Raw genomic sequence first — 72089 nt, 5'->3', positions numbered from 1 at the left:
TGTGCACATAAAGAGGTGCAATACGTTGAATCCAGCCACGTTATTGCCGATTTCAGTAGAGACAGATGATGTTGAACAGCATGATTGTTTTCTCAGGACAGAAGAAGAAACGAAAGGGAGAGTAGATCTTAAAGATACTCCTCTTGTAAAGTGTGATGGTACCTTATGGGTGGATGGTTCATGCTTCAAGCTACCGAATGGTGATACGACTGCAGCATATGCTATCACGACTTTGCATACGATTGTTGAAGCTGCGCGTATACCACATAATTCAGCTCAAGCAGCAGAGTTGATTGCACTTACGAGAGCGTGTGTGTTATCGAAAGGAATGAAAGTGACCATATATACCGACAGCCAGTATGCGTTTGGTGTGGCTCATAGTTTTGGACGATTGTGGAAAGAACGTGGGTTCCTGACTTCGCATGGAGCTAAAATTCAGCATGGTCAGTTGGTGAATGAGCTTCTTGAGTCACTGACCTTGCCGTTACAAGTTGCGATTGTGAAATGCAGTGCACACAAGAAGGTTACTGATGATGTTGGTCGTGGCAATGCATTTGCTGACGAAATCGTAAAAAGAAACAGCAAAAGATGTGATGAATCGAATGTATGTTGCAGGCCCTGCAAGATGGGTTGGTGACGTTGGAATGTGTGAAGATACGATAGAGAGTGTGAAGTCTCTTCAAGCTGAAGCTACAGAGAAAGAGTTAAGTGTGTGGAGAGAAAGTGCGGGTAAATTGGATGAAAATGGTTGTTGGGTTGACTTCTCAGAACATCAGCGATGGTTGTTACCCGATGCGTATGTGCTTGCAGTGGTGACAATGGCTCATGGAATGGCCCATATCAGTGTGAAAGGGATTTGTAAGTTGTTGGCTCCAGTATGGCAAAATGCTGGAATTCCTAAATGTGCAGAGAATGTGGACAAGAATTGTATGGTGTGTCTGAAATACAATCCTGGTAGGGGAACCCCAACTCTAGCTGGTCATTTTGCGCCTCCAACGTATCCGTTTGAGGTTTTGCAGCTAGATTTCATCCACATGGAAAGGTGCAACAATTTGAAATACGTACTCGTTGTTGTTTGTGCCTTTTCAAGATGGGTAGAAGCATATCCCTTAAAAGACAACACTGCCTTATCCACAGCCAAAGCCATTGCCAAAGAATTCTTCCCTAGGTTTGGAATGCCGAGAATGGTCTGGAGTGATAATGGGAGTGAATTTGTGGGTCGAGTGATGAAGAAAGTATGTGAGGGGCTAGGTATCCAGCAGAAATTCCACGCTGCAAATCACCCCCAATCAGCTGGACTAGTGGAGTGCTATAATGGCACGTTAAAATTGAAGTTGGCAAAGATACAAGCGAGCTCTGGTCTTAAATGGCCTGACGCTCTGCCCTTAGCACTCCTATCAACAAGAATGACTGTGCATTCGCGAGTGGGACTTAGTCCCTATGAAATTGTGTTCGGCCGCCCGGCCAACATATGGGGAGTGCCAAGGCCGACAAAATTCAGTGAGATCGAATACCCTGTACTGCTTGATTATTTGTATGAATTGACGGCTAAACTGCGTGTTTTACACCAGCAGGTTCACGATACTCTGCCTCAGGTCTCTGAAGCTCCAGGACATCTTATCGATCCTGGATCATGGGTGCTGGTCAAAAACTTCCAGCGGACAAACAATGACCAGCCCCGTTGGACCTGCCCCCATCTCGTCCTTCTCTCAACAAGATCAGCTGTTCGAGTGGAAGGGAAAAAGAACTGGATCCACGGCGTACACTGCAAGAGGGTCCCTTTGCCTCTACCGTATGACCGGTGGGTCCAGGAGGGGATCGCTGACTCTGAGACTGAGACCGTGCCTCGTTTTCTGCCTTTTAGCGATGCACGTGTAAAAGGAACACTTTCTGAACAGGAAAGTGACAACATTTTGCAAGAAGCTGTGCCACTGTCAATTCGATTGAACACTACAGAGCCTGAACTCTTGTTCCAGAACCAGACAGTACCTGGAAAAAGCCGTTATAATTTGAGGCCGAGAACCATGGACAAATAAATAATTCTTTTTCTTTGTTATTTTTTGAAAGTGCAGCTCTCTCATCTGAGAAACTTTCTTATTTTTGTTTTTTCGAACCGCCATCTGGGTTCAGCTGTAGGGTCGTGGTTGCTCAAGTCTTTGGAGTGCAGCTGAAGACGTTAGGTCGACAGTTCTGGTCGGTCTAAGGGAGTTGCCCTGGACTGACAGAAGCATTCCTTAGCATAGAACACCCTACCACCACGAGCAGCGATTAGAGAGGATGGAGTTTTTCGAGAATGAGAGACCTGCCAAACAGATGAACTTTAAAGCCAGAATGTGTATAATGATGACAAAGAAACGATTTTTGATATTATGTATTTTCATGTTGCTTAGTGTAATGACGTTTTTAATAGGATATGTTTTATTCTCTTTTCAAGTGACATTTGCACCCACTACACAGCCTATACCTCCTTCTACTGTTTCCTCGCATTCATTTCACCCCCTGCCTGAACACGAGTCTGCTAGAAGATTAGAATTTGTCAATAATTCATTCATTCAGCTTCTACACCAACACCAATTAGTAGTTAACACAACTAATTGTTGGGTGTGTGGTCTTATGCCTCATACTACTGATAAAGGTATCCCTTATCTGGTCCTGCCTTTCAGCCATAATGGTTCTGTGTGGGCATATAGAACGATATTCATATACGCTCATGAAGCCAACCCCCTACGTTCTGTGAAAGATAATCCTAAGAATAGTGCTCTAGTTAAGGGTATAGTAGATATGATTAGGGAAGATATTTCCTATGAGACTATCCCGAGAGATGAGACACTAGCATATATTGGATGGAACATAACAGGATATGGAGTTACTCTGAGTGAGAACCAGCGAGCAAAAAGATCCTCCCCAATCTGGATTGTACCCCATCAGGGTCACCTATGTCTGCAGGGTAATGGCAAGAATCCCAGAGCTCAGTTAGGGAGAAGTATCTGCACTGAAACATATGTTTTTGTGTCTCAGACTTCCCCTTCGTTCTTAGCAGCTAAGGGTACGTATTTCATCTGCCATAATAGGGCCTATACATGGTTGCCCCCTGACTTCTCAGGCACATGTTTTGTTTCGTTCCTGTTGCCACCCACCTACACGGCCCCGGCAGATTACCATAAGACAAGGATAGTTAGAGGTGTCATCAGTAAAGAAGACACTACAGGACAAGAACTTGGAGATTTCGTAAAAGGTTTTCTGCCGTTTTGGGGGCCTATGGTTAACAGCAGGAACATAAAGCAATTGACAAGGGTGGTTGAATCCACGGTAGATGAAACCGCCGGTGCCCTTAGTAATTTGACTGCTGAGCTCAAGTCGGATCGCCTTATGACTCTTCAGAACAGGGTCGCATTAGACGTCATACTTGCAGACCGAGGTGGGGTATGTAAGGTGATCCAATCAAGTTGCTGTGTTTTCATTCCAGATAACGCTCCGACAGTTTACCAGGCCATTTCCAAACTGCATAGGATCTCCGAATCTATTCACGAGGATAAAGGAGATTGGTCATTGATGGGGTGGTTCTGGGAACTGATATCCGCGTGGGGATGGAAGATTCTGATAGTCATTGGGATGATCTTAGCCATTCTTTTCCTGTTCTGTCTGTGTGTACAGTGTGCTCCTGCAATATGTGGCCTCTGTGCTACATCGTGTGTAAGGAAACCTGTATCAAGAGACAAGCTAAGTAATAGGATGATGCTACAGCAACATCTCAACGACTTTATGAATATAGACCTGAGCTCAGACCTAGACTCAGATTAATGTGGGTATAGGTTATTGCCTATGTAAGGGCAAAAGGAGGGTCTGTGGTACTGAAAATTCTGGACCCGTGTTATAAACATCGTCGCATCATGACGATTTTGGTATCAGCAGACCGAGAATGATTAGAATACTATACACAAGTATTTTCGTCATATTCGGGTGACGAAAACAACCTGAAATCAGAGTTTCCGTCCGGAACCCTCGGTTTCCATTGAACGGCAGCCATTTTGTGATTGCCCTCACATAGGCCAATGACTAAGGCCAAAAACGAGTCTGAAGGACACATGCACCTTTGCTGACTCCTTTGTGACCTGGGCAAGCTGACTCCACTGCCTGAAGCCAAACCTGTTCGGCCAGTTCTTTTCCCAGTGGCCGAATGAGATTGGTATCAAGGCACAACATATCATAAAACTTTTCATCACACACAAACCATGCCTAATCTTACACACACCTGTCCCTGTTTCTTACTTTATGACTTGCTTTACGAGGAGGAGGTGCCCGTTTTTATTGGGGGCCCGTCGATATCTGATGAAAGTACTAAGCCTCGCCGGGTAATTGATTGAGGGCGGGACAAACTGAAATATGGGCTTGTCATCGTGACTCTGCTTTTTCTTTGTAGTGAAAATATGTGAATGGTCAACTGTAAAATAAGGAATGTTTGCCTAAAGCATAATATTTTGTATAAAAGGAGAAGGCTGGCTTTGTAAGGTTGAGCAGTCTCCTGAGAATATACACCGTGTTGTACTTCTAGGATACCTGTTACTGGTTGCAGCCAATAAATACGATCTTTGACTTCACCAAGAAGACTCTGTGTTTCTGTAGTCTGAAACAGGAAGGACTCGAAGTCTTAGGGTGTGTTCCCTGGCACCGCTGGGTTCTGAAAAACCCAGTACTTCAGCGGTGCTCGGCAGCCGTGCTGGGGTTGCGGAGAGGCGTGATCAGCCATGGCATGTTGGGATAGCCAGCGTCCCCTACATGGAAACATCATGGACAAAAGTGGGTCAGGAGAAGCAGTAAGACATGAAGATGACGCTAAATACAGGACTGCCAGAGTATACCCACCAACAATACATGCTCGTTCGTTGCGAAGCTGCAGCATCATTTCAGGCACCCTGCTACGCCTCATGATGTAGGCATCGTGTGCTGATCCTGGAAAACGAGCACATACATCTGATATCACCATGTTGGCAAGACACACCACAAGGGCATTAATGGAGTGGTAATGCTTGCGGTTCCTATACGCTACCTCCTGTGCCTGTGGTGGTACCAAAGCCACATGTGTTCCATCTATGGACCCAATGACATGGGGCATCCTTCCCAGGGCATAGAACTCACGCTTGACACCTGTCAACTGCTCAGGATTTGGGAATTTAATGAACTCATCCAGGTGATCCAACATGGCCTCTAAGAAATCATGCAGAACACGGCTGAACATGGTTTGGGACAAGCCACCAACATGAGCAATGGTATATTGAAAGGTACCCGTGGCAAAGAAATGTAGGGCTGCCATCACCTTCATCTTGGGTTGGAGGTGTGCTTCCAGCCGGGCGGTCAAGTCCTCAATCAACGGTTGGCTGAAGCGGTAGCGGCGTATACAGTCACGTTCCCTCAGGGCAGCCAAGTCTGGCATTGGTCGGGGGAGAGGCGGAGCCCTGCAGTAAATTTGAAGGGACAACGAAGAGTGAGTACAGTACACCACCAATGTCAATGTACTGAGCACATGTTCAACAGGCAATACTCATATGCTACATACAGAGTCAGGTCTGTGCAACATATCCTGGACACGTATGCCAGGCAGGTGACACTCCTACCAGAGCCAGCCACAAATGTGGATTCTCAAGCTCAACATGACATGGCATGAAACTAGCTGTGGGCCAGTGTGAGTGAACAGGCAGACGCATCACAGGAGTGCCAGACATCCGCATATGTGCAGAATAAGTATGTTAATCATACAGACAGGTTGCGGAACACTAGAGGCACAGGTCACATGTCATAGAAAAAGGACAGACCACACACCTTACCATGAAGGAGTACATGTCAAGGCTGATCACACATACATTGAGAGTATGCAGATATGTCCTTGTTTTGAAACTCCGTGTCGATGCATACATACACACCTTACGTCGGATTACACATGTGGGCTGGTGTGCGTAACAGTGTGCCATGCCCATCTACACACAGACACATGTTGGTTGCAGCAACTGCCGATGCATTTGACCAAACACCTACAGCAAACCTATGGGAACACATGACACACACATGACATAGTTACAGCGTGCAACGCGGGCATTCACATCTCAGGTGTAATATTCCATGTACCTGGCATCAGGGGACAGTTGCGGGTGTCGGTGACTGTGCCATGCCAGTGACGCATGGCTCAACAAGTCTGTACTACATGCACACATGTCAAATGAGTGAAGGGGATGTGTGGCACATAGTGCACCATCACACATGACATGGGTACACAGCTCATCATACATTTATTTGCTTCACACCTCAGGAGTAATGTGCCACATCACAGCCTGACACACCTGTGCCCGACACATGTAGTACTGCACAGACAATGCCTTGATGTCCAGCCTTGGCCAAGTATGACAGCTCTATTCCTGTCTGTGCGCCGCCTGTCACCACTGTCAGGTGTGAAACGCACCGTACATACGCTCTGAGGGCGTGTGTAGGGTCCCTATCACAATGGGAGTGCTGGCGTATGCGTACGCCATAGTAATACGGACCGTACAGGCGTGTGTACGGTCCCTATCACTATGGGAGTGCTGGCGTATGCGTACGCCATAGTAATACGGACCGTACACGCGTGTGTACGGTCCCCATCACTATGGGGGTGCTGGCGTATGCGTACGCCATAGTAAGACGGACCGTACACGCGTGTGTACGGTCCATATTACTATGGCGTACGCATACGCCAGCACTCCCATAGTGATAGGGACAGTACACACGCCTGTACGATCCGTTTCACTGCATTTGGGGTGCCCTAGGTCCTGTGTGTAAATATTGAAATAACATAGGGGACACTTGAGGGACAAGTATAAGGGCCTAAATGCATGCTGGTTGTCATGGAGACCGAGTTTAAAGTTTGAATTGAATCAGGTGGCCAGCAGAAGTCGGTTGGAAACACTATACTTTGTTGCAAAGTGGTTGTTGACTTGACATCATGCTCAATTTTTAAACCATGCAAAGCCACTCACTGGGGTAGGTTTAAAGAGATTGGAGGAAACGTAGGATGCTAATGTGACTGACCAATCACTCTGTACTCCTGTAAATGAAACAGCCCAGTAAGGCAGATATAAGGCAGCCAGGTCCCATGAGAGAGCACTTGCCTGCACATCCTTTCATTCCACAACACTGCTGCTGCTCGTGATTCCTCTGGCACCATGTCCAGGTCTGTGGAGAGGGCCCAGCCATTCACCATGGAAGAGAATATGGCGATGGTGGATGTGATCCTCCCACAGTACACCATGCTGTATGGTCGACCAGGGGAGCAGGTGGGTGCTGACTCCACTAGCTTAGACTGTGCCCCTTTTTTGTGACTGTGACTTCTGGCATTGTGTCCATGTGTGACAGACATGCAATGTTGTTTAGAGTGGGTCCCAGGGTAGGGAATGCCTCATGTCTCCCATGCAGAGCAAGCTGTAGTTCCTGTGTGCACTCCTCACTTGCATAGTGCTTACTGTGACAATCAATGCATGGTGCATGCAACATTCAGCCTGGCTACTCCTCCTGGGAATGTTGTTTCTACAGTCCTGATGTGATTCTGTGGTCCCCACAGTGTGACAGGTGACAGTACCCATAGATGTGTGTTTGTTTAGTGTACCTGTGCTGAGAGTGTCCAAATGATGTGTTCGTCCCCTGGACATTGGTGTGTGTGTGTGTGAGTCCCCTGTCATGTGGGTGAGTGCATATGTGGAGTGTTGCACGCCAGCTGCATGAGGGATGGATATACCCTGCCCATCTGATGTGAGCAGGGAGCAGTGCTGTGTGACTGCCGTGCTGAGCCAGCCCCACACCTGTGACACCCCCCAGTCTAGTGGCACATGGGCAGAGTGAGGTTTGTACCCGCAGTTGTCAATGGCAGGTGATTGTCCTGTGCCTGTGTGTGTCTGTGTACTCTGCTGAGGTTGCGTCAGTTGGCTGGGGCATGTGACTGCTTTGAGTTGCTGTACATAATCCTGGTGAAGCTTGTGATGCACAGTGTGATCCAGGATCATTGATTGTGTGGCACCCCTCATGCCACCTGTGTACTTTCAATGCCACTTAGTGCGTTTGGCCTTCCCCAGAGGATAATGTCCCTATGACAAAGGTGCAATGAGTTGCCTGCATACCATGGCCTGTTCAAACAAGAAAAATTATTAATATGTGTGTCTCTGTGTCATTGCGCAGGTGTATTAAAGTATTATCACTTTTGCATCCTCACAGGTAGGCGTCCATGCCAAGGGGGAGATATGGAAGCAAGCCGTCAGTGCCGTGAGGATTACGGAGGGTCGGAAGCGGCGCCTAGCCCAGGTGAGGAAATGCTGGCAGGATATCCAGTGCTGGACGAGGAGGATCGCACGGGTCCTGCTGGGGGACTCACCTGAGAGCCACAAGAACCGTGGGCGCCGGCGTCTGACCCACATCCATAAGCGAGTGCTGGCGGTGGTCTTCCCCGACTTGGATAGGCGCTTACGGGAGAAGCAGCAGCAGGAAGGGGGTAGGTACATGTGTGTTTGTTGTGTGTCACCAGCTTTTGGAAGTGCGCAGTTGCATGGATGCACTGCCAGGGTTTAAATGTGCAGTGCATAACCTGTTCCCCTAAGTAAACCGGTGCTGTTCTCCCTCCCTTCCTCTCCTTGCCATGTGTTCCCTGGTCTGTGTGTAGTCACTCTTGCACAAGGTTATCTAGGCTGGCAGTTAATCCAAGTGCCCAATGCTTGCAGCATCATGTGTGGGGGTGGTGTGTAACAGGTTTTGGGACCTTGCTTGTGCCCTGGCCAGTTCAGTCATTGTGGGGTCCATGTCAGTTGGCACTGATGGTGAGTCCCGACATAGGAGTGTGTCTTAAAAGTGTACTGCCTTACAGCATGCATGTCCAATGTTGTGCCCTCTGACATGATGTGCATGAGTGGGAGTAATGCATAGTGCAGGGACGGTTGCTTCAGTTGCAGTCATATCCATCCAAGACCATGGAGGAGTGTGGCCACTACCGTGCCCTGGGGCACCTTTCCCTAGGTATCATGTGTGTCATCCAACAATGTGGACATTCTCTGTGTCTTCGGCATAGGTTGGGCTCTGTGGCATTGTACCCTGGCCTCATCTGTATTTACATAAACTGTGCTACATGTGTCCACTGTACAGTGTGACCCAATTTTGCTTGTGCATACTCACAGTGGGCAGTGCCTGTGTGTATTGGTACGACAATCTGATGATGGTTAATTTTCAATGATATATGTGGACAGGCGCACCAGGGGTAGTTTGTGTACAATCAGGATTTAGTGCAGGCCATGTGTTTTCATCCCAGAGTAAGAGGTGTAAGTACTTCCTCTGTCTCAATCACATTGTCTCTGGTAGTGGGTGGTTTGTGCGGGCAAGGCCTACATGTCAAAATATGGAGTCTCCTTGCTAGGTCTGGCCTGTGTGTGATGTTTGTCTGCACATACACTCAAGGTGCAGTGACCCAGTCATGTTGGGCATGGTTTAATGTATTAGCTTTGCAGCATGTGCAAAAAGTTAATATACATGGTTCCTGCTCATCCCTTTTTTGGCAACGCTGTGTGGTGCAGATGCTGTGCACGATTGTCCCCAGAGCCTGGCTCCTCTGTCCAATTTAATATCATGTAATTTGCTGTTGTGTCATGCTCTCCATTGTTTCTCAGTGGCATGGTGGGTCAACCAACTGTGTGTTGCAGGGCCTACATATGTACCTTGTATTGTAGATGTTACTCATGTTGCTTTTCAGGCTATGCACTGTGACCTATGTAGATTTGACTCATGTGACATATGTATACAGGTGTCTGATTATTTCCTGTCTCTTCACCTTGCCCACAGCATCGTCGGGGGACTCCGAGGGAGACACGGGCACGGACCGTGAGGAGGGAGCGAGCACCAGTGCCAGCAGTGCTGTCTTGTCTGGTGCATCGAGTGGCACGGAGGCCGAGGGGAGTGAGGCGGAGGACCTGTCCAGTCCCACCACCGACTATGACGCTGACGGGTCCGAGGCTGAGCTCCCAGAGGGGGCGGAGGCAGCTACCACAGCTGAAAGCAGCACTCCATCTCACCCCGCCCCCTCCATTACCATCACCGGCCTCCCACTTGCTCGGGTCCCTTCTCGCCGTGCTAGGTCACCACGTGTCTCCTTCTTGCCAGGCACCGCACCCCCTGCCCCTGTCTCCACTGCTGCCGTGAATGCCGAGTCTGTGGACATCCTGCGCCAGTTGCAGGTTGGTCAGACTGCGATGCTTAATGTCCTCCATGCCCACACCCGAGTGCTCACCCAGATGGAGGCATACATGGAGGGCATCTCAGCTGCGCAGTCTGACCAACGCCAGTTGCTGAGGTCCATAGACTCGACACTGACTGCAGCAGTGGATCTCCTGCAGCGCTGCGTCCCCCCCCTACCCCTGCACCATCCACACTTCCCACTCCCATGCCTGTCCCACGCACACCCAGACGTCCCCATGCACGCACCCCACCAGACACAGGCACCACACCACCAGGGAAGGCCAAGCACACACCTCCTCTCACGCACACACAACGTGAAGTAGGCACACCCACTGGGTCGGGGGGCAAACGGAAGACACGCAGCTACAGTGGGAGTCCATATTCCTCACAACCCACTCCCTCCGAATCCACTCCCCTCAGCTCTCCTGGCCATGATTCCAACAAAGATTCCTTCATGGCCGCTCTGTACCTGAGCCCCAAAGTGACACCACCCCACAAGCGGTCAAAGGAGTCCCCGGTCAGGGTAGTTGAGTCCCCCCCTGTACACACCCCCCCCCCGTAGCGCTGCGACCCCTCCCTCTGACCCCCCCCCTCCTTGGGGCCTGTGGTTCCTTCGGGTGCAGTGGAGACGCTGGGTGACCTTGCAACCGTGTGCAGCGCCATTCTCACCACCACCTTTGGCGCTGGCCCATCCCCTGTGGTGGAGTCCTCCGTCCCTGCACCCACAACACCTGCCCTTGCCCCTCCTGTCCCTGGGGTGCCTGGTCCTTCCCCCCCACATGATGCCCCCCCCCGTGGAAGCAAAGGAGGTATGAACTGTGCAGGCAAGCTAGGGGACACGCGTCCCTATGTGTCCCCCACCAGGAATTGGACTATGGACTGCCCTATGGGCCTTGTACATATTGCACTTTTATTGACAATTTTATTTTTTTCATGCTGAATAAAGCAATGTTTTTTTTCTCCTTTGTACACTACTGCTTTTCTGGTATTGCTGTTGGTGGTGCTGCTCCATGATTTGGGGTGGTGATAATGTGTTAGGTGTCTGGGAAATGTTGTGGTGTGCTGCTCATGGGGTGGATCCTGGTATCTGTGTGCCATCACAAGGGCTCTGCAAATAATCTTTGCTCATGTGTGTTCTTACTGTATGGTGAAATTGTCCCAAGGTGTGTTCCTCCCTCTGTGGACCCTGACATCTTCCCTGCAGGGTGTTTCCATAATGTTGTGCTGAGCTGTGTCTACATTTCCTTGGTGTGTGACGGATCCGTTCAACTTTGGCCATGCATGCTGGGCAATGTCTCCACCTGCATCATTAGTGGCCTCCTTGGTGGTCACTGTACTTGTGTATGGAGTTTATTGACATTACTTCATGTGGATATGTTCCCTTTTACACACTATGCATGTGTGTACTCCCAGACTCGCACACATGTGTTACGTGTTCTGCAGGGTCTTTGGGCACCTGACTGACATTTGTGGCCATTGTATCTGTGGGTACTCCACCCTTTTCTTTCCATGGGCACTGCTGGGAGGACTCTGCACCCACCCCTCCTGTGTCTGGGCACTGCTGGGAGTGATAGGCACCCACCCCTCCTGTGTCTGGGCACTGCTGGGAGGACTCTGCGCCCACCCCTCCTGTGTCTGGGCACTGCTGGGAGGACTCTGCACCCACCCCTCCTATGTCTGGGCACTGCTGGGAGGACTCTGCACCCACCCCTCCTATGTCTGGGCACTGCTGGGAGTGATAGGCACCCACCCCTCCTGTGTCTGGGCACTGCTGGGAGGACTCTGCACCCACCCCTCCTGTGTCTGGGCACTGCTGGGAGGACTCTGCACCCACCCCTCCTATGTCTGGGCACTGCTGGGAGGACTCTGCGCCGACCCCTCCTATGTCTGGGCACTGCTGGGAGGACTCTGCACCCACCCCTTCTATGTCTGGGCACTGCTGGGAGTGATAGGCACCCACCCCTCCTGTGTCTGGGCACTGCTAGGAGGACTCTGCACTCACCCCTCCTGTGTCTGGGCACTGCTGGGAGGACTCTGCTCCCACCCCTCCTATGTCTGGGCACTGCTGGGAGGACTCCGCACCCACCCCTCCTGTGTCTGGGCACTGCTGGGAGGACTCTGCGCCGACCCCTCCTATGTCTGGGCACTGCTGGGAGGACTCTGCACCCACCCCTTCTATGTCTGGGCACTGCTGGGAGTGATAGGCACCCACCCCTCCTGTGTCTGGGCACTGCTGGGAGGACTCTGCACCCACCCCTCCTGTGTCTGGGCACTGCTGGGAGGACTCTGCACCCACCCCTCCTATGTCTGGGCACTGCTGGGAGGACTCTGCGCCCACCCCTCCTATGTCTGGGCACTGCTGGGAGGACTCTGCACCCACCCCTCCTGTGTCTGGGCACTGCTGGGAGGGATAGGCACCCACCCCTCCTATGTCTGGGCACTGCTGGGAGTGATAGGCACCCACCCCTCCTATGTCTGGGCACTGCTGGGAGGACTCTGCACCCACCCCTCCTATGTCTGGGCACTGCTGGGAGTGATAGGCACCCACCCCTCCTGTGTCTGGGCACTGCTGGGAGGACTCTGCACCCACCCCTCCTGTGTCTGGGCACTGCTGGGAGGACTCTGCACCCACCCCTCCTGTGTCTGGGCACTGCTGGGAGTGATAGGCACCCACCCCTCCTATGTCTGGGCACTGCTGGGAGTGATAGGCACCCACCCCTCCTATGCCTGGGCACTGCTGGGAGGACTCTGCACCCACCCCTCCTATGTCTGGGCACTGCTGGGAGTGATAGGCACCCACCCCTCCTGTGTCTGGGCACTGCTGGGAGGACTCTTCACCCACCCCTCCTGTGTCTGGGCACTGCTGGGAGTGATAGGCACCCACCCCTCCTGTGTCTGGGCACTGCTGGGAGGACTCTGCACCCACCCCTCCTATGTCTGGGCACTGCTGGGAGGACTCTGCGCCCACCCCTCTTATGTCTGGGCACTGCTGGGAGGACTCTGCACCCACCCCTCCTGTGTCTGGGCACTGCTGGGAGTGATAGGCACCCACCCCTCCTATGTCTGGGCACTGCTGGGAGGACTCTGCACCCACCCCTCCTTTGTCTGGGCACTGCTGGGAGTGATAGGCACCCACCCCTCCTATGTCTGGGCACTGCTGGGAGGACTCTGCGCCCACCCCTCCTGTGTCTGGGCACTGCTGGGAGTGATAGGCACCCACCCCTCCTATGTCTGGGCACTGCTGGGAGTGATAGGCACCCACCCCTCCTATGTCTGGGCACTGCTGGGAGTGATAGGCACCCACCCCTCCTATGTCTGGGCACTGCTGGGAGGACTCTGCACCCACCCCTCCTGTGTCTGGGCACTGCTGGGAGGACTCTGCACCCACCCCTCCTATGTCTGGGCACTGCTGGGAGGACTCTGCACCCACCCCTCCTGTGTCTCGGCATTGCTGGGAGTGATAGGCACCCACTCCTCCTGTGTTTGGGCACTGCTGGGAGGACTCTGCGCCCACCCCTCCTGTGTCTGGGCACTGCTGGGAGGACTCTGCACCCAACCCTCCTATGTCTGGGCACTGCTGGGAGGACTCTGCGCCCACCCCTCCTGTGTCTGGGCACTGCTGGGAGTGATAGGCACCCACCCCTCCTATGTCTGGGCACTGCTGGGAGTGATAGGCACCCACCCCTCCTATGTCTGGGCACTGCTGGGAGGACTCTGCGCCCACCCCTCCTGTGTCTGGGCTCTGCTGGGAGTGATAGGCACCCACCCCTCCTATGTCTGGGCACTGCTGGGAGTGATAGGCACCCACCCCTCCTATGTCTGGGCACTGCTGGGAGTGATAGGCACCCACCCCTCCTGTGTCTGGGCACTGCTGGGAGGACTCTGCACCCACCCCTCCTGTGTCTGGGCACTGCTGGGAGGACTCTGCACCCACCCCTCCTATGTCTGGCCATGTACGCTCGGGACATACACAGGTGGGGGTATACTCCGTACATGCACGGGTGGGGTGTGGGTACGCTCCATTCATACACGGGTGGGGGTACGCTCCGTAATACACTGGTGGGGTGTGGGTACGCTCCATTCATACACGGGTGGGGGTACGCTCCATACATACACGGGTGGGTCCGTACATTCCCATACCCACGCTCTGCAGGCCTGGATACGGCCCATACCCATGCCTTTGGAACGTGAGTACAGTGCGTACCACCATTGTTGGGGTGCCGTAGGGGTCCGCATCATACCCAGGCCTTAAGAGCATGTGTACGGGTCGTACCACGCATACCCCTACGTCACTCCAACAATGGCGGTACGGCCCGTACCCACGCTCTTCATGCCTGGGTACGGTGCGTACCCCTACGGCACCCCATTGGGGGTCTGCACCGTACCCAGGCCTTAAGAGCGTGGGTACGGGTCGTACCACGCGTACCCCTACGTCACTCCAACAATGGCGGTACGGCCCGTACCCACGCTCTTAAGGCCTGGGTACGGTGCGGACCCCCAATGGGGTGCCATAGGGGTACGCACCGTACCCAGGCCTGAAGAGCGTGGGTACGGGTCGTACCACGCGTACCCCTACATCACCCCAACAATGCTGGTACGGCCCGTACCCAGGCCTTTAGAACGTGGGTACGGGCCGTACTGCCATTGTTGGGGTGACGTAGGGGTGGGCGTGGTACGACCCGTACCCACGCTCTTAAGGCGTGGGTACGGTACGTACCGGAATTGTTGTGTTGCCGTTTCGCGTCAACATCCAATTCCGTTGTGGTGGACGCTTGCGTTGCTGGACACGCCCCCACCCCCTCGAGGTGACTAGGTCCTGCAGTTCAGGTATGTCCAGGGCATGTCTGATTTGGGACTTGGGTGGGGGTTATGTGTCCGGCCCCTGCCCCCCCCTTTGCCCCTGGGTGTTGTTCTGACCTTCTGCGGCATCTGCGTCGGTTCCTGTAGAGCAGGTGGACTGCTATGAGGGCTGGGATGACACGTAGGTTCGGGTCCATGGCTGTCCGTCGCGTACAGGTGCTCCTTGTGCGCGTCGTCCTGATTTCCCGGCAGTTTTTGGCAGCCGGAGAATATAATCCGTGCGGGGTGACGTCGTACTTCCTGGTTCGTGAAACGAAGCTTGAATGCGTCCCGACGTCACGTCGGCGCTTTCCCGGATCACATTTGTATGTATATTTTCGTCGGTCGGTGTTTTGTACGATTCGTACGGAAATAGTGTTTCCATGCGAATCGTACTTGCATTTTTGTAATGTTTTTTGGCCGGGTACGAGTCGGACGGAGAAAATGCTCCGTCCGACGGTTCGTACCCGGTTTCTCCACGATCGGAATCGGCACCTGAGTTGTTGAATGAATTATGCCACCCATCTGTGGCATTATTGGTTTTTGCAACTGCTTCTAAGTAGGTTGAGTAACAGTTCCAGCATTCGATATGAAATCTTGGATTCCTTCTGTGACCTGAATGCTTAGATGGACAATCCATGTATCTTTGAAGTAATTTAGAAGTGGAGCCAATTTTTCCTCATTTTGAGAAAAGATTTCTGATTGTTTAATTGAAGTGTAGAAGGTATCCACACACTCTGGAGGTACAAAATACACAGCTGCTAGTTTTTTATAGTTCATATTGCAGTTTACTATTTGACATCTAATTCTCAGATAAAGATGTTTTTGAATTTTTCTCCAATATACCTGGGAAAAGTGAAAAAAAAAGTCCTTGAATTTGTGTGTTAGGACATATTTTCCTCAATCATTTTTAATTTAAAGTCAATTATTAATTGCTAGGATTTGTATTCACTTATTCATTAAGATTTTACAACAAATAAAAATTCAGTGTAGATTGAGGATTGTTTGGCAGGAAGTAGACTGTAAACTGATGGGATGGTTGTGTTATTAATGTTTTGCATGAGTATCATACATTTAGGTGAATGGATGGGGAGTGGATTTAAAAGTTCCATCCAACATCCAAATTTCACTATTATCCAGGGTTACAGTATTATATACTGTACAAAAGATTAGTGCTCATTTTAAAGTGCTCTTGTTATCGTAGAAATAAGCTTATTAGTAAAAGAAACAGTAAGTTGAGGGGTAATGTTAGTGTTGAAATAGTTTTGAGAAGTTAATCTTTGGGGATTACGCACTGGTTTTTGTTTTTGAACCATTCTTCTTTAAATTTGGGATTGTGGGCATACTACTGGCAATGTGCAAGGGGATGTTCTGGGCTACCTCCCTCAACACCTAGCCACAGAGTTCATTGAACATGGCTGCAAGTTTCTTTCTTTGCTGAATACTTTCCCAAACTTTAATTTCCATTGCTGAGGCACAGTGGTTATGCTCTGTTCTTCTTTCCACTGTATCACCAAGAGTAATCGCTCTGCATTTGCATTGGGATGAAAAATACTCAACACATCTCCAGCGACTCCTGGGTTCAGTTAATATCTCCTTACAATAAATTGAGCCAGCACACTTTAAGATTCTATTACCACTTTTCGATTTGATGTAGCTGGCTTGCCTTGTGTTTTTCATTTTTCAATGATATGTAAATAAAAGCAGAAAATAAATGTATGACTTTAATGTAATAATGTTGAGGTTTATTTTCTTCTTTGAAAATTGCCTTGCTAAGAAAACAAAATTATTAGGTTAATTGATGCAGCCTGTTGAGATTTTTTTTTTTAAATGCCCTATTGAAAGAGAGAAAATGAAATCTGTGTTAGTTTTGTGTTCTGTGAAAAAAAAGTTATTATTAGTATTATTGCAAATGTATATTTAGGGCCCGATTATGATGCGGTTAGGAAATCTTCCCGACCGAATCGGTTTGGAAATGGTTTCCGACCCACTCGGATCGGGAGAGTCCGACCGACCGAGTACAATGCATCAGGATGCGTCCAGATACAATCAATCAATCAATTTCAACTTTATTCAGTTTCAATGATCTAAAACCATAAAAGTTAATATCACAATTGGTTGGACTCCCATTGACTTCAATGGAAGCTTATGTTCCTAACCGCATCGTAATCGGGCCCTCGGTCGGGAAGACACGTTCCTGATACGATTCGGAAGGAGGAAATGCCATTAGGAGGCCTTCCTAACCGCATCATAATCGGGCCCATAATGTTGAAAATATTGCCTGGGGATGTAGTTTTTGTTCCTTTGTCATCAAACATTTGTAGATGGTGTTTTGTGGATTGCAAGAGGTTTTGAGGTCTGCTGTGGTTCTTGTTTCTTTATTGTTGATTTAAAGTTAGAAAGAAAATGTTAGAATATTTTCTGATTTTCATGCCATTCTGAAGTCTCTGTGTTTACTATTGACTTTAGAATTACATACTTTTTTCTTGTTGATTTTCTTTTAGTGTTGTTTGATGATTTTGCAGTTTTTTGTGGGGTCTGTAGTAATTGTTTGCTCTTTAGATGCTTTATAGCTTGTTTTATGTTCTAAGGAAAAAGTTAAATGTTTATTTATTTTTCACTGTTCAGAACCTTCCCTGAGGTAAGGACTTGGTGAAGTTAGAATAGTAATTTTGCACGCCAGCCACTGAACAGTACTCTGTCAGAGGTAAGTACGTGGTGGAGTTAGAATAGTAATTTTGTACACCGGCCACTGTACAGCACCTTCCCTGAGTAGATTTCAGGTTTTTTTTATAAATAAAAATTGTCACTGTTAGTTTTGAGGAAATATTATCATTAATTTGCAAATAAAAAAGGCTTTTTTAGTTATCAGGAAATATTATCATCAAATTGTAAATACAAAAGGCTGTATTTTAACTCACATTAATGTTTAAATTGAAGAGCTCACAAACTCTGTGTGTTTACAAATTTCAATGTCTGAAAAAGTACACATTTCAGTGTTCGGTAGCATCCTAATCAGGCGGTCGGTACTGCTGACTGAAGGTTGGTCATTTCTGTTTCCGAGACGGTACCCAACCAACATCGTAATAGGCCCCATGATGTTTATGGAATGTTTGTACTTGTGCATTGTTTTGTGTTTCGCAGTAATATGAACTTGGACAAATGTGCTTGTTGCTGCGATGTACTGTGTTGATATGCGATGTATTTTGTTGTTTTGTGTTCTTTTGCCCGGAGATGCACATCACATAATTCTTTTTATGAAAATGTTCTAAAAAATATATGATATGCCACATTATAACTATATCATCTATGTTAAAATTATTTTAAATGTTTAAATCCATATTCATTACTTTATTATACATATTTTTAAAGTTGCGTTGTAAACTTTTGCATGGTAAAAGTCTGCCTGGTAACTGTATGCCTGGTAATGATTCATATGATGTATTTATATGTCTGTTTGTTAAAGACGTGCGTGGCAGTGGTATAGGCGTGGTAAAGACAGCATGGTAAGGGCATGCATGGTAAAGGCATACTTTGTAACATCATACAACCGTATTTATCCTCATGTATTTTTATTATGTTAAGTTTTCTTCTAAGCAAACAGCACCTATTTGGAATGCCGGTACTTAGAGCCCAATCCACTAAAACTGAAATTGGAAAAACATTTATTCATGTATTTTCTAGTTCACAAAATGAATTAGCTAAAGCTTTGAGCAAATCAAAGCACTCAACATTCATTTTCTTCTATTTGGACCGTACCCTTGTATATTTCCAAATGCTCTCTGTGGTAGAGAAGAGCAGCCAATGACACCACACAGGAGAAGGTCCCAAAGAGTAGAAATGCAAAGCTAGTAATGCACCTCTGTGGTGGTAGAAGGCAAAAAGAAGTAGGTACAGCAGCCAGGATCTGGAAAGAGAAATTAACCACTTATTAGCAACTCGTGTACCCACTGCAAACTATAACAAACTTTCCGCGTAGAAGAGGAAAGGTAAGAGTCTTCCTTCTTCTTATGCTATACTCAAGCATTTTGTATTAAGCTGTATACATTTGCCATGTTTTATCTATTCCAGAATATGGAAAGATCTATTTTTCACACTACAATATCTATCAACTATGCTCAAGAGTGTTATTGGTGGGTGAAGGTCTCTCTGAATCACAGTTCTGATGGTTATTTTAAAGACCTTAAAAGTAAAATGTCATGTTATTGTCTTCATGCAAGTGATTTTTTTCAGCAATTAAAGCGTCTTTGTAGATTTAAGGTGTAAGGAGTCATTTACTTGGATTATATTCTAGTCTGACCTTAAATTAGCCTCATTGGGCCGTGCCCCATTTTCCATTTAGGTAACCAGGGATATTGCAGGGCCCGTTGGAGGCTGAATTTACATACTGAGAGATCTGTTCTTTAAACTGCTCTGTGCAGGACACACAGGAGACCACACTGTTTCCTGCAGTTGGATAATGTTGTACAAGCTGCTCTACAAGCAGTAATTGAGATACTTTTTACTCTTCTGACACTATTTTGTGATGCATCTTTCTTTCTCCTATACACACTTATTTCTGCTCTAATTATGATATAAATTTTAAAAATCACTCAAAATGCGACCTGCTCCTAAGCTTTAACTCACGTGCGGAAGTCTTTTGTCATGCACGTCACTTGTGGGTGATCTGGGGTAGCCACTGCTACTTTTGACTTGTTCTTTGCATTGTTTTTGCGACCACTAGTTTTAGATGTCATGAAGATAGCGATAGAAACAGAATTTTCTGTCACTGTAGTGACCGGCTTGTCACGTTCTTGTAGTTAGAAGTGATGTGCTTCCACCAGCCATTCCTCGAGGGCTGGCTTCCACATTTACCCCACACCCAACCATAAGAGGTGTCACAGGACATGTGACCCTCCCTAAAGACTAGTGTGTCTTGTGTCATTACTTAGGTGTATGGAGGCCTAGGACCTCGACACTTTACATTGGCGATGAGCAGGTTGGACCCGCGTGTGCAGCAGCCCTAATGTTGGGTAAGGGAGAGAGTGTAGCCCGTGTTGAGGGCACACCCTACCAGCAGCGGTGATGCAGTGTCAGAGCAGGAGGTGTCCGCAGTGACCCGCTAGGCGAGAGATGAACCCGTGGGTCTGAGCAGTGTGAAGTCGCGCCATCTGAAGAGGCCGCGGGGAGAGAGGAGACTGCTCCAGAAGCCCGCAGTGAGGCGGACCACCACCCTACACCTTTGAGGGATGGAAGGTACAGTGAAGCAGGTGAAGGGCCCGCCAGGTGAAGAGTGGAAGCGTATAGAAAGGACGCAAATTGTGAGTCGGTTGCGCAACCCTTGTGTGCCCCCCAAGTACTCTCAATACGGGGTAGCGTGATCGGGTTGGGCAGAGGCCCAGAGTGCTGACCTCAACTTGTGGAGCCTGAAAATAAAGAGACTCTGGGGCAGCTGTGCGCCGTGGACATATCTGTGCCACCATCACCACTCACCTGGGGTGCTGGTGAGAGAAGGGGCGATAAGGCGGGAGCAGTTCTGTAATCTGTGTGGGCTAATGGTTGGTAATGCGGCACTTTGCCAGCAGTGAAACTGGGCCCCCACCGGCAGTAGGCGTCCCGGGGCTGCACTGGCACCAAATGCTCCGAGTAATCTGTATCGATACGTGCATCGACTGGAAGGTTGGGCCGTACTAATGCAGAGAGAGACCCGCACCGGCCCTAGAAAAGGACAAAACAAATTGGTGCCTAGTTTAATGGCCTGCAACACAAGGAAGACTACTGGAGCCTACAGATAATTGGAGAGAATGAGTCGCAGCACCTTGTGCTCAAGGCAATTTGAGCACAGCAGTGTCAAAGAGTGCCACATGAAGTGGACTGCAGCGCAGAAAAGGCTGCTGCAACCCCCCACCCCTCCGCCCCCAGTTAAAGTGAGTAAGACACTAGCAAAAGGGAACATTGAGGAGAAAGGCTGCCTAGGAATGTGAGGTGGTCTACAGTGATGCATACTGGCCATGGGTGGTCACTGCAGCGGTAAAGTAACTCAATGGAAGAGAAAGGCCCGCAGTGGTTGGAGAGCTGCCTGGCACAGAGTTGCGACACGAAGGAGCAGGAAAGGGATGACAAATATTGTGCAACCACTGAAGAGGATCCCAAGTAACTTGGGGCTGCCCTAACCAGGAACAAGAAGCACCCTAGGGGTGCTGGGGGGGACTGTCATGAGCAGAAAAGAGACTGTGCAGTAACCCATGGCACCACAGCAGTGTCCAGCCAAGAGGACTGCCAGGCAGTTTGAAAAAGAAAGGACTGTGAATCTCTGCAAATACAGCCACAGACTGATTGCCCCAGGAGAAGGCTGGAAGAGTGTTGGCCGGAGCAAGGAGGCCCCAGAACAGCATAAGCCTTCAGTAGAAGAAGGTGGGCATTGACCTCCCCCTGCGGTCATATACCATCACCGCGTTAAGGAGGAGAGCGCTGACATGCGTGCCCCTGTGGCGAAAGGACATTATCGCAAGAGGAGGAACCGGGTGAGCAAGGTGCCAGTAAAAGGCGCACCTAAAGTGAAGGACGGTGGGCTCAAGGATAGAAGTGCGCCGAAGATCACAACAGACAGGATGACAGTATGGGCATGAGCCCGGGAGTGAGAGCCCTGCGAGGAAGAGGGCTCATGTTGTTACAGGGTGTGACAGACCCTGCAAACCCTGCCTGAGTGTAGGCAGAAGAGAGTGCCACAACAGCGTAGACTTGAGGCGCAAGGAGTGTGTCCTCAAGTGAAGAGGAGAACGGAGAGAGTTCAAAGAAGATAAGGCCCATGAGAGGCCCAAGAAGAAGACCTGTGCGAGGTCGTGAAAAAAAGGAGGTCAATAAGAGAGGTCTGGTTAGTGGACGAGAAGAAGGCTCAGTCCTAGGGGTAGGACATGGCCAGGGAAATCCATGTGAAGTGCACGTCACATGTAGAAGCCTGGTCAAAAGAAAGAAGAGTAAGACAAGATGGCATCAGACTGCATGGTGAAGAGGATGAAAATGAAAGGGAAGAAGTGTGGCATGAGGCCACAGCACTAGAGTCCAGTGTGTAGTAGACATGTGGCACGCCGCAAAGTACAGAATATGACTGTGAGTGTCATAACAATCAAGTGCATCCCTAACAACATCTCAAGAGCCTAAGACATCTAGAGTGAACTACTGTACTTATGAAACACCCAGAGGTCAGTGAGGCATCTTTGGCAGCATGAGAGGCTAGCCACCCAGAAATCCTTAGCTAGACCAATCAAACCTGAAGCCTGCAGAAGAGAGCAAGCTGAACCATTTGTAACTTCCAACTTTTGGGATTGCACATGAGACTGGGTTGTGGTTCTGTTTAGACATCCTGAGTAACCTCTGTCGTGGGGCCTAAAAGAGGATCAGACCAATCCACAACGGCCCGTGGTAATCCCGGGGCGAGGGCCTCAGGTATTACTGGTGAGAGAGGAAGCCTGACACGAGAGATGTGTCTACAGCAGCTCCTCAGCAGATACCAGGAAGCACGAAGATCTCAGTTGGAGTCTGGTTGCCCCAAAGACTGCCCTGTCAATGCTGGTGCACCAGAGTCAGGATGAAAGGAGTACCCCGACCTGGAAACAACTACTCGTGAGGCGGAGTGAGTGACTTGAAGGTGGGACTCGTAGCGATTCCTCCATTGGCCTATTGTATGGCCTAGAGCGACACTGCGTAGTCCACACACTCCTGTGGAAGCCCGGTGAAGAGGATTTCAGGGGAATCCTGGTGAGAGAAGGATGTCGGAAATTGCTCCACCGTTGGGCAGCTGGAAGCGCTGCAGCATTTGAGGTAGAATCTTCACAGTCACCGGTATGCCATCTGTCTTTGGAAGGTTGCTATCCAAGGAGCAAGAGTGCCTTTAAAAATGTATCAGCAACAGACTTCACTATTGCTTCACATGCGCCCTCACAGCCAACAGAATATATAGACTTCCACACAGTGAGACCAGGTGGACCAGGACCTATAGTGCCGAGGTGAATTGTGACCATTCGAACTGGTGAGTAAGAAATCCAGAGTTCATCTACACTGCCATTCATGCCCAGAGTAGTCTGGTTGTAACGGCGGAGGCGTGCTGTGATGCCTGGTGCAGCTGCACCTGTCCACGTATCCTGTCCTGCCAGCAACTTGAATGGACTCAGTGCATTTGTTGTTTTTGTTATTTTGTTCTCTCCCATAGGTTGCACTTGTTGTTCATTTTTTTATAAAGGTTGGGAGGGATGCAGTGACCAGCTGGTCACGTTCTAGTGGTTAGAAGTGATGTGCTTCCACCAGCCACTTCCTGAGGGCCGGCTTCCACACTCACCCAACAACCATCCATCACAGATGTCACAGGACATGTGACACTGCCAATAAAAGGGGCCGGGTGCACATGCCCAGGGTCAGTTCTAGTAACCATACTAGTGTGTCTTGTGTCATTACTGAGGTGTAATGGGGGCCTCGGGCCCGACACTTTACACTCACATCCCTCCTCTGAGGAAATAGGACGCTGTTGAGAGGCCACTGTTGGAACAAGGGGCCAACGATGTGATGTCATCGACTGTGAAAGGATGCCTGATGTCAGCCAGATAGGTTGATGAATCCAGGAACAGACCTTTTTCATTGTGGTGTCACCGATTACATTTTGGTGAATGGAACACCATGCGTTTTGTGTGGTGTTATAATTGCGATTTCATGCGTTACGTTTTGGTGAACTGAGGGCCATGCCTACTTGTAGAGTGCTGTTTAATTGTGATGTCACATGTAGCATTTTGGTGAATCGAGGACCATTCCAATTGTGTGGTATTTTAATAATTCCTTCGGTCCCAGATACTAAGCTAAAAACACAAACATAAGTAATCATAACAGGAAAAAGCACGAAAGAAGACAGAAAGGGACCGGGGAAATTAAAAATGTTTAACTGTAAACATGACTTTTATTCTGCCCCAGAGATCTGTCTTTTTAATAATGTCCTATTTTGCTTTTTTGAATGTTCTTGGCAAAAAGCACAAATTAACTCCAAATTGGTTCCTGTAGGCTCCATCAGATTGTACACATGAATGTAAAGAAAGCAGGACAGAATAACTTGTCACAATGTGCGCTAAGGAAAGGGCATTGAAATGTAAGAGCTATTAATCATAATAAACTAGGCTAATGGGAGGCGCAGATCTGTGCGTGTGCGGAGTGGGGGCAGTGGAGAGACAGAAGTTATAGGATGGAGTGGACAAAGAGAAACGGGCGGGAGACTACAAAGGGCGCATAAAAGATATTTTAACTTATTTATTTTAATTTAGTTTATTTTAATTTTATTTTATTTAAGCAATTTGTAGAGCGTGCAAATACCCTTGGGTGTCTCGGAGTAAAAATATTTGATAAACAGTTATTGTAAATTTAATCTCTGCTACTCCACTGATTTAGCACACCTCCTTCATCTATGTACATATATTTTATAATGGATTTTGGCATTATGCCAGCATGATTTTTTGAAAATCCAAAGTTCCCCACCCCCATTCCCAATTCAGTGGCGGCTGCCTCGGGATGGGGGTGGTGGGGTTGAACAAATGAATTTAAAAAACTTAACTTCGCTGCCGCATGCCTCTCCACCGTCCTCACTCGGCACTGGCAGCACCGGAAGCACCCAGGCTCCCAGACTCTCCCAGCCAATCACGACGCTGCATTAGCAGTGTCGTGATTGCACTGCCTGGGAGCCTGGGCATGTTCTCCACCCGGCTGTGCAACACAGCCAGGTGGATTACATGCTAAGTGCGCATGACAGTTTGGCCCGGCAAAACCGTCATGCGCACTTAGGGACCGTCATGCGTACTTAGGGAGTGTAAACCACTCCTCACTCTGCTCTGGCGAGCTCAGTCCGCTTCGCCCTAACCTGGCTCTGAGTTCCGGATAGAAAAATAAAATGATAATAAAGTCTTGTTATTATCATTTTATTTTTATTCTTCTGCACTGCTCAAAGAGCCGTGGGGCGATGCTCCTCCGCCTTAGTGGAGGACCCACCACTGCCAATCGTACTGCTCAAGCTGCCCCCGGTACAGGTTTACCTATATATTATGAATTGGAAGTTTGTGCAGTGGTAGGTGTGGTGCTCGGGGCCTGTGTCAGTAAATGTAAGTGCGCGCTTCTCTATATGAGGCGTTCAGCTGGGGGCATTGTAAACCAATCTTGTCTGCTACGTGTGCATGTTGCAGTGTGCGCTGCTGTTCGAATGTTCTGTGTGCATTTGTGTTTCAAGTGGTGTCTATTTTTGTCTATTTGGGTCATAATCTGCATATTTTCTCCACCGTGCAGTGCAGGGATACTTTTAATTTCTTTGGAGGACACCAAAATGTTGTTGCCTTTAATGGCATGTCAACGCTGAAGAAATGATCACACAGAATTAGTGCAGTCCAGGCTGGCTCAGAGAATCTGTATCTGTAGCTTAATGCCCAGGAAGAGTATGTCCTTAAAACCCATGAGCCAGTTTTAAGCATCAAAGAAAGAAGTGTGTCCAATCAAACTGAGACAAGGAGCTGAAGGGGAAGGCTGGACTGACGCCTGCCCATGTCAAGTCTTTCTATAGCATCATAAAGCCCTGAGTCAAATGTAGCGCCTAAAAAAATCCATTAAAACATGATGTATCCTGCCACTGAGATAATTTTCATTAAAATTAATAACGGCTATTTATCTCAATATTCAATTAAATAAAACAGCCTTGTATCTTATTTATGTGGAGGTGCTGTCAAACAGCACAAATTATGCACTATATATCCGGACGTTCTGTTAAAAAGGACAGGTTACGTGATATTTTTCCAAATGCCCTCTTAAACAGTATATATTTTAAATTCGTTGCTAAATACCAAAGATGCACTACAATCTTTACGTGGATTACCTTTGAAATACCTCAAATAATGCTCCATTTAGCCAGATAACCAGGGAAATAGCAGTATCTATCCGGATGTTCTGTTAATTAGCCATAAATCACCTCTAATATTTGACATGTTCCATTAAAAAGCACAGATTCTATTTTAGTTGACCGCTACATATACAGATTCGGCACAGTTTATCCAGGAAATAATGTGTTTGTAAATAATGGGTTTTTCAATGACTCAGTATAATGGCACTCAAGACGTCCTGTTAATTAACACACAGATCACTTAGCATGGCCGTGTACATAATATAATCTGTATCATCGAGTGGTGGAAGGTAAGAGACGGTGGCGGGGGAGCGGGGTCACATGGGGTAGAAAAAAAAGAAAAAAAGACTTACCTGGGATTGCTGTTGCCTCTCCTCGGTCCTCTTCTCTCGGAACGGAAGCACCCAGGCTCCCAGACTCTCCCAGGCAATCACAACGCTACCTTACAGCAGCCAATCACAACGCTGCTTTACAGCAGCTCTGTGATTGGTCTGAGCGCCGTGTTTCGGTGCTCAGAGAGGGACTGTGAGCCTATGCATGTTCTCCACCCAGGCTGTACTATACTGGTGGTGGAGAACATGCTCAGTGCACATGATGGTTTGGTCGCCCAAGATGGCCGACCAAACCGCCATGCGTACTTATGGTGCAGCCACCCCTCCTCCCTCTACTGGCTTCACGCGAGCCCCACCCCCCCAACATGGAGAATAAAGGCAGACTAAAAATAAAATGACGATAATTTTCTCTTATTATCATTTTATTTTTACTTTGTTCTGGTCTTCGGGCAGTGCGGCGACGATCCTCCTCCTCTCTAGTGGAGGAGCCGCCCCTGGTATCATCACCAATAGAGTAACCGAAAACTGCTTTTGGGAATTAATGCTGGGCGCTCCAGGGGAAAAATACCATTACTAAATATCTCTGATCAGACTTAAATATCATTGTTTACATTTCTGATAGACCTCGAGCATATATAATCTGTCCTGTTTTATGGCCGCCCTTATTCCACTAGAGCAAAAAAACGTTCATTTTGGTTGGAAAAAGAACATGACATATAATTCTTAGGTGTATGAATAATACATTTGTTACACAATTGCACGGGTGGTTAGCCCAACGGGTTAATGTACATGCTGCTGAAGTCTTTGTGTGAGCAGTAGGTCACCTGGTGGCAAAAGCATAATTAAGTTCTTCATTGTGGCATCATGTGTTCTGATCGATACTTGCCCGCATGGTGTGATCCCGGGCAAATAACTCTCAATTCTGTCTTCCAAAGTCCTGCCCTAAATGTTGTAAAACAAACATTTTGTAAAAAGCCTAAATGTCCCAGAACAGGGGCGCTGCATATTTGTATCCTCTATTGTAAGGGGTGGTTCTAGTTCAAAAAAATAATTGCAAACAAGGCCGGACTGGCCATAGCGGCACCGGCCGTTTCCCGGTAGGCCGCTAGGGTGGGGGCCGGTTTTGGGCCCCTGGGGCGCCGTTTTTGTTACAGGGGGTCGACAATATCGCCCCCTGGAACAAAAACGGTCGAAACCGGCCCTCACAAACTGCTCGGCTGCACTCCCCCTCACCCCAGGGGAGGGGGGGGGGGCGGCTGAGCAGTTTGCCAGGGCAGGTTTCTGTTCCCAGTCCGGCCCTGATCGCAAACACGAAAGGGCAGTGCCTACCTGCATTTTACTATTCATTTCTAAGATTCAGTCGTGTTTAAAATGCTTGTGTACACATTGAGAACTACATAGTTCCTAAAGGTTTTCAGCCCTGCACGGTGTAAGCTGCATTTTCAGTCCTGTTTTCTTCTTTGTAGTGCCAGGGTTCATCTGCTCCAGCCCCACGCCCCAGCTGACAGCTTGTGCGATCTTCGGCATGCGTCGGTGTTTATTAGAGGCCTCAGTGGCTTTAAAACCTATCCTTAAGACTGACAGATCCATGTACTCCAGGTAATTGCTCAGGAGGACTTCTGTTATGTGGTCCCAGGAGGCATTTCAAGGACTAAGAACCAATGTTTCAGCTTCTGAGGAAGGAGTGACAAGGCATTAATATATTGTTAAATCAATAAATCACCATCAAAGCTACTTACTGCCTCTTGTCCTGAGTTTATGTTGGGCCTCATTTTAATCTCGCAAAATACATTTCTCATACTTTCATAGTGTTTGATTTAATGAAAGATGTGTACTTTTTATTTTACTTACACCATCTTCATTTAATGATCTCACCCTTTTATCTCAATCCAGCATGGATTACTGGAGAGTACCAAAGCCTGTCCTGATGTTTTTCACCTTGTTCTATTTGTAACTCCATCCTTTATAGATTGCACAATCTTGCTTTTTTTCTGCACAGGCCTAATGCAGGTGTCTGAAGAGAGTCTCGGGATGAAATGGTTATAATTTATTAATGTACTTGATCATGAAATTGAACAGAAAAAGACTCAGATGCCTTCCTGTTTTTGAGTGCCGCGTGAGCTCTGTCTGTGCAAGGTGAGCTGTATCCGAGTACTGGGGCGAGCAATGTCTGAGTGCCTGGTGTGTGTGTGCAGGGTAAGCTGGGTGCAGTATGAGTGGTGTTCGTGTGAGCTGTACGTGAGAGCAAGCTGGGCAGTGTTGGTGCAGCGTGAGTGGTGTGTGAGCTGAGGGGTGAGCAGTGTGTGTACACAGTGTGGTGGGTGAGTGCAGTGTGAGCATGCTGAGTGAGCAGTGAGTGAATGCTAGCTGAGATGTTTATGTGTGGTGTGTGAATACAAGGTGAAATGTGTGTAAGCAGTGCCTGAGTGTGTAAGCAGTGCCTGAGTGTGGGGTAAGTGGTGTCCGTGCAGGATGCGTATGCCCAACGAGCAGTGCATGAGTGTGCATGGTGAGCGTGATTTAGTGTGTAGGATGAGTGGTGCATCAGTGCTGGGTGAGCAGTCATCATGAGTGTGTGTTAGTGGTGTGCTTGCAAGCTCACAAGTATGTGAATAGCGTGACTGCAGGGCAGGGTTGGATTGGGATTAAAAATCGCCCCGGGCACGCTACATGACCCTCATTTGCATATTGCTTTATGCAAAATACTGCTTCGGCGAAGTTTGATAAAAAGAAGAAGGACAGGGGTGTCTCTGACAGAGGCATGTTTTCTTAACCTTACTTAGATTTAAAAAAATGCACGGATTAGTTCACACTGGCGAAACACACCTGAAAATCAAGTGAGGCCACTTTTGCTCAGGCCCCCTGCCCCCTGCCCCCGCTCAATATGCATACATTAATTGGCCGGCCCAGCGACAGAAAGGGAGTGACACCTCTGCCCGTTGATAAAAGGGAGGTAATGGATGCCCAGCTGCCTCCAGAAAGGCCACTCAGGCACCCACTGGGCCGCTGGCAGCATCCGAACAACACAGACATCGCCCAAATCGGCCCCAGGCTGCCCCAAAAAACTCGGATACAGGCCCCTGGGCCATTGCCCGAGTGCCCACCTTACCAATCCGACTGTGCTGCAGGGTGAGCATTTTAGGAGCAGGGTGAAATTTGTGTGAGTAAAAGATTCAGGGTATGCGATTGGAGGGTGTGAAGATTGTGTCGTGTGCAGGGTGAGCTGTGGGCGAATATAATGTGAGCGGTGTGTGTGTGGCATGAGAAGTTGTGCATGTAGTTTGAGCAGTGTGTGAGTCAAGGATGAGAGGTGTAGGAGTGAGTAGGGTAAGGTGGGTGAGTGAAGTGTGAGGAGTCAGAGTGAGTTTTATTTAGTGGTATGTGTGTGCTTCGTGAGAGGTGGATGAGCAGTTGACTGAGTGCAGGTTGAGCAGTGGGGTGTAGGATGTACAGTGTAAGAGAGCAGGGTATGTATTGTGCGACTACAGGGTAAGCGCAGCATGTGTGGTGGTTGAGGGGTGTATGAGTCTAGGATGTATAGTTTCTGAGTGCAGGGTGTATGGTGTGCCTGTATAAGTGCAAGGTGAGAGGTGTAACCATGTGAAATCTGAGTGAGGGTCAGGCTTTTGTTAACTCCTGGGTGCAGCACAATCAAGTCAGACCTATTGGCACAGCCAAAGCTTGTTTATTCATTCACCTTCTAAACTCTATTATGGTATTAGTGCGGTGCTGCAGCACCCCCCCCCCCCCCCCACACCCCTGCTTACAGCGCCCTTACGGCTAAAGCTAGTCTTTTTTCAGCTTGGACAAAGTGTGTATTCCCCACCAGGTCGATTTAATATCCTGGATGAACTTTTCTTTTACTTCTGGCATCTGGCATGACTATGGACAGGTTTTCCTGTATCTGCTCGTTGTGTTTGGAGTGGACTTGAACGTTGTGGGGTTATCTGCCAGGAACGCTAATGATAACTGGATGCTTTACTAAGGTGCTGCCATTGTTCTGCAAGAACTGAGGTTTGCCTGTACACTTGCTTGGCTTATGCGAGGACTTTGTTGTACCGGGTGTGCCTAAGAGATTTCTTTACCTCAATATTGCAATTCGGTTGGCCTACGTGGCTGTTTTCATTTCAAGAGTTCATGGCACTGAATATTGTGTTTGTAGCTGTAGGCTGTGCTTACAGTTGGAGGTTGTTTTTGTAAATCAAGGTTATATTTATAGCCCTGGGCCAGTCTTAAATGATACTTTCAATCTTACGTTTAGAGTCATTTTGGCATGTTTTTCATGTAATTTAATTTACTGTATATTTCAGTGGAGATTGCTTGAAGCACGTTTATCTTGCATTAGCACAGTTTTTGCCACTAGCACTTGGGGTGCTCGTCTGAGAATACAACTTTGCTGCTAGAAGGCAGTGAGTTGCTATCTTGGGGGTCAGTGTTTTTCATGAGTTTCATTCTGTTTCCCTCGTTTCTGTACTTGGTGGGTGATATGACTATATTCTGAAAGTATGGGTACCCTCTCTTTTTATTATTTCCCATTGATTCATGGAGCCACATAACCAATTTGATGTATTCTGGTAATTCATTCTGCCAATACGAATCACATCTGGCTCATGCCTATAATATAAATGTTCCATGCTATTAGTACATGTTCTCACAGAATATATCATGGAGGCCTGCTAAACTATAAGACACAAAAGGGCATATGTACAAGTCCCTAGCGCCACCAAACCATCATTTGTTTTGATGTTCGAGTTGTTGTATGCCCTGCACCATATTTATAAAGTGGCGTTAAGCCACTGTTTGTATGCTTAATGCAGGTATCTGCGTGAAAGGGGCGTGCATTGAATTTTGCTGTGGGCATTTCACCGCAACACCCATTGCTTTTTGACGCTGCCTAAGATTTACAAGGAGGTGTAAATCTGAGGCAGCACCAAAAACGAATGCCATGCAAGAGCAGGCGTGAGAATAGAGCACGAGGAGAAATGTTTATATAGTTCCTTGTTTTGCTTTTTTATGTGTGCTGCATTCTGCAGCACACACAGAAAGACAAAAAGCCATTAATGATTGTTTATGTGCAGGAAGGAGTCCCTTCCTGCATATTAACAATCATTAAATGATAACAATTTGATACTTCTACGTGTTTAGAAGAATGCAGCACATATAGAAGTAATAAATAGCCATTATGGATTGTTTATGTACCGGAAGGGACACCTTCCTGCACATAAACAATCATTCCCTACAATGCAGGCACACTTGCACTATGGTGCTAGGGTGCCTTCTTTGGCGCCAGGCAGCTAATTTTAGCACCCGCGCTAGGGAAAACATAGGGGTTCGCCATATTGTAGTAAATACCGCACGTCCCCGTGTTTTGAAAATGTTGCCGCACAGCCACATTTGGGGCAGCTCTGCGCTTTGACATTTTCCACTAAATATGCCCCGAAGTTTGCAAAAAGTCTTTTGACTATTCATAACTGATTTGACAATTGTATGTACTAATTTCCTGATAAGTTTCTGCCTTGCTTGTACCTGTGTATTTCCTCATTCTGCACAGTCTTCTTATGCCCAGTACTCTCTTTGTCTGCATAGGATGAGCTCATCCACAAACAGGTTAAGAGCTTGATAATGGCCGTAAGGTGTCATGAGACAGACTTTCTTGTGTTTGTTTTGGGGAAGATTTCATGGGTCCCACTAAATTCAATGATTGATGGCAAGAGATTCTTGCCAAAGTACCCTTCGCTCACTGAATACTCAAAAATGATAGTGAATTGTCTGAGGATATGATAATTAAACTAAGGGCCTGAATTCAACCATGGCGGGATTCCTGCTGTGGCGGCGGTTTTAAAGTACTCTGTGGAGCTTACAGAGTCCCGCCCGCGTATTGGCGAAGTCAGCGGGATTCGGACTGTCTTTCGTCCATAGACCCGCCAACATCTCGATACAGTGGATAGACCGCCAAGTAGATGAGCCCAGGTCCCATCAGAGCTCTGACCGAGAGCACGATTGTGGTCTCCCTTCCTGCCAGAGAAAGGGGAGAGGGCTTCCCGGGCCTGCCGCTTCCCCTTTGCCAAGCCCCGCTCATTCTTAGGAGAATGGTAAGCCTTGCACTGGGCCTGCCGACGGCACCTCATGGGTAGCATAGGACATCTACAGTAGCTGCCATTTGAGACCAGGCCCAGGCATCTGCTGAGGGCTTCTTGGGGCTCTCCTGGGCTAGTGTTCCAGTTCGACGCCACGGGGGCTGGGCATTCATGCAGGGATGGTTTCCTCTCTTCACCCCGACCTGCAGCCACTCTGTCCTGTGTAGCAACCCTCACCACCATACCGTGCGCTGAGGTTGCTACCTTGGGTGGGTGCCTTCTACCTTCCTGGAGCTCGGGGATTCTAGGAGGTTTAAGCCCAGGCCACACCCTCTTCTTATGGGCCTGTTTTGGAAGCTCATTTACCTCGACTATAAAGCCCCCACAAAGTGGGGGCTTACATAACCCTGGGGGGGGGACAAAAGTTGGAGTTAGCCCGGCAGGCTGGCCAGAAATCTGGTCGCTCAGCCCACCGGACCATCTGGTCGCACAGCCTGGCGACCAGATGTCTCAGGATGATCCAGTGACCAGATGGCCTGGGATGACCGGACCCAGGACCCAGTCACACGGCAGTTCACGACAACATGCACTCTGAGGCTGGTGCTCGGGAGTCTCCTTTCTGGGGCTGCTTGCCTCCTGGTGACTTGTGCTCCCTGAGCTTGCCTTAGGACACCTGTGCTATTGTTTGACATGTGTATCGCCCCAGTCAACCTCCCCACCTGTCACTGTCCCCGGAGCGGGTCGTATCCAGTGGGCGCCTAGAGCCAGAAGGGAGAGCCCCACGGGCTCACCCCCCCACTTCACCGGGTATGTGAAAAAATGATAATAGCACTGGCATTTCACCAGCGGCTGGAGGGTCTCCCACTTATCCTACATTCTATCATGTCTCTTCATAGTGCTAGACTAGAGTCAAGCTCAACTGGAACTTCTTTCCCCACTGATTCTGCCAAGCCCGTTCCCTTGGCAGTGATTTCGCTATATAGTAGGTAGGGACAGTGGGAATCTAGTTCATCCATTAATGCAGATCACTAATTAGATGACCAAGTACTTGGCTATTGTAACACCACATGGTGGCTCATTCATTATTATTGCTGCCCATCGGCGTCAAATCGGTACTGCTTTCAACAATACAAGATTTGTTCCGGAGTACAGCTACACTTAAAACTATCCTCACAGGAACAGGAATCACGTATAGGTTAGAGATAGCACACCTTCCAGTACTACTCTACCAATATAAATTGTCTACGAACTGTCCTGCGAAATGTAAGGTATGATTAGCAGGGCATTAACTATCAATATGTGATATGTACGGATTGTGTGTAAGCAATTACTTGAAATCTATCCTGAATTCAAACATATATAAATTACCATGATGTACACATGTATATCTAAATTCACTGAAAAAACCATATGTTTTACAGACGTTATAGTTAGGAATCAGCATTTAAAAAACCTTTGAAATTCACTAAAAAACCATAGGTTTCAGGGACGTTATAGTTAGTTGGACATTTGAGTCATATAAAACTATAGAAATTCCCCTGTTATAGTTAGTTGAGCTAACTATAACTCGCGCGCCCGCAATGCACTGCTGATGACGTCACATATTACATCACTCATGACATGGCCAGTGACATCACTGATGACATCACTGATGTCATCTCAAATGACATCACTGATGACATCACTGATGACATCATCCATGTGATAATCTGATGCACATACTTATGCCCTAATATAAACTTTGATACACCCACTCTAAAATACAGACTACTATTTTTGAAACCATACACACAACAATGCCAGATACTACATACCACTGACTATTTCCTAGGTCTGCACACACATCCAGTCACGTATACATGCAGTTACTCATCAATACAGTACTATAATATGTACTCATACACCTATACATACAGTCACACTCTGCCACTCATCCATAGAGTTACTCACACACCTAGTGAGTCATGCAAAGAATCAATCACATACCCATTTACTCATGTATACAGTTATACACACCAACTCCCTTATTTATACACACATCACATCACTTATTTATGCAGATACTAACACATACTTACTGTCTTATGCAATCACTGATACAAGCAGACCCTCATTTATACACCCACTCTTCAAATAACTCACTCTCATGTATAGTCATTTATATACTCCAACACTCACATATACTGCCTTAATACATATGTAGTTAGTCACACATATACCACTGAGACATTAATTCACTCACCAACACACCCATACACACATTAACCCACCCATACAGCCCTTCCCAGATGCACTTTTGAATCCATGAAACCAGTGAATCACCCACTCAGACATCTATGCACAGAGTCACACACACCCCCACCCATGCACACAGACACTCAGGCACCCATACAGATACTCAGACAACAAATCATTAACCCCTATCGACACTCATGTAGCTACTCACCAACCCATGCAGTTGCTTACACACCAACTGAGAGACTAATACAGACTTTCACACAGTGTAGTCAGTAACACACGTTCAATCACTCATTTATACAGTCAGTCACGCACCTACTAAATAATCCCTTCAGGCACTTGTAAATCCACTCATTCTTCAATACACATTGGCATAGATATATATGAAAACTATTTAAACTTTACAGAAACACACATTCACTGGATGATGTCATCAGTGATGTCATTTGAGATGTCCTCAGTGATGTCATCAGTGATTTCACTGACCATGTCATGAGTGATGTAATATGTGATGTCATCAGCAGTGCATTGCGGGCGCGCGATAACGGGGGAATTTCTATGGTTTTATATGAGTCAAATGTCCAACTAACTATAACGTCCCTGAAACCTATGGTTTTTTAAATGCTAATTCCTAACTATAACGTCTGTAAAACCTATGGTTTTTTTCAGTGAATTTCGAAGGTTTTTTAAATGCTAATTTCATATTTTAATATTTATAAAACCTATATTTTTCCAATTTTTTTTGTAATATTTTGGAACTTTATTATCCTTTTTTTTTTTACTTTAAAATTATGTAATGTTTTATATCTTTTTTTTTTTTTAGAAAACTGGAGTCTTGTCCCGGTAGTGTACCAAGCTCCATCAGCACGCGAGTCCTATCCGCCATATTGCTAAACTCGTAAATGATAAGCATTTCGTATCTGATGGGTTCGTGGCACCGTGTCCCGCGAAGCATCATATACGTATGAGGTCACACCAGCTGCTACTTTGGTATGCGACTGGCACGCAGTACCAAGAAGCGCGTTACGTCATGTAGGTATGGGGTGGCGCCCGCTGCGCGTTGCGTATACGATGAGTGCACGCTGCCAGGCCCTGTGTTACATCATAGACGTATGGTGTCACGCCGGGTACGCCATTGTCTGAAAACTATATCTAATTAAGTTTAAAGTGTATATGAGAGCAAGCTATAATCTAAAATATTTTAAACATTCATATATTTCTAACTGTAATAAACTTATATTATGGTAAATATATTTTCTCAAAATCATGTCGGGTGCAGCCTCCTTGCGCGATCGGTGTGCGATTGCCTTGTGACCTTAAAAAAAAGCATTTGATTGGTTCATAACATTTCCCATTGTAACCCCACCAATTTTAGTCATTCTCTCTACAGCGTTTGATGAGAGACACCTCTTCTGCTTAGACAGCTTTTTTGAAAAGTTTTTTGCTGTGTACTCATCTTATACTACACACAACATGCAACGATCATCTTGATCAATATTCGTGGTCTATACAGTAGCCTTCCACGTGTGATGGCCATGCATCTGAAACGTTACATCAAAAAACAAATGTGTGTTACACGATGCCCCTGGTGTGTGTGTGCGCATTATTGTGCTGCCTTTCGGCCTGGGTATTGGTGGCTCGAAGGGGTATCATCAGCCATGGGCAGAGTGCACATCCTAGATCACATGTGACAAACAGTAAAGAGTAATGTGTAGATTTGAGTTGCAGTATGCTCTGTTGCCAGGCTTTACCAGTATAGTAGTGTGTCATATGTGAGACTTTCAGATTCACGTTTGACATGCATTGCTTAACTGTAATGAGCGTTATCACTGTGTATGACGTAGCCTCACTGCTGATCCTCCCTCCATCCGAGCACATTCACATATGTGCGCTTCGCGTTAGCAACACTTTCAATAATACCGCACACCATTGACATGCGTGTCTGCGCATATCCACAAGCTTGACAACGACATGTGATGTTTGCCATTCAATGTTTTCGGACAGCATCTCATTAGCGATAGTTGCCGCCCTCCCGGTACATGCTACATTAATGTAAATTGCGGATTGTGCAATGTCAAAACTGCAACAGGCACACACACATAAGTACACTTCCTGGCCAGGCAGGAACTGAACAACGCCCAGGTCCCCGGAATAATTATTCACACCCCTACACTGGCCTGGCGTACGCAAGCCCAGCCCACTTTGCGTACGTATAAATAGGATAACGACGCCGCCACATGTCCCAGTTCTTCCACACTGCCTCAGGTGATATGGCCGCATCCACGTCGCATATCACAATGCGCAATAAAAAAAAGGGATCAATGAGGTGTACACCATCCTCGCAATCAAAACTCTATCTGATTTGTGAACCCTGCTGGCCGTCGTGTTTGGACATACAACAATGACAGCAGGTGAGCAGTGGGGCCTAGGTGCACAGGGGCTACAATTGAGCGCGGTGCTGCGGGAGGGGTGGTGTGCATCATCCTGAGTGTGCAGGTGCAAACAAGCGATGTTGCCGTGGGTAATGATGTGATCTCTGACCTAATTCAGTCACATCTCTGTCTCATTTTAAGGACCTGCTGGAGCGTACTGTAGGCCTGAGCCAGCAGGCAACGCTGCCCTACAGAAACGTGGCATTGGCTTTTGGGGCACTGTAGTGAGCTGATTACTAAGTGTACATGCACACAGGCGTGCACTACTGCATTACACGCGCAAATTATGCTTCTAGCATGCGCTCTGTTTCTTTGTATGTGAACGTTGGCATAACATATTATAATTTAACCTTGTATATTCTCGTAAACTCCAACTCCTCTTTGAACCACGACTACCACTAACAGTTGGTAGATCGTACTTCAAGAAGGAAGGATGCACTCAACTGGTGTTCTCTATTAAGCTTGAAATGAACCTTCATTTACCTCAAGATGTGTCCAGCATTATATTATTTCTCTCTTTTCAGACACTGAGTTAGTTGCACCAAAATCGGCGGAGCAGGTACTCAGCCCGCGATGATGCCCTGGGCATTCTGACGTCTTCCATCGTGGTATCAAAACACCATCCCCGACCGGAGACCTGCTGTGTCACCCTGACAGAGGCACCCCGAAGTCGGAGCTAGCACCGGCACGTCGTTGGACACACCGGTGGTGGCAGGTGAGCAGTGAAGCCTCGGTGCGCAGGAGCTGCAATTGAGCACAGTGCTGGGGAAGGGGCTGGGGTGCAGCAGTCTGGGTACACAGGTGCAGGCAAGCAATGTTGCCGTAGATAATAATGTAATCTCTGGCCTCATTCATATCTCTGTTTCATTTTAAGGACTTCCTGGACCGCACTCGGGTGACGGGAGGTGAACAGTGAGGGCTGGGTGCAGTAGGCCGACTCTATGTCTCCTCCTCCCTCTGTTCTTTTGACTCTCCCTCCCTTTCTCCCTTCCACCCACTCGCTCTCTGTCCCATTCTCACTTTCATCCTTTCATTCTGACTACCTTTCTTTTTCTCTTGGACATGGCACACATATTTATGTTTATTTTTTGTCTTGCAGGTTTTGTACGCTGCTTCCGGAGGAGTCCCACCCACTTATTTCATGTTATACTGTTGTTTCTTCTAATAAAGTTGTGTTTCCATTTATTTGTGTTGTTTTAATAAAGCTTATTTTTTTTACCAATAAATAAGTGAGTGTATGGTTCTTCTTTTTCTGCCAACACTTATCTGTAGTTTATTGCGAAAATCGGCGGTTGATGGGAGGTTATGAGGCAAAACATTTGTAATTTTGCGGTGCACCTACCAAATATAAACCAACAGACTATTACATAATGAAGCCTGGGTAATTCTACAACTGCAAGGGTTCTATGAGTGTATCACTTTATAACAAGATGAGTACTGCCCGTGTGATTACAGAACCAATATGGCACTGCCTAGGGCCACCGAGGCTTCAGGGACTGGCGAGGCCCACCCTTTATATTTAAGTAATGCCCCGGAGGGTGGCGATCCCCGGATGAGTTGGCCTCGAAGCCCCCCGAACAATTATTAAACAATACCCGGGGAGGTGGCGATCCCCTAGGCTGCGAAACGTCTCTGTGCCCTCCCGCGCCTAATTTACATGTAATATTAAGGTCCCCAGTGCTGCAGAGACCCCACAATATAATAATAGGATTGGCCCGGAACATTACCCACCAGGGGGGTCATTTAAATGAACGGGTGGGACCCCGCTTCATTTTATTTTTCTCCATTTTTACCATCCGGATCCGCTTTATTGAAGCAATACGAGGTTTTCCTCCTCTCGCTTAAACGAGGCAAAAAACGATTTGCTATCACAGGGTGGAAGCCATGCTCCCGCCCTGTAATAGCAAACATAAATGTGCCGCTGATGCACACCCCAAGACATTGTATGAGCTGCGCCTGGGAGGTGGCTCTCCATAGGGCCATGATGCATTGGTTACTGCATATCTACAGAATTAGTATAAACACATACTAACACTACTTGCACACGTGTAGTACAGCGACCAGAGTGCAGTGAAGAGGCAGAGGAAGCCCAAAATCAAAAAATATATAGTTCGATGAGCCGACGATCCTGGGATGAGTAGAAACAGCTTCACGAAGAAAACGGGTCTTTAGCAGAACGCAAGGAAGCTCAAATATTGGTGAGTGCTGCCTTCTTTTTACCTTCTCCCGCTCGTCGCCAAATTTATGTAGTGAAGAGGCAGACAGCAGTGGGTCGGATAAGTAGATTTATTGCAGGAAAAGAAGACAGCTTAAACAGCCACCAACAGGAGCAGACAGCAAGGCAACTGTCTTCTCCAGCACCGTGTACAAACTCCCCAAGATTCCCCTCATGACAGCCCTACATTCTAACATTACATACTTACATTCTAGTAGCATTACATACTAACATTCTACTATGACTTACATTGGAATACTACACAGAGCACATGACTTTACAGCAATGAGCTCATGGTTTCATCCACGAGTCTTGAGACCGGTAGGGGTGAGTAGTTCGCTTCCCACTCCCTCTATTTTATAAACACAAACTAACACTACTTCCACAGGTATGCTACAGCGCCCAGAGCACATCACTTTACAGCAATGAACTCACGGTTTAGGCTCACGGTTTAATCCCGAGTCTTCAGACCAGTAGGGGTGAGTAGTTCGCTTCCCACTCCCTGTATAGTATAAACGCATACTAACACTACTTACACAGTTATACTACAGCGGCCATTATGCCATGGCGCCCAGAGCCCATCACTTTACAGGAATCAGCTCGGTTTGATCCCCGAGTCCTCACACCGGTAGGCGTGAGTACTTCGCTTCTCACTTCTGGTTCAGTATAAACGCACGGTAGGGGTCAGTAGTTCGCTTCCCACTCCCTGTATGGTATAAATGCCTACTAACACTACTTGCACAGGTATGCAACAAAGACCAGAGAACATCACTTTACAGCAATGAGCTCACAGTTTAGGCTCTCTGTTTCATACCCGAGTGTAGCAGCATCTCATCTCAGCACTCTGAGCAACACCGCACTTTCAGACCGCTAGGAGTGAGTACTTCGCTTCGCACTCCCCCCCCCCAGAGGTTACAGTGCTCCTATCCTCCTGTTTCCTACTCTTTTCGCCCTTTTTTCCCCTTACTCATTTCAGCGGAATCACAAAATGCCTGCTAACACCTCCTAGTTGCAACAGCTCGCAGCCAATAAGCAGCAAGCTCGTGCTCGTAACGCCTCAGCCAATCAGATGGCAAAATTCCCAAATATTGATATCTGTAAATTTTGATATTTCTCCAAAACTACTGAACGGATTTACACCAAATAAACAAAAGCGTGCTTTCTACACCAAGACCCTCCTCCCTGCCAAATTTGGGGTAATTCCGTTCACCCGTTCGACCTGTAGCCTTGCCTAAAGTTTCCTATGGAAATTACACGGAGAAAACACGTTTTGGGACCCCTCTTTTTTCTCGGCCCCCCCCTTGATGAATCACCCCCAAACTTTCAACATAGGAGCTGCTATGAACAAAGAATTAGTTTGGAAAATGTCATGAACAGTCATCAAACGACGCCAAAGTTATAAGCAATAACAAAAAATGCTCTTCCTATGGAAACTTGGTCCGAACTATAACTACCTACTGGCAACTGCCAGTAGGTAATTCACACATGCAACTATAATAATACTAAAGCTAGTGAATAAACATTACTAATTCTAAAGCTATAGTTCAATTCTAAACATGTTCTCTATAATCAACTTTATATGTTATCTATAATAGATTTAAATATCAACAAATACACATTCCTAAAACAGTATACTAATAAAGATGAAATATGTGTGGTGCAAAACAGTGTACATCTGAGTGTTGAATTCAACAGTTAATTGTCCTTGAATACTTGGCACATTTTAAGAGTGTCCTGCTTGGTTCTAACATAAAACATAAGTATACCCTTTGCATACTTACCTATTTGGTCTGGATTTCGTCTCTGGGTGTGTGTCTCAGTCCTTGATTGAGTGAATACAATAAATGCTCAAGACAGCCTCTGGATAAGCCTAACAGCTCATCCACACTACCACAAAGAGAGCTGTTAGTACTTACCTAATTTAGCCTCTGCTATACCTCTGGAGACTCACTAGACCCTGTGCCCACTATACCTCAATTTGGTATAGTATGTACAGAGCCATCTTCCTACATTGGTGACAGCAGTGAGAGGTAAAGCCTTGCATTTATTAGACTAACTCAGTCAACTTCTGATCACATGACAAGAATCCAAAAATTGTTTTTAGTACAAATAATTTTTTGAATTGATTATTTTTTCCAAAACTCTAAAAGTCTTGTTAGGGCCTTGTTTTAAGTCCCTGTAGCATTTTGTTAGAAAAATAAAAGTCACTTAAATTAGAGGGGATGTATCTAGAACTGTTAGTGTAGGTCTTCCAAAAAGAACCCCAATTTAGAAAAAAATGAGCAATCCAGGGAATTTGGCTGAGGAGCTCACCCTCACTCCTTACTCCAACCTAGAAGTTAGGGAGTTAATGCTTCTCCGTAAGGCTAAACAGATAAGAACCAAGTCTAACCCTACCGGGAGGCAACTCCGGTAGTTACTGGCAGGGCATGCAAGGGACCACCCCACAGAAAAAGGTGAAGATCTTCAAGAGAATGGGGGAAGGGGTGAGGATGATAAAGTCTTAGACCAACCACCTCAACAACTTAGGGATGAAAGGAACTTTGTGTCCTACCCTCCACACCATAGAGGTACAGGGGCTGGATCCTACAGAGGTTGGGCCAACTCCATACCATGAGAACAACCTCACTGAGGAGAATTTCCTTTTAGGAAGGATGATCAAAAGGCTAGACCTAGAGACTAGGCTCCTAGCTCTAGAAAAAGAGAGAGCGGAAATGGGCCTAGGACCCATCAATGGTGGCAGCAATTTAAAAAGTTAAAAAAAAGAAGGATCACTGATCCTAAAATCCCCAAAGGGGTTGTCCCTAAATTTGAGGGTGGTGATTACATCACCAAGTGGTTCACAACCTTTGAGAGGGCTTGGGAAGCCAGAAAAGTGAGGAAATCTCACTGGGGGGCATTTATGTGGGAACTGTTCTCTGGTAAGTGCAGGGACAGACTTCTGACCCTTAGCGAGGCAGAAGCAGAGTCCTATGAACTCATGAAGGGCACCCTGTTTGTGGGATTTTAACTTACCTCTGAGGAGTATAGAATTAAGTTCAGGGGGCTCAGAAATCCCAGAGTCAGTCCTGGGTGGAATTTGAAGACTACTTAGTGAAGACACTAGGCCGGTTGACTGGATGTACAGTGCAAGATTATGATGGTCTTTATAATTTCTTTATGAAAGAACACATTTTAAGTAATTTTATCAATGAAATGTTGCATCAGCATCTGGAAGACCTAGGTCCAATTTCATCCCAAGAATTGGGAAAGAAGGCGGACCAATGGGTCAAGACAAGGGTAACCAAGACAACCACTGGGGGCGACCAAAAGAAAGGGGTCACAAAGCTTCCCCAGGGAAAAGAGGATGAGAAACCCAAAGATAAAATTCAAGAGTCTTCTAAAGACCCTCAAAATCCTGGTCAGGGGGGTGGGCCCAATAACTCTTCCCAGCCCACTAGTGGGTGCAAAGGGACAAATTTGGATCCTGCAAAGGCCAGGTGTTTTCACTGTAACGAGAAGGGTCACCAAACTAGAGATGCAGCCTGTCCTAACAAACCAGCTCCTAGACCCCCACCAGTACCTACTGGTATGGCAAGTCTCCAGATGAGACAAATAGTATGCCCAGAGCAAATAAGGGTTAACACTGAGGCTGTTTTAGTATCTGAAGGGGAGGGAGGGTTAGCCACTTTGGCTGTCTGGCCCCCTAATTTAAAGAAATACCTGCAGTACTCCACAGTGAATGGGACTAATATAGGCCACGTTTTCTTTGACTGCCCAGCATACTCAGTCCCTAGAAGCAGATGGCTCACTCTTATATGCAAATGGCTGATAACCAGAGATCACAGTGTGGCATTACATATTTTAAGATATGACACAAGACCTCTGTTTGCCTGTGCAATTGTTAAATTCTTGGGCCATATGTGGGGAATCCGAAGGAAAGTACAATCTGAATCCGCTATTCCATCTATTTGTCCTAATGTGATTCCCCTAACTTTGACCAGTGAATATCAATCTAAAGTTCCCTTGTAAAGCAGGCAATGTACAGTCTCCTGATACCAGAAGATTTGGGGTTCATTGTTTTTTCTGTGTTATAATACTTCACTCCTTTTAGCCGATTTTAATCGGTATAGATTTTATTTAGCGCATTTTATCTGTAAAACAAGAACATGATTCAATGTATTGTTTTAATGAACTCAATGAATTTTTATACATAATCCTCATTAGTTTATGTATATGCATTCTGCACTTTTAAGGTCTGTTAATGGAATTAGTTTATTGATTGATAGAATCCCTGAGGGATAGAGGTGCCAGTGTCACTATGGTGAGAGATACACTGGTTCCCCCAGAGCAATACCTAACTGAAAAACCTATCCAGTTACCAATGCTGACAATGTCACCACTAACCATGTCATGGCTATGGTGATCTTGGACTGGGGGGGGGGTTGCTGTCCTTAAACAGGTTGTGGTCTCTCCAAAGCTCCCAACTGCCTATCTGCTTGGAAATGATCTAGAGACCTAGGCATAGGCTGAGGTAGAAAGAAAGACACATGCAGCCATGCTGCAAATCCCTGAGATAATGTGTGTGAAAACAAGAGTCTAGTGCCTAGCAAAGGGTGAACAAGGAGGATTGGAGCAAAAAAAATGATGGCCCAACTTTCCAAGAGGAAAGGTAGGAATACTGGTTAAACAGATTCCATATAGAAAAACGATCAGGACCCCTCTCCTCAAGGAGATGACTTGTCAGCCCCAGAGGGAACTGAGCACATGGAGCTTGAACCTTACAAGGTAAAGTTCTAGTGGCCAGGGGGACCCTATAGAGAACAGCTGTGCCTTTGGAAGTAGGTCTGCCCAAGCCACACCTGAAGTAGGGAGGTGTCAGTGGCTCCCACAAAGTATATTGGGAAGAGGGACTCATGTATACTGAAGCCATAGACCCCAAACCTGGAGCCACAAGGAGAGTGGTAGTACCTCAGCTGTATAGGGAGTTCTTCCTCACTTTAGCACATAACATCCCCCTAGCTGGGCATCTGGGCCAGACCAAAACTTGGGAAATATTGGTCACCCACTTTTATTAGCTCCCCAGATGTCCCAAAAAGTGAAGGAGTTTGTAAGCGTTCTTGTCACCCGTCAAGCCAGTGGCAAGACAGGAGGTCACCCAAATGCCCCCTAACTCCACTACCAGTGGTTGGGGTACCTTTTGAGAGGTTAGGAGTGGATATAGTGGGTCCACTTGAACCTCCCACAGCATCAGGCAACAAGTTTATACTAGTAGTAGTGGATCATGCTACTAGGTATCCTGAAGCCATTTCCCTTAAGACTACCAAAGCCTTGGTAGCCAAGGCCCTCATTGGTGTCTTCACCAGGATAGGGTTTCCTAAGGAGGTAGTATCAGATCGAGATACCAACTTCATGTCTGCATACATGAAGCACATGTGGAATAAGTGTGGAGTAAACTACAATATTGCAACACTTTACCATCCACAAACCAACGGCCTTGTTGAAAGATTTAACAAGACCTTGAAGGGCATGATAATGGGACTCCCTGAAAAACTCAAAAGGAGATGGGATGTTGTATTGTCCTACCTGCTTTTTGTCTGCCGAGAGGTTCCTCAGAAGGGCGTAGGGTTTTCACCCTTTGATCTTCTGTTTGGCCACCCAGTAAGGGGACCACTCTCACTTGTGAGGGAAGGATGAGAGAGACCCCATCATGTACCAAAGCAGGATGTGGTGGAATATTTACTAGGCCTTTGTTCCAGGATGGCAGAGTACATGCAGAAACAATCCAAACATCTTGAGGCCAGCCAGCAGCTCCAGAAGCTCTGGTATGACCAAAAAGGTGCACTAGTAAAATTCCAACCAGTACAATGGGTGTGGGTTCTGGACCCAGTGGCACCAAGGGCCCTCCAGCACAAATGGAGTGGCCCTTACCCTATCCTGGAGAAAAAGAGTGAGGTCACCTACTTGGTAGACCTAGGCACCAGCAGATCCCCAAACATGTGAAACGCCTCAAACTCTATTGTGACTGGGCTGATGTAACTCTGCTGTTGGTTATTGATGACGATCAGGAGACAGAGGTGAACCTCTCCCTGACCTCCTCTCTTACAGCCCCCAAGATGGGTCTGTGATGGAGTTGTCTACTCAGACACTCTCTCTTCCCAACAGCAAGCTGATTGCAGACCGGTTTTGCAACAGTATGCACACCTCTTTTCCTTGACCCCTAGTCAGACCGCCTGCTGTACCCATGATGTGGACAATGGAGACAGCTTGCCTGCCAAAACAATAATCTATCGCCAGACTGACCAAGTCAAGTAAAGCATCAAGGTTGAAGTCAGCAAGATGCTGGAGTTGGGGGTCATTGAGCCTTCCTGAGAGTCCCCGGGCCTGCCCAGTGGTCCTAGTCCCCAATCCTCATCCACAGAGTGGAAAGAGCGAAATTAGGTTTCGTGTGGACTACAGAGGCCAAAATGCTGTCACCAAGACAGATGCACACCCCATCCACAGGGCTGATGAATTGATAGACAAGTTAGGGATAGCAAATACCTAAGTATCTTTGACTTAACTGCAGGGTACTAGCAGATTGGTATGGTCCCTGGAGCAAAAGAAAAGACAGCATTCTCCACACCTGATGGCCACTTCCAGTTTACTGTAATGCCTTTTGGTCTAAAGAATGTCCCTGCTACTTTCTGAAGGTTAGTGAATCAGGCCTTTGCTGGTTTGGAAGACTTTAGTGCAGCTTATCTTGATGATATTGCTGTGTTTACCTCTTCCTGGCAGGGTCACCTGGTCCACCTGGGAAAGGGTTTACAGGCCCTGCAAGCTGCAGGCCTAACTATCATGCCATCCAAGTGCCAGATAGGGCAGGGAACTATTGTCTAACTGGGCCTCTTTGTAGGTGGAGGCCAAGTCCAACCCCTACAACCCAAGATCTAGACCATTCTGGATTGGGAAGCTGCAACAACTTGAACCCAAGTCGGGGCACTCCTTGGCTGGACTGTGTACTATAGGAGGTTTGTGAAGGGATATGGGTCCATGGTGACTCACCTCCAACAAGATGGCCTAGAAAGTGAACTGTACAGTTGGCTGCCAAAAGGCTTCGGACACCCTAAAAGAGGCGATGTGCTCAGTGCCTATTCTCAAGGCTCCATATTACTCCAAGCAGTTCATAGTGCAGACCGATGCATCTGAGCTGGGGAAAAGAGCGGTCCTATCCCAGACAAATGATGATGGACAAGACCAACCTGTTGCTTTCATAAGCAGAAGGCTACTCCTTAGGGAGCAGCAGTGGAGTGCCATTGAGAGTGAGGCCCTTGCAGTGGTTTGATCCCTGAAGAAGCTGAGACCATACCTGTTTGGTACTCACCTGCTAGCTCAAACTGACCACAGATTCTCAAATGGCTCATGCAGATGAAAAGAGAAAACCTAAAACTTTTGAGGTTGTCCATATCCCTACAGGGAATGGACTTTCGATGGAACATAGACATGGAACTGACCATGCCAATGCAGAGCGCTTTTCCAGATTTTTCCACTTACACAATGAAGACTCTCTTGGAAAAGGTTAGTCTCATCCTCTTTCGTTTGTGGGGGGATGGTGTAGGAACGTGCCCCTTTTTGCATGGTTACCCCCCACTTGTTGCCTGACAGCTGATGCATCCTGACTTGAGGTGCCCTGGGTTCCTGTCAATTAGGTACCCGGGACCTGTGTTCTATCCCAAGACTGTACCTTTGTACCCACAATTGGCACATCTCTTGCCACAGGTAAGCCCCTTGTAAAAGATACCATGGGTACTAAGGACACTGCGGCCAGGGAAGCCCTCTGTCAGGATCAGTCAGCCCCCCCAGGAGAAAAGGCTTATCGGTTAGTGTAATTGGCCTCAAGGCTTCTGTGAAGGCAAGGAAAGCTTGTTTACTGCATATATGCAGGAAGAAAAGCATCCCCAAGATGGGTGCCAGGAAACGATCTTCAAGGCAGCATACTAGTGTTCAGGTGGCTAATTGCAGTTTGGAATGTCCAGGTGAAGCGCACGCATTAGCGCGCACTTCGCCTGAGATTCGAGGAAGATAGGACGTCCCTCAGTTTGCGCAGCAAAGTTAGTGAGGAAAACTTTCGTTGTGTATTAGTTCGATGTGTTCATCGCGTTATCTGTTCCGGAGCTAGTGCGAGAGCAGCAGAGTCTACACCTACCTGTCAGTAAGCATTTGTGGTTTTGTTTGGGGCATTCACAGCTGGTAACTGAAGAGCCTGTGGGTTCCCAGTTCTTGCGCATGTCAATTGTGAATAGTTTTGAAGCAACAATAGCGGTTGTTTATTTTTTCTGAGAAAATTCTGAGAAGTGTTGCAGAGAAAGAGTCTGCTAGAGAGTTCCTAGTGTTTTAGAAGTTCCAGTAGTTGCACTCACTAAGAATATACATGCTAGAAAAAAATAATAAGTTAATACTTACCAGAGCCAAGGTTGAAGTACAGTAGAAGCTTCTGTAAATTAAGGTGAGAATTCCTAGGAAAAATAAATAAGAGAATACAAGAAATTAGATAAGGAAGAGCTGAAACAAATAAATTAACATTTGTTTAACGTTCAGTTACAGTAAGCAAGTAGCAAGTAGCAAGGAAAAAGACTAACATTAAAAAGAAGAGAGGCATAGGTCACTGGAGAACTGGGTATGTACCAAAAGAATAGTTTATTTAAGATAAATTGTTTAGAGTAAGATAAGTTGTTTATGACATTTTCTTTTGCAGTTCACTTCAGCCAAGAAAAAATAGCAGAAAAGAAAAGAAAGAAAGTCTAATCGTTGGAGGAAGAACAAGAGAATATCTAGTGGCTGTCTCTTCTCTGTCCCATCCCCTTTCCCCCTTGTGGTTCTTGTGGTTGCTCACGTGAGTTATAACGTGCGAGCCCGGGAATTGTAGTGGGGCATTGGGAACTGTCTCCGTTCTGCTTATGTGCATAATTGGTGGAAGACACCTCCTGACACCCTCTAAGGGCTGCAGCACCTAGTGTGCCATATTTAGAGGCCCTGTACATTAGCACCCATACACTACCATTGCAGGTTGCATGTTTTGGTGCAGAGAAAGTTAAGAGTCGACATGGCACACATCTTTGTGTGCCATTCGTGCAACCCACTGCTTAAGGCCCAGGTAAGTCACCCCTCAAGCAGGGTGCACTAGCCCAAAGTTGAGGGTACATTGGCATGAGCCCTGTACCCCTACAGCGTCTAGGCCCCTTCTTAGACATTGTAAGTGTAGAAGAGCCATAAAGAGTTTATGGTCTGGGGGTTGGTCATTAAGAATTCCACAGCTCCATAATGGCGTTTACTAAAAACTGGGAAGTTTGGTAGCCAACTTCTCAGCACATTAAACCCACACTGATTCCAGTGTTGGATTTAATGTAAAATGCCCTCAGAGGGCATCTTAGAGATGCCCCCTGAAAATCGACCAGCCCTGGTGTGGTTCCTGAATGGCTACCTGCCATTTGCCACCACCAGACAGGTTTCTGGATCCCTGGGTAGAGAGTCTCCGCACTCTGGGTCCCGAAACAAAGCCCATCTTAGGCACAGGTGTCATGCCTCCTTCCCCCAGGATAGATTGGGTCCACGAAGGGGGAAGCTTGAAAGGCCTGCCACCTTTGTACGCTGTCCCTGCCTTTTGCTGCCCCCAGCAACTGGCTCCCACCAGTTCTGACCCCCACTTCTGGTGGGAGAATCGGCAGGAAATCCAAGCTCGGAAGAGAGGTGTGCTCACCTTTGCCAACCCCACCCCTCAGGTGGGGAGAGGCGAGGTGAAGCACACATCTCAGTCCCCTCCATCTTGAATTTTAGGGGACTCAGCTAATTAGGAAGAGGTTCATTCCCCCTCCAAAGGGGGGGTGTGGCATAATAGGGGGTCTACCCACCCCAAAGAAGTGACCCATTAGTCCCGACCTTCACACCCCTTTAATGCCCCTAAATGTAGTATTCAAGGTGACCCTTAACCTTGCCTCCTCAGATTCAAGGAAGAAAGAAGAAGGACCAAAGAGCTGTGCTGACCCAGAAGGAGAAGAGGACACCAACTGCCTTGGCCCCAGCCCTACCGGCCTGTTCCATCTATGACCTGCCTACAGCAAGAACCCTGTTGAGTCCAGCTGCCAGCCATCCCCAGAGCCCAGACGACCTGCCCTGCATCCTTTCTACAGACTTTGTCTCCTGTGAACAACCGACTTGATCAAACAAAGACTCGCCTCCAGAACTGGATTCCGGCAACCGCAATTCTGCACCACTCGGCACCCGATGCCCACTGCCCAAGTTTGCGTGGCCCAACACCCCAAGGTGGTCTCCCCAGGGATCCTGACCTGGGATCTAGTGATCCCGACCTCCCTTAAGCCTCCAGACGATGCCTGCAGCCTCAACCTGAATGGTTCCCACAACCGCAACTGTAGCTAGTAAGAAAACCCGACGCCAGAAGACACCCCTGCACCTGATGCCCCACAACCATGGGTGGCCGAAATGACGGTGCCCATGCATCCCCCCAGATCCCAACACACCTCTACAGTGGATGGTCACCTTCACGAAACTTCTCTGCCCAAGCCTGCAGATCTTTTCGAAACCAAATGTCTCCACTGGGAAGCACAGGGTCCCCGACATCCGTTTTGCACCCTGCACTCAGCCGCCCGAGTGCCGCTGGTGGTGCAGCTCCTGTGCTAGTCGCTGGCCCCTGTAGTGCTGAAGGTGTAGCAAAGTACAATACTTTGTAAAAACTGCCCTCACCCACAACAAATTGTGGCATGCTTCATCATAGGGCTGCTGCGACGCCTCAGAGCAGACCAACGCTGCACGGCACCAGGAGGGACCACAAAGTGGAGGCACACCACCCTTGATAACTGTGTGACTACAGGGGGTCGCCCTCTTTCCTCATGCCTGTTCTAGCAATATACACAGTGAAACTCGATCCTAATAGGAGTATGTTACTGGACCTTACCACTAAATACAGGTGGAGTAATCTGGAGAAATCTGATATACTAGTGGTATATTGACAGTAAGGGAATTTAGCATAGGCATCCGCCAGTCCTGATGAATTCCGGTAGAGACATGGAGTCCGGCAGAAACATGTCGACCTTTATGCAGAACGGAGTGGTGTTGGGTGCCTAATACACTCACTTTACCACCATCCTAGGGTATGAATTACCTTTTTAATCCTGACAAGAGAGTCCAGGAATAAAACTATTATGAGGATATCCCTTAGTTAGTTTTAGACTTATAATCTGCACTATTTCTTCTTGGATCCTTTTTCTTTTCTGTGTGTTTGTATTGTCTTCCCCACCCTATTGCTCCGCCTCAGGCATTGGTCTGCGCTGAGGCATCGCAGCAGCCCTATGATGAAGCATGCCACAATTTGTTGTGGGTGAGGGCAGTTCTTACAAAGTATTGTACTTTGCTACACCTTTATCTTAGATTATCACTTAATAAAATGTGCGACTTCAGTAGCCTTACTTTTTTCTGTGTGTTGATACTTACCCTGAGGAGGTCGAAGTAAGGTGCTATCCTCCTCCCCCTTCTTTTTGTGTAGAACCCTGTAGTGCTGACCTTAACCCCAGAAGTTTTTGGTGCAACTCAAGTGCCCATCTAGACCTTGGGGAACCTTGGTCCTAACCCCCAAAACTCACCCTTGTAAGTTGTGTACTTACCTTAGAAACTGCTAACAGTTTTCCCCCATAGGAACCCATGTAAAGAGATTTTGGGCCTAAAAAATTGTTGTACTGTAAAGTGTTGAACTGTGAGGTATGAAGAAAAGAAAATTCTTTTGCAAAGTATAAAACGTTGTACTTGCCTTGTATTTACATTTCCTAAGGTGTGGTATCTAGGCATACCTCCCCCAGAACTCAAAGCAACCCAAAAGTAATCCAAGAGTAATAAAAAGTATTTACTGTATAACTTAAACTGTTTCCAAAGCATATACAAACCTGTAACGATTGCAATTTCAACCACAACTGCATTTCCTTGAACAGTCTTGCATTTGAAACTATATTTCACTTACCTGTGCCAAGTCCTGCTTGGGCCTAAAATAAAACATAGGTATACCTTTTATATACTTACCTAATTGGTCTAGATTCCGTCTCTGAGTGTGTGTATCAGTCCTTGATTGAGTGAATACAATAAATGCTTAACATACCCTCTGGATAAGCCTAACTCCTCGCCCACACTACCACAAAGAGAGCGGTTAGTACTTACCTAATTCAGCCTCTGCTATACCTCTGGGAACTACCTGGGCACTGTGCCCACGATGTCTCATTTTGGTATAGTATATACAGAGCCAGCTTCCTACACCTTTTGATCGGCCAAGGACAATGGAGGCCATTGCCCATCCCTTCTGAATGGCACTCGCTCATCTCTTAGGACTGGCTGACCCATGTTCAATTGCTGTTCAAATAGAACCCTTCTCCACTTTGGCCTTTAAAGCTCTTGTTTGTATATTTGCTACTACAACCAAGATCTGCACCTGCCGTGGCTCCACCTGGGCCCTTACTCCGAGTTTCTTTGCGCACCACAGTGGCCTTCCTATTCATCACTGCTTAGCCCCCGCAGCTCTACAGCCGGCAAGATATGGGACCGATGTTCCAGAGCCATCCACTTTCAGTGCTAGTTGATTCAGCAGTGAGTTGTTACACACTCCTTAGTGGATTCCGAATTCCATGACCACCGCCCTGCTGTCTATATCAACGAACACCTTTTCTGGGCTTTGATGAGCGTCGACATCGGGTGCCATCATCTTGCAGCGCCAATTCTGCTTATCAAAAGTGGCCCACTAGGAACCCCCGTTCAATGCCCAGCTCCATGCCAGCGAGCTGGGCTTCTTACCCATTTAATGTTTTAGAATAGGTTGAGATCGTTACGGTACCAAGACCTCTAACCATTCGCTTTACCAGATAAAACTGGGGGTTCAGAGCGCCAGATATCCTAAGGGAAACTTCGGCTGGAACCAGCTCCTAGATGGTTCGATAAGTCTTTCAACCCTACCAAGGTCGGATGACCGTTTTGTATGTCAGGACCCCTACAGACCTCCATCACAGTTGCCTCTGGCTTTGCCCTGTCCAAACATAGTTCACCATATTTTGGGTCCTATCACACATACACATGTTCCACCTCTGCGACAGGGTGGACGAAGGGCCGGTGGTGCACTAGCTGCTGGCTTTGTGGCAGGAACCAACCTTAACCGCAGCACGCCAGCCCTCACTTTCTTTGTGCCACAGGGTTTTGCTCTGCGTTCCAACTCGTGTACATGTTAGATTCCTTGGTCTGTGTTTCAAGGCATGTCAGCCGCAGACCCCTGGCACCCGGTTTGGACCTCCTCGCCTGGCGGCATGGTGCAGTCGGGCACATTAAGCACGGTCCGCCCTAGTCAACAGTCACGCCAGGAGCAGGGGGCCCCATGCCTTTTCCCCACCCAGGTGCACCCTTAGAGGTAGCCAAGAGCAGTTGCTGTGCGAGGGCGTGGAGGTGGTTGAATCTCTATCGGCCCTGCAAACACGGCAAAGCTGCTGCCAGGGGGCTGTAACATGCTCCGCCGGGGCAGAGAGCCACCTGCCACCCGAAGCCTTCTCAGCTGACCTGGAGCCAGTCGCGGCACACTACCGTGGAGGAAATACACTCGGCGGGTGCCGGGTACGCCGGGGCAGCTGTCCTGCAGAGGAGATCTGCCCTCCCAGGAGACCGGCCCGTTTACCTCTCAATGGTTTCACGCCCTCTTGAAATCTCTCTTCAAACTTCTTTTCAACTTTCCCTTACAATACTTGTTGATTTTCGGTCTTGTGCCCATATTTGGCCTAAGATGGAGTTTACCACCCGCTTTGGGCTGCATTCCCAAGCAACCAGACTCTGAGGAGACCCGATCCCGGCATGCCCAGGCCGCTACCAGCCTAACACCATCTGCGGGGTGAGCCTCGATTACAAGGACTTGGGCCCCTTGAGCGATGCTTGGTAGTCGATCTTCTGTACGCTACATTTTCCACGCCAGGTGGGAATAAGCATTGGTCTCTGCCCTTTTCACTCGTCGTAACTGAGGGAATCCTGGTTAGTTTCTTTTCTTCCGCTTATTAATATACTTGAAGTCAATGGGTTGTCATATCTATCTGAGGCATGGGGGAGCTGGAGAACACTGGTCCCTGGGCTGCAGGGACCACGGTCGTGGCAGCACACCTTTTTTCCCGGATCGGAGACCGAGGCTTGTAGGGGCATGAGGGCACCTGTTAGCCTGGCAGCGGGGTGCCCTCCCCAGAGCCTGGCCACAGAGGTGGGCGTCTGAGGCAGTGTGCACGGGCAGCTGTGGGACACCACTGACAGCCACAGGCAACAGAGGCCATTGCCCGTCCCTTCCGAATGGCGCTCGCCCATCTCTTAGGACTGACTACCCTTGCGACAGCGACAGCCATGCCCTCGGGAAGCCCCATAGTGATTGATGATTGAGCGATCCTCAGAAAGGAGTAGACCCGGGAGGAACCCGGGGCACAAGCTGCGTTCAAAGTGTCAGTGATCAATGTGTCCTGTAATTCACACTAATTCTCCCAGCTAGTTGATTTCTTCATTGAGTTGCTAGTTGAGTGATCCACCGCCAAGAGTCACAGGCAACTTTTTGAAACATTCACCCACCTGCGGGTGCAGCAGAGGTGGGAGGAAGGTAACGCCGTCCTTGTGTCTACCGCCTGCGTGGTGAGATAGCCTGCCGAAGCCCAGTCGGGCCGGGATCTGGCACGGGAGGGCCTAAGACAGCAGGGCCTTCAGGGTTGGTCCCAGCCCGGGGACGCACTGTCATTTTGTTTTCCCTCCATTGGGTTGCGCTGAGTGAGCGTGGGTTCCATCTCGGGAGGGCCTTCCACTGTGCCCCTCCTGAAGGGGCCAGGGTCGGGCCACCCCTGTCCCTCACGTGTACGTCGGTCGGGTCCTCCTGGGTTAAGGAGCCTGCCTCGCGCCCCGTCTTCACCCAAGTGCCACAGCCTGCTCCGCCATCCAGGGCACGCGAGGGCAGCATGGGTTATGTGTCTATGGTGTGTTCTGTCTGGGAGTTGGCAAAGAGTTTCTGGCTGGCGCTGTCAGTCGTTCAGGCCGCTCCACCGTTAATGATCCTTCCACAGGTTCACCTATGGAAACCTTGTTACGAAGTTTACTCCTCTAGATAGTCAAGTTTGATCATCTTCTCAGCGCTCCACCAGGTCAGTTACCAACCCCGGAGGGTCCAATCCACTGACCCCTTTTAACCATCCAATCAGTAGTAGCGACAGGCGGTATGTACATGGGGCAGGGACTTAATCAATGTGAGCTTATGACCCGTACTTAGTAGGAATTCCTCGTTCATGGGATATAATTGCAATCCACAATCCCTAGCGTAAATGGGTTTCACATGCAGGCCTCCCTGGGCCTGATGGACTCCCAACTTGGGCCCTTTGCGGTGCGGCAGGCTGGAGGTCAGAGCCCAGGGTGGGAGTGTCTGCCCCGGGGTCTGGCAGAGCCCTGGGCCCAGTCAGAGCTCCTGGACCCATGCAAGCAGGTGAGGACTCCCCTGGCCCACAGCACTTCGTCCCAGGCACTTTGCCATGTGGTGGGTCAGAGGACGGAGCCCAGGACCGGGGGCCCCACTCCACAGCCCACCGGGGCCCCGTTCACAGCCCCTGATACTGGCCAAGCTGGGGACGCCTCCCTGGACCCGATGGACCACCGTCCTAGCCCTTGGCGGTATGGCAGACCGGAGGGCGGAGCTCAGGGAGGGAGTGCCCACACCGGGGCCAGCTCAGAGCCCCTAGACCTGACCACACAGGGAAAATCTCCCCAGGCCCGATGGTGCCCCCAGTCCGTGGCCCTTTGAGGTGCTGCAGGCTGGAGGTTGGTGCCCAGGGGGTGAGCACCCGCCCTGGATCCCAGCGGGCCCCGGCACCTGGTCAAAGCTCCTGGACCCGGATGCACAGGGGTGGCCTCCCTGGGCCCGCAAGCCCCCATTACGGGGGCTCAGCCATATGGCGGCTGGAGGACAGAGCCCCGGAACGTGGGCCCACACCCAAATCAGAGCTCCTGAGTCCAGCCAAGCAGGGGAAGCCTCACTGGGCACAATGGAACCCCGTCTCGGACCCTTGGCCATGCAGCAGCCCCAAGGATGGAGCCCTGGGCAGGAGCTCCCACCCCAGGGCCAACTGGGGTCTCGGTCCTGGGCCACCTGGTCGCTGGCTGAGAACCGCTGTACCACAAGAGGGTTTGGAGTACCCTGTCCCTTGTAATCCGGAGGAAGGCTAACCTCCTTTCTTGTAATCCGTGCACATTGAGTGACAGAGGGGACCGGAGCCATGAACGCACCTGACCTTCTGTAGGCCTGGCAGGGCTTGAGGATAAAAATGTGCCCTCATCTGGACTTCCAGGGCAGCCCAGCCATCAGGATGTGCCATTGAAAGCATTGCACGCAACCAGATGGCTGGGCTTGGAGGACAACCACCTGGTCACACTATGCCTTAATGAAAGGGCTTCTGTTTGTACTTGGAAGGGACGGAGACTCTGTGGCCCAAGTGCTCAGAGCTGCAGCTGGGCCTCCAGAATGGGGCTGTGAGGTGGGCCCTGACAGACCTTCGACCTGGGGCCCGCAGGCACCTGAACATGCAGGTGAAGCGGAGGAGGCCTCCACGGGCTAGTAGGACCCCTGTCCCGGACCCTTGGCCATGCGACAGGCCGAAGGAAAGAGTCCAGGGTGGGTGCATCCGCCCCATGGTCCAGCAGAGCCCCGGTCAGAGCTCCTGAACCCAGCTGCACAAGGACAGCCTCCCCTGGCCTGATGGACCACTTCCCAGGCCCTTGGTGGTGCGAAAGGCCAAAGGATGGAGATCAGAATGGGGTGGCCCATCCAACCTAGGGCCCACTAGGGTCCCGGTCAGAGCTCCTGTACCCGGCCGTGTAGGGAAGGCTTCCCCGGGCCCTGTGGGCCCTGTCCCAGGCACTCTGCCATGCAGCAGGCCAGAGAACAGAGACCACTACAGGGGGCCTCAATCCAAGATCTGCCAGGGCCATAGTCAGAGCTCCTGAATTTGGCCAAGCAGGGAAAGCCTTTCCAGGCCTGATGGACCCCCATCATAGTTCCTTGGCAGAGCAGCAGGCAGCAGGCAGCAGGCCAGAGGACGGAGCCCAGGCCATGAGCACCCACCCAGGGTCCCGGTCAGTGCTCCAGGAGCCGGCCGCACAAGGGAGGCCTCCCCAGGCCTGGTGGACCACAGTCCTGGGCCCTTGTGGGTGCGGCAGGCTGTAGGACGGAGGCTGGGGAAGGAGCGCCCGCCCTGGGTCCCAGCAGGGCCCAGTTGGAGCTCCTGGACCTAACCACGCAGGGGACGCCTTGTCACAGGCCTATTGCCATGCGGTGGACCCGAGTACTGAGCCCAGGCTGGGGGCTCCCACCCCAGGGAGTACTTGGAACTGCTGCCACGGAAGGAGTCCCGCCAAGATCTAATTCAGGCTGGAGTTCTTGAAACCGCTGCCATGGCAGTAATCCCGACATGGTCGTAATCAGACTGGAGTACTTGAAACCGCCACGGAACCGCCACCACGGAAGGAATCCTGGCAAGGTTGTAATCAGGTCTCAAATCTAGCAAAACATTAATGAACCCAATGCAGCTCAACACAGACTCCTTGACTTTGTAGCCACCAGCCATGCGTTTCACACAGCTGGTTAAAAAAGGAATGGTGGGATGCCGCTATTTATCCCGCAAAACATTCAATGCAGGACCTGGGCAATGCCCACCTCTAATCCTCTAGCACAAAATGAAAAAAAAGTTGCGCTGTTGTTGGAAATATGTAAAAGGTGTGAGGGATTGGTGCAGTTGTGAAATTTAGCAATAGAGGCAGTGTGTGAAATAAAAAATAAGAATGTAGAATGGGGCATCCCCTACTGCTTTCAAACACACAAGGGCACTCTGAATTTCAAAGCTAATGGTGGAAGTGGAGGGCGCTGGAATTTGGAAATAGCAATACAGTCCTCGTGACAACCCTCCTCCATCTGTGCTGCTGTCAAAGAAAAACAAACACAGATTATGTCCATATCTCAGACACTTTAACAGCATTACAGTGAAATGTGTCTGCCCCATGAAAGACCATGCTCTATTCTGTTGTCAGCTTAATACCTTATACCTGTTAGTGACCTTTCTCGCAGCAGCCATACTGCTGATAGCTCAGGCAGCTGGATAAATGAACAGTCCATAACAATATTCACAGCTGCGTGAAGAGCACGCACTCTTTTGTGGAAAGACACAGCATCTGCCCAATCAAAAAATGTATTGCTTGCTATCAAAACATAGGTGGAGCCAAGCTCCTCTCTTTAGTACTTCTGAAAGCTCCTATTTAGGTTGATGGCATTACATCTGGTGACAGCTGGTTTGTCAGGCCAGACCTACAAAGAGGCTTTAAATATTGCTTTTCTCTCGTCAAATTTGCTTGATCTATCAAATACGGAGGTCTATGTCAGGCAATTTCTTTCTGACAAAAACCCTACTTATTCCTTTAACACAAAGATTGGCGTTTACTTTTCTTTCGCTGACTACAAAGTGAGATTTTGTAACATGAACTATTTTACAATCTTGCTGTGGAACAGGAAGTGTGAAAGGAGAGGCAGAGGGTTGTCAATTGTTTTGTAACACACAGCAAAATTTAAATGAACTGTACACATATATCAAAATATATGAGCAGCTTGTAAAGCACAAATAAGGCCCATTGCCTTTTTGTAATTCTGAAGTGTGATAGAAACACAGATTTTATTAGGATCAAATGAAAACACTTTACTTGAGTGATTTTCAAGTGATAAATATTCACTGAAACCCAATTTCGACACATTTCCGTTTGTCTGCAATGTAGGTATATCTGAAAACTGCAAGTCTGATGCAAACTTAATGGCCATTTTAAGAACCGATTTTAAAACAAATGAGCTCTCTGTAAATGACAGTGCGCTCCCACACTATGCTTTAGTAATATATTTGTGACAGTGCGCACCACCGGCTACATGCAACTTCCCTTACCACTCTCCTGCTCAATCGACGTTGCTACACTTAGGGGCCCATTAGGATGGCGGGCAGATCGCCCCCGCCAGACCAGCGGTAGCCACCGCCGGCCCGGCAGGGGCAATCCGCCCACCATCCTTCTTAGAATGTTCCCCGTCACATTAGGGTGCCTGGGGGGTCTGCGGCGGACGGGAAGACTGTCCGCCGGTGTTCTGCCGGTCGACTCATCGACCGGGCGTAAAAGGGCCTGAATATGGTGCCATCCATATCACGAGGCATGCGGTTTTTGCTGTTGGGGGCCCGTAGCGGGCCCCATGGATGTTGGGGGGTGCACATGGGGGTACCTATGGTACCCCCTGAATTTGCATGCACAAGGTGGCAGGCACCGCGCGGTGCCTGTCACGTTGCGCATGCAAATGCACTACATGCATTTTTTACATAGTGGCAGGTGCTGCTTATGACTTCTTTGATATAACATTAGTGGCGGCCGGCACAGGTAAGCGCAGTGGGGCGGGGCAGGGCGAGGCGGGGGAAAGTCGACAGACGACAGAATAGGTATTATTTCTTTTTTTAATTATACCTATTCCGTCGTTTGTCAACTTATCCCCCCAAACCAGCCATGCATCCCACCCACCACATTTACCTGGGCCGGCCGCCGCTGTGTAACATTGATGGCAGCATCCCCACTCTGAAAATTGTTCCAGCGCCATTGTTTAGCTTCTCGTCACAGGTGAAGCTCGCCAATGCAGTCACACGATCTGTGTGCGTGAAGAAGATGATGGGTGGTGAGGTGCCCTGAGATGCTTAGGATTCATTTCTGTGCTCAAAAATAACTTTCTCTTAAATACCAAAGTTGTTTTCCTTTCTGGATGGAGATCTTGCATAGTTTTATCATTATGGTACTTAAATTGCTGAACTCGGGTCCCAATTCAGTCTCTGGAATGGTTTTACTTAAGCATGCATATTATAAGATCAAGAGTGAACTCCTGCTCTGTTTATGGTCACCACAATCAGTCAGACATTGTCCCCTAGTGAACTAAAATTCAAATCCTGACCCACATTCGATAAATTATGGCCCAGCTGGTGGTGAATTTGAAGAAATAAACGAATAGAGCCAAGTTCTCCTCTCTTGTAAATCTGCAGAGTAAACTGGTGCTTAATTTGAGCTTAATTTGAGTTTGTGGTTTCCGGTGCTCAGCACCGGCACTTATGACAGTCTGCCACATGGTTACGCTGCTTCTCTCGGCTTAAACTGCGGACTTTGGTGCAGAAAACCAGGGTTTGAGCATCGAGGTCGCGTCCACATCCTGTGATTCTGGGCAAATCACTTAGGGGCATATTATCAAGCCAGGCGATAAAATTATCGCCGCTTTAGCGGCAGAAAACTGCCGCTAAAACGGCAATAATGGGCTTGATAATATGCTCTATGGAATTCCAATTGAAGTCCATGTTAGATGTGAAGGACGTCTAACTTGGGCTTCAATTGGAATTCCACAGAGCATATTATCAAGCCCATTATCGCCGTTTTAGCGGCAGTTTTCGGCCGCTAAAGCGGCGATAATTTTATCGCCTGGCTTGATAATATGCCCCTTAATCTCCCCGTGCCTGAATGTGTAATGTAAATACGGTGCTCATGTAAAGCGCTCCAATACCTTCGGGTCGAGTTCGCGCTATAAAAATATGCAAAAAAAAAAAGAAAAAGAGATGAGCAGAACAACAGTTGTTTGTTAATTTGATATGCATTAGAAATGACTGATACCTGCCGCCCAAGCTCTTCTTACAGCTCAAGGACCTGGAATAGTCTGAATTGTCACACTTGTAGTTGTGTAAGGGCAGTAGTTGTGTTAGTAGTGTCATTGGCAGCGCTTCTAGGGGTAATGGGTGGTGCAGGCTGCAGTGGCCTCTTGACAAGGGCCCTGGCATTTCTTTTTACAGATTAAGTACTAGGGTAAACAAATCAAAAGCAAATCAATATATCGCCATATATGTGATAAATATGACATTTACAATCTTCATTTTTCATCTTTTACCAGGCTCAGATCTTCTGATTTTAATGCAAAAACATTAAACTGGTTTTGAGTCAATTTCCTCCGTGCGCATTTCTGGAAATACAACCATTTTAAAAGGAGAGTAACATCGTAAATAATTCTTCATCCACACAGTCAAAACTGAATTATTCCCCGCAGGTTTAATTAACAAATGTTTAATCAACATGTACCCCCTATAACTGTGATGAAAATTAAGGTTCTTCCGAGGTTGGAGATAACCCAAAATCTTCCAAAATCACAATTGGATGTGCACAAACTCTGTCTGATTCACAAATAAAAATAGATTGACACTTGTACCTGACTCTGTGGGAAGTGCATGGGCGCGACCTTTAAGTGTGAATACACTCTTGCATATGCACAAACTTTAGGCAGCTAAAAAATACTAGAACGTAAGTACCGAAAAATAAGCTCATTTGCCTAAGCGTAATGATAATCAAATCAAATCAAATCAAATCAAATCAGGGGCATTTGTATCGCGCACATATCACTCACATGAGTCTTGCAGACAGCTCTGATAAACGGACCAGATCTAATTTACATAAAGCCAGGTTTTCAACTCTTTACGGAATTTACTATGTTCTGGTATGCTACGAAGATGGAAAGGCATTTTGTTCCAGGACAATGGTGCCAAAAAGGAGAACAAACGGCCACCTTGCCTGACAGTATTAATTCTTAGGGGAGTCAGCAATGCCGCATCGCTGGAGCGTAGTGTCCTGGACGGATGATACCACTGTAGCTTTGTTCGCCAGTATTTTGGACCAGTTCCATACATATACTTATGAGTGAGACATAGTATTGTATTGTAAAAAGGGCTCGCTTTTTTACCGGGAGCCAGTGGAGAGTATTTAGGCATGCTACAGAGGGAGATCTATAAGGGCGGTCAAGAACCAATCTTGCAGCAGTGTTTTGTAGAACCTGAAGTTTATTTATGAGATCTTCATTTATTGACAGCAATAATGCATTGCCATTGTCCATTCTATTTATTATCAATCCTTGTGTCAGGGGTTTACGCGCCTCCATGGGGAGCCATCTAAAAACCTTTCGAAGGCTGCGCATGACACCAAAACAGGTGCCAATGACATGGTTTACATGGCTCTGCATGGATAGACAGTCGTCCATATAGAAACCCAGGTTACGGACCATGTTCTTTGGGGCAGGACAAGGGCCAAGCCTGGAAGGCCACCAGTCATGTGACCAGTGGTTGATAGCGTTACCAAAAAGCATGATCTCTGACTTGCCTCCATTTAGCTGGAGATGGTTTGATCTCATCCAACTATCAACATTGGCTAGACAGTTTTTGAAACGTTGCTTGGTGTCATTTGGGTCAGGACCTAAGGTGATCAGAATCTGCGTGTCACCAGCGTAGGATATGACATCAAAACCATGAGATCTGATCACCTCAGCCAAAGGGGTCATATAAAGATTAAAAAGGGTGGGGCTCAAAATAGAGCCCTGAGGGACTCCCATCTTTACCAGTCTTTCACAGGAAACAAAGTTTCCCATCTGGACGGTAGTTGTACGTTCTGATAGATAGCTGATAAACCATTTAAGAGCATTCCCCCTGACACCCACCTCCCAGAGCCTTTGTTCAAGGATCTTATGGGAGATGGTGTCGAAGGCAGCAGACAGATCTAGCAGGACGAGGATAACCGATTGGTATTTATCTAGGGCTAATCTGATATTATCAGTGACCTCAATCAATGCCGTTTCTATACTGTGTGCTGCTCTAAAACCGGATTGAGAGGGGTCTAAGAGTCCGTGGTTCTCCAGATGGTTTACCAGTTGCAGGTTTACAAGGGACTCCAGTATTTTCCCAAAATAGGGAAGTAATGAAATGGGTCGGTAGTTCAGAAGCACCTTAGGATCAGCTGTCGGCTTCTTTAGAATAGGTCTGACTCTGGCTACCTTCCAAACAGAAGGAAAATCCGCTTCGGAAAAAGATTTGTTAAAAAGCGCAATCAGGCCATCTAAAACTGTGGGTACCATTATAGAAAAGAATTTTGAGGGAAAAGGGTCGGCAGGAGAGCCAGATTTTATCTTTAGCATAGCTGAAGTGACAGACTTGTGGTCACATTCGATTAATTTATCTAAAAAACCTGGAGGGTCCAGAAAAAACAAGGCAGTTCTTCAGGACAAGTATAATTAGGTATGGGAGAAAACGTCCGGTGGATATTCATAATTTTTTCTTAAAAGAATTCAGATAGAGAGTCTGTCCAGTTTTGGGATACAGACATAGTGGGCAGGTTTGTAGGAGCAGTAAATTCTTTTAAAATATGAAAAAGTTCCCTGTAGGAATTTTCTGCCGTTGTGATCCGCTTCAGCAGAAAGGATTTTTTTGCCTGTTTTATTTCCTTCATATAGATATGATGCTGTTTTTTATAGCCTTCGCGGTCGGTAGGGCTTCTACTTTTCAGACATAATCTTTCAGCCATTCTGCACAGACTTTTGATGGTTTTTAGTTGATCAGTTAACCAAGGGGCAGCTCTAGTCTTAGTTTTAACATTATGTAAAGGGGCAATTTTGTCTAGGGTGGTCAGAATGTCTTTATTAAATTGTAATGCCATTTGGTTGATACTAGCTGCTGAAACAATCTGATCAGGGTAGAAGTTTTTTTGAAAGAGCGAAGGGGTGACTTTGCGCCAGGCTCTGCGCAAGACAACTTCGCTCTCTAAGTTAATTTTTTCTTTTAAAACAGTGGGAATGGCAAATTTCAATAGGTGATGGTCAGTCCATATCAACGGTTCTGGGGATCCATAGTTATTTCAGAGGCATTCGTGAATATAAGGTCCAATGTGTAGGACCAACCACCAACTGAGTAAGACCAAGAGAACTCATATTATTAATTAATTTGTCAGTGTCTGAGTTTAATAGCATTTCTGCATGGTAATTAAAATCTCCAATCAGAAAGAAATTATCAGAGGCTAAGACATGGGGTGCAATAATTTCTAATAGCTAGTTTGAGAAGTTTCCTTTTACACCAGGGGGTCGATAGGCCAATGCCGCTCTCCAAGAACCATATGTAAGGCCAGTGATCTTAACGATACATATTTCTAGTAGGGTGCTCATTATATTTTCCAAAATGGTGACCACTAAAACATCTTTGTGGGCAATTAACAGACCGCCCCCTCTTTTCTCTTTCCTCTCAATTCGGATGATTTTATATTGTGAAGGGAAGGCGACATGTACATCCGAAGAGGCGTGTTCCTGAAGCCAGGTTTCTGTAACGAAACATATATCAGGATCATTTAGATCTAATACGCTCCATATCTCAATGGGATGTTTAAAGATGGAGCGTGCATTAAAATAGATCGTTCTAAGAGATCCGGGAGGCGTGTTATGTTGACTGAGGTTGTGAGAGCATTTTGGCGCCTTATGGCCAATAGGCACAAAAGAACGCCTACTATCAGGGACCCTTGATAAGTCAGTTTCCCATATGGTGAACAGGTGACACAGTATACTGAGAAGGTAAATAGTACCTCCAAAAGTGTTTCATCAACCCAGCAGCGGGCAATAATCGAGCAGCGCTGCGCGCGTCCGCGCCCTTCACCCGACTAAAATAGGAGAGGGGCGAAAAAGGCTGGAGCGCTGACCTTAAGCTTCCGGTGGCACACCGGAAGCAAATACAAGCCCCGAGCGACCCTCCGTTCAATCGGCACACGCCATGACAGACCGGGGTCAGGGGCAGCTATCCACGAGGAGGAGGTTAAGAGTCAGTAAGTGCCATGTCTAGTTAAAATTTTAAAAACAAATGTGCAAATTAGGCAATATTAAAAACAGGTGACACCGTATACCGAGAAGGTAAATAGTACCTCCAAAAGCGTTTCATCAACCCAGCAGCGGCCAATAATCGAGCAGTGCTGCGCGCGTCCGCGCCCTTCACCCGACTAAATAGGAGAGGGGTGAAAAAGACTGGAGCGCTGGCCTGAAGCGTCCGGTGGCACACCGGGAGTGAAATGCAAGCCTGAGCGACCCTCCGTTCAATCAGCACACGCCGTGACGGACCGGAGTCAGGGGCAGCTATCCACAAGGAGGAGGTTAAGAGTCAGTAAGTGCCATGTACAGTTAAAATTTTATAAACAAATGTGCAAATTAGGCAATATTAAAAACAGGTGACACAGTATACTGAGAAGGTAAATAGTACCTCCAAAAGCGTTTCATCAACCCAGCAGCGGCCAATAATCGAGCAGCGCTGCGCGCGTCCGCACCCTTCACCCGCCTAAATGGGAGAGGGGCAAAAAAGACTGGAGCGCTGACCTGAAGCTTCCGGTGGCACACCGGAAGCAAATGCAAGCCCCGAGCGACCCTCCATTCAATCAGCACACGCCGTGACGGACCGGGGTCAGGGGCAGCTATCCACAAGGAGGAGGTTAAGAGTCAGTAAGTGTCATGTACAGTTAAAATTTTATAAACAAATGTGCAAATTAGGCAATATTAAAAACAGGTGACACAGTATACTGAGAAGGTAAATAGTACCTCCAAAAGCGTTTCATCAACCCAGCAGCGGCCAATAATCGAGCAGGTTTACCAGTTCCCACCCACATACATGAAATAATACAAGCAGAAATGCAAATTTAACAAAATTACTGGTGGCTTAAAAACCAATGGCCTCATTTATTAAAAGTGCTGCATCGCTGCGTGAAAACAGCGATGCAATGATATTTAGTGCGTCTTCCTTTCAACACCATGGATGTGCCGTATTTACTGTATGGCGCTCCATGTCGCAAGGATTTACAGATACGTCACTCCAGGAGTGTGTTCTCTGTGAAATGGCCTGCATCAGTCTTATGCCTGCTGTGAGGCAGGCGTAAGGATTTTACGCAGTGGGGTCCTAGAAGTGTTGCAGTGAAATCTTATAGATTTCAGTGTGACACTTCTACAAGCCTTTTTTGCAGGGGAACGCCCACTCTGCATACATTATACCTGACGCAGGTATAATGTAGTGCAGGGCTTTACAAAGTGAAGCATCAGCCTAGATCTTTCACTTTGTAAATATGGCGCAACGTAGCGCATTTTTCAAGCTGCCGCAGCATCTCAAAAAGTGACCCAACGGAGGCACAAAGGGCTCATAAATAAGCCCCGAAATGTGTTCCATCCTGACGTAAGTCAGATATTCATCAGAAACAAATCAGTAAACATTCTTATTTTTCTCATGTTTCCTTTTTCATAAACACTTTCTTTGGTTTGGAAGCAGAGACGTTTTAAACTTTTTTCTTATAGTATTTGTTAAATCTAAAGGTCTAAGCTCGGAAACTTGCTCAGAAGCTGGCAATAAACTACACCTTACTTTCAAAATTCTAATATATTTGCATGCACATTTTGCTCTACCCTGAATTTTATTGAAACTAAATAAAAAAAAAAAGTGAAGTGCCAAAACATACACAGATTGTCCCAAAGGCAACCACAAAGTGATCTTGCCATATCAGCTCCTGCACCATTGATTCTTCATAATTGCCAGAGACAGGCGAGTTTTGCAAACAAAAACATTGCACCCTATTCACAAAGCTAAATTTACATGTGCAAATTTACTAACGTTTAAATCTACTCCTGTACCTAGGTGTAAGTCTACACTTTTTAATAATCACCATTTCCAAGAATAGTGTTACATCTAATTGTAAATTAAATAATTATTTTTACTCTAGAACTAATAAAATAAAATGTTACAGTACATTTACTCTTCATAATAAGAGCTTTATTATGAGTTTGGCGGTGCCCATGTGTGCATGTACTCCCATATCCTACAAGGCATGGGCTTGGCAGTCCATGCCCTGCAGGAACGTGCAATGGCGTTCCCATTGTGCTGCCTTGCTAAGGCTCACATATGAGCCTTTGCACTGCACTGCCGCCGCAGGACCGCCCGACCTGGATTCCAGTTGGAACCCGGTGGAAGGTCTCATTATGGCTTTGGCGGTGTGGCAGCAGGCGGTGGTGTGGCGGCCACTGCCACAAAGCCAAAGTCATAATAAGGCCCTAAATATTAAATAGTTACATAGCTAAAGTTTATTAATATATTTATAATAATTTTTAAACAAAAGAAAATAAAAATGCCTCCACTAGCATTTAACTTTTTAATTAATATGTAGGCAATTTATTTAAAGTTATGATTAATTAATATAAATTAATTTCTAATCTTTAATACAAGTTACAAAATATTTAATGTTTTGGAAATACTGCAACTGTTCAAATAACATTTTATTTATAAAGTTTGGATAATTTATAAGATTAAAATACATATATTATAAACATTATATATATTAGACTTTTATATATATATAAATATATATACAATAAAAATTAGTCTATAAAATATACATAATTAATGGATATATATGTTATTATTGTAAACATTTTCAGTTAAAGTATCTTTATCTATCTATCTAAGTAAATATATATGTTCACTTAAAAAAAGAGGTTAAAGTGGAGTTATTCGTAGGTCATGGAATAATAAAACAAAACTACCATTTTAAAACCAAAACAAACACTGATATTCACCAGTTATACTTAGTTGACTTAGGTATAACTTGCACCGCCATAGTTTTCAAATGTCATCAGTGATGTAATATGTGAGGTCAGAAGCAGTGCATCATAGTGGTGCCTCTTATATTTACATTAATTACATACTAGTGAATTTCTGTGATATTTTGGTTTAGAAATGGTAGTTTCTAATATTACAAGACCTAATTATAACTCCACTTTAACCTTTCTGTTTAGTGAATTTCTATGTTTTTTAAATGTAAAGTAACATCTTATCATGATACGTCTGCTGCCAACCCCTCGCCACAAAGGCTGTTGGCCTGGCCCTGCGGCCAACCCTCTGTGGGTGGTCAACATCCCCATGAGTGGCAAACTTGTACAGACCCCCACCCCACCTTTTATTTTTTTATTTTTTGGAGGGGGTACACATGGGGGGCACCCATAATTGTTTGTTTTTCCACCCAGTCCGCGAATCCTGCAATAGAGGGTGCAACATATTTTTTCGTTGCATCCAGCCGGTGTCCAGTGGGACCAAATAATCAAATCCTTTTTTTTTTTTCTTTTTTTTTTGCACTGGAGTCCTGCGACAATAGATATTGCTATTATTTAAATCTTAATTTCTCAAAAGTGACTGAACAGATTTACACCAAAGCATGAAAACCCTGCTTTCTGAGTAAACATTTACATTTCTGCCAAATTTGGTGAAATTCTGTTCAGCTGTTTTCTCAAAATCACTGTGCAGTTTTCCCAAAAGAAATTGCATAAGGAACCCCACTTTTTCTCAACCCGCACTTTACAGATCACTCTGAAATCTTCCAGGAAGGAGCTCAGGTAGAGCAACTTATTTTGTAGAAAAGTTTGTGAAGAATCATCAAACGGAGCCAAAGTTATTAGCAAAACAAAACGCGCTCTTCTGACTCATGTATAACTGCACAGTTGCTACCGGCACTGTGTCATATATTTATGTCTCTATCTATCTATCTATCTATCTATCTATCTATCTATCTATCTATCTATCTATCTATCTATCTATCTATCTATCTATCTATCTATCTATCTATCTATCTATCTATCTATCTATCTATCTATCTATCTATCTATCTATCTATCTATCTATCTATCTATCTATCTATCTATCTATCTATCTATCTATCTATTCACTGAAAAAACCATAGGTTTCAGGGGCGTTATAGTTAGCTGGACATTTCCCTCGTACAAAACCCTAGAAATTCCCCTGTTATAGTTAGTTTGGCTAACTATAACTCGCGCCCCCGCAATGCACTGCTGATGACGTCACATATTACATCACTCATGACATGGTCAAAGTGTGTGCGCCACGTTTTTGTCTACGACTTAACGTTTGGAGAAATTTATCGACGGACTCACCAGCGTCTGTGGCAGCACCCATCCAGGAAGTAGTGCGGCGTGGTATTGGTGTAATCTTGGAAGAATCTCTATTTGGAGAAGTGTGGCTCACTGGTTAGAGGAGGCATACCCTGAAGCAGAGGTCAGACCCGGGACCAGGGTTCAATTCCCGACGCGGCAGGGTCTGAGCCCAAGTGTCCACGGACTCGATAATTCTCACTTCGGTGCCTCCTCAAATCATGGGTTCACACTCTGCAACTCTGGGCAATAGCTTGCTTAATCTCCACTACGGCCCCCCCCGCGGCGGGATGTCTGGCTTTCACCTTGGGGATGCCCAGTACGGGTTATCTCACAGGGAAAAAGCCAGGACGGGTTCCCAATGCAAGCGCCGAGATGCCCAAGGGTAAGTCGAGCGCTATATAAGAACTCACATACATACATTTGCAAAACGCCGGCACCGCCAGTAGATCGATGTAAGCTGACCAACGAAAGTGGAACGCTGAGATTGTATCAGGCGAAGGCAAAACCAGGACTGGAGGAATATCGGAGGCGACCGAGTCGGAGGACACGCAAGCCTATCGAGTACCAGTTCGGGTAAGTCAAATATGCCATTTTAACGATACACTCGTGAGTCTTCTGGCTGGATGTTTATACTTTGAACTTTGAAAACTATTAAGAGCATTAAACGTATCACCAGCGAAAGTGGTGAGAACGGACTTCAAACAAAACCGCGAGATCCAAGGCAACCGCAACAATGTTTAGTGTGTCTGCCATTGGAGCTGAATAAAGAACTTTGAAATACTGTCCAAGTGTGTGTGCCACGTTTTTGTCTACGACTTAACATTTGGAGAAATTTATCGACGGACTCACCAGCGTCTGTGGCAGCACCCATCCAGGAAGTAGTGCGGCGTGGTATTGGTATAATCTTGGAAGAATCTCTATTTGCAAAACGCCGGCACCGCCAGTAGTTCGATGTAAGCTGACCAACGAAAGTGGAACACTGAGATTGTATCAGGCGAAGGCAAAACCAGGACTGGAGGAATATCGGAGGCGACCGAGTCGGAGGACACGCAAGCCTATCGAGAACCAGTTCGGGTAAGTCAAATATGCCATTTTAACGATACACTCGTGAGTCTTCTGGCTGGATGTTTATACTTTGAAATTTGAAAACTATTAAGAGCATTAAACGTATCACCAGTGAAAGTGGTGAGAACGGACTTCAAACAAAACCGCGAGATCCAAGGCAACCGCAACAATGTTTAGTGTGTCTGCCATTGGAGCGGAATAAAGAACTTTGAAATACTGTCAAAGTGTGTGCGCCACGTTTTTGTCTATGACTTAACGTTTGGAGAAATACATATATATATATATATATATATATATATATTTTCACTTAAAAAACCATAGGTTTCACACATGTTATAGTTAGCTGGACATTTCACTCGTAAAAAACCATTGAAATTCCCCCGTTATAGTTAGTTCAGATAACTATAACTCGCGCGCCCGCAATCCACTGCCCATGACGTCACATATTACATCAATCATGACATGGTCAGTGGCATCACTCATGACATCACTGATGACATCATCCTTGTGATAGAGTGGCGGTCACGCGAGTTATAGTTATCTGAACTAACTATAACGGGGGAATTTCAATGGTTTTTTACGAGTGAAATGTCCAGCTAACTATAACATGTGTGAAACCTATGGTTTTTTAAGTGAATTTGCAAGGTTTTTTAAATGCTAATTCCTAACTATAACGTGTGTGAAACCTATGGTTTTTTAAGTGAATTTGTAAGGTTTTTAAAATGCTAAATTATGTATGTATTATTATATTTTTTATATAGTTATTTTACAATAAGCTACCTATGTATATAGTTATAGATTGACTGTATTCTGTAATATGGAATGGCTCGTTTAAAATGTTTTTTTTTTTTTTTTAAGGTTTTTCACCGTGCGCGCACCCCGCGATTTAAAAAAAACAAACAAAAAAATGTTTTTTCACCCTTCGGGGTCCTTCAGGGACCCCCTGACAAAGGCTGGGGGGTCAGGAACTCTCTACCCTGCCCCCTTTTCACGTTCTCCACCTTTCTTTTCCACTGTCACACACAAAAACACAAAATGGCGGCCAACACTTCCTGATTTCGACCGATTCGAATGTTGACTGACATGTAAACACCAATCAGAATTACGCTTGCGCACGTTATGGAGCGCGCACGGTGCGCGCACGGTGCGCGCACGGTGCGCGCTTATAGATATTTATGTACTTTTAACTGCACTTTTCTCAGGAACTACTGAACAGATTGACACCATATATGCAAAAGGCACATGCCTAACCTGAGGACTACCTCTTTGCCAAATTTCAAGTAATTCTGTTCAGCCGTTCGGGCTGTACCTTCGACTAAAAGTCCTATGGGAAAATGCATGGGGAAAACGCGTTTTGGGACCCCCCTTTTTGAAAATTTCGCGAGGATTCGTCAACCGGCGCCAAAGTTATTCAAAATAGAATTTTCAGATTTCCTATGGAAACTCGGTCGTAACTATAACTATCTACTGGCGACCGCCAGTAGATAATATATATATATATATATATATATATATATATATATATATATATATATATATATATATGTATATATATATCCACAGAACAAAAAAGCTCCTTCCGGATCTGCTGGGACCCTTGAGAGGTGGCGCACACGCCAGCGGAGCACGCCGGCAAAATTAATGTCCACACCAAACGAAAAAGTTCTTCGTGCGCTCTCAGTAATAAACAGGTGAAACAACGATATCAATATCCAAGAGTTTAATTCACACTACGCGTTTCGGCGACAAGCCTTGATCACGTGATCAAGGCTTGTCGCCGAAACGCGTAGTGTGAATTAAACTCTTGGATATTGATATCGTTGTTTCACCTGTTTATTACTGAGAGCGCACAAAGAACTTTTTCGTTTGGTGTGGACATGTATATATATATATATATATATATATTCACTGAAAAAACCATAGGTTTCACACACGTTATAGTTAGGAATTAGCATTTAAAAAACCTTGCAAATTCAGTGAAAAAACCATAGGTTTCACACATGTTATAGTTAGCTGGACATTTTACTGATAAAAAACCAATGAAATTCCCCCGTTATAGTTAGTGCAGGCAACTATAACTCACGCGACCGCAATCCTCTGCTGATGCTAATACTGTATTTAGACAATTATTTGCCCATGTCTTCTTCCATTAAATTTTAGCTATACATATATTACAAATATTTTTTTTTCATAAAGACACATATGTCATCAGCAGAGGATTGCGGTCGCGTGAGTTATAGTTGCCTGCACTAACTATAACGGGGGAATTTCATTGTTTTTTTATCAGTAAAATGTCCAGCTAACTATAACATGTGTGAAACCTATGGTTTTTTTACTGAATTTGCAAGGTTTTTTAAATGCTAATTCCTAACTATAACGTGTGTGAAACCTATGGTTTTTTCAGTGAATTTGTACGTTTTTTTAAATGCTAAGTTACTTTACGCCATTCGTGGCGTGCGCGCCCACTTAACGCAGTTCGTTCCGTGCGTGCACGGTGCGCTTTGCGCACCGTGCGTGCACAGTGAGCGAGCGGTGCACTTTGCGCACCGCGCGCCCACTTTACGCAGTTAGTGCCGTGGATGGGCCATGTACGCACGATGCGGTTCGCGCACCGTGCGCACATGGAGGACATAATATGCGCTTCGTTGTGAAAGGTAAGCTTTTAGATTTATTAAAAAAAATCCTATATGTAATGCACAAATGGCAGGCACCATTGGCACACGGGGTGGGGAGAGTGTGGCTAATTTTTTTTTTTTTACCGTACGGTAAGCGTAATCGGCGATTTTTCGTAAACAGCCCCTTTACATGTTTTTTGCCTTTGTTTTTCCTCCCCCCCTCAGAGTGCGAGAGAGAAAATGGCGGCCGCCGCTTCCTGGTTTCGAACGATTGGAATGTTTACT

At 47.0% G+C, this 72089-nt stretch overlaps 2 pseudogenes; both read right to left on the bottom strand.

Moving 5' to 3' along the window:
* Positions 1 to 51424: 51424 nt before the first annotated feature.
* LOC146857097 (28S ribosomal RNA) lies at positions 51425 to 53322 on the bottom strand (annotated as a pseudogene).
* A 348-nt stretch (positions 53323 to 53670) lies between these two features.
* LOC146857096 (5.8S ribosomal RNA) lies at positions 53671 to 53823 on the bottom strand (annotated as a pseudogene).
* Positions 53824 to 72089: the final 18266 nt, after the last annotated feature.

This window comes from Triturus cristatus, chromosome 3_2, assembly GCF_964204655.1.
Source record: "Triturus cristatus chromosome 3_2, aTriCri1.1, whole genome shotgun sequence".
Classification (NCBI taxonomy): Eukaryota; Metazoa; Chordata; class Amphibia; order Caudata; family Salamandridae; genus Triturus; species Triturus cristatus.
The sequence above is the reverse complement of the archived record's forward strand: the minus strand, read 5'-3'. Positions and strand labels throughout refer to the sequence as shown.